Source organism: Crocuta crocuta, unplaced genomic scaffold (assembly GCF_008692635.1).
Source record: "Crocuta crocuta isolate KB4526 unplaced genomic scaffold, BGI_CrCroc_1.0 scaffold1, whole genome shotgun sequence".
Lineage (NCBI taxonomy): Eukaryota > Metazoa > Chordata > Mammalia > Carnivora > Hyaenidae > Crocuta > Crocuta crocuta.
Window position 1 is genome coordinate 2,437,027 of NW_027527930.1, and position 72,089 is coordinate 2,509,115.

General features: G+C 36.0%; 2 protein-coding genes across 2 annotated transcripts; both read right to left on the bottom strand.

Moving 5' to 3' along the window:
- Positions 1-1,343: 1,343 nt before the first annotated feature.
- Positions 1,344-37,174, bottom strand: LOC144219984 (sulfotransferase 1 family member D1-like). The gene is made up of 8 exons (XM_077750096.1): positions 37,153-37,174; positions 23,345-23,509; positions 14,895-15,020; positions 13,983-14,080; positions 8,031-8,157; positions 7,053-7,147; positions 5,311-5,491; positions 1,344-1,456 (listed from the first exon to the last, which is right to left on the bottom strand). The coding sequence occupies exons 2-8, from the start codon at positions 23,490-23,492 to the stop codon at positions 1,344-1,346; spliced, it is 888 nt and encodes a 295-aa protein (XP_077606222.1). The 5' UTR covers positions 23,493-23,509; positions 37,153-37,174.
- An 8,472-nt stretch (positions 37,175-45,646) lies between these two features.
- Positions 45,647-68,930, bottom strand: LOC144220675 (sulfotransferase 1E1-like). Its single transcript, XM_077750996.1, has 8 exons — positions 68,847-68,930; positions 61,778-61,939; positions 58,387-58,512; positions 57,138-57,235; positions 53,445-53,571; positions 51,212-51,306; positions 47,917-48,097; positions 45,647-46,027 (listed from the first exon to the last, which is right to left on the bottom strand). The coding sequence occupies exons 2-8, from the start codon at positions 61,923-61,925 to the stop codon at positions 45,915-45,917; spliced, it is 888 nt and encodes a 295-aa protein (XP_077607122.1). The 5' UTR covers positions 61,926-61,939; positions 68,847-68,930; the 3' UTR covers positions 45,647-45,914.
- Between the last annotated feature and the right edge of the window lie 3,159 nt (positions 68,931-72,089).

Below are 72,089 nucleotides of genomic sequence, written 5' to 3' on the forward strand. Positions count from 1 at the left end.
TTTGTCCCCCTCCCTCTTCTTATATTATTTTTACTTCCCTTCCCCTATGTTCATCTGTTTTGCATTTTAAATTCTACATATGATAATTTGTCTTTGACTAATTTCATTTAGCATAATACTCTCTAGTTCCATCCACATTGTTGCAAATGGCAAGATTTCATTCTTTTTGATTGTCCAGTAATACTTCATTGTATAAATATGCCACATCTTCTTTATCCATTCATCAGTTGATGGACATTTGGACTCTTTCCATACTTTGACTATTGTTGATAGTGCTGCTATAAACATAGGGGTGCATGTGCCTCTTTGAAACAGCACATCTGTATCCTTTGGATAAATACTTGGTAGTGCAATTGTTGAGTCATAGGATAGTTTTATTTTTAATTTTTTGAAGAAGTTTCATACTGTTTTCCAGAGTGGCCACAACAGTTTGCATTGCCACCAGCAGTGCAAAAGGGTTCCCCTTTCTCTGCGTCCTTGCCAACATCTGTTGTTGCCTAAGTTGTTAATATTAGCCATTCTGACTGGTGTGAGGTCATATCTCATTGTGTATTTTCTTCTTATTACTAATCTGGCTTAAATTTCTTTGAATACATATAAACTATAACAGGAGACTACTATTTATTGAAACACTAGCCAAAATTTAATCTATAGTAAACCATTCTAGGGTAATAATTTCAGTGAACTTTTTTCACAAAAATGTCATTAAGCTTACATTACACTGGTATCATTCTAAGCATATAGCAAAGAGAAATTAAAGGCTTTATTAAGGGAATATTTTGGTTCTAATGCGTCCATCTTGAAGACTCCCTTAATATCTTCTTTGCAAGTCCAATGACCCAGAACTTGAATTTAAAAAAAATAAGCAGTGGGGCACCTGGGTGGTGTAGTCAGTTAAGCATCTGACTCTTGACTGTGGCTCAAGTCATAATTACACAGTTCATGAGTTCAAGCTTTCCATCAGGCTCTGTGCTGGCAGTAGGAGCCTGCTTGGGATTCTCTGTCTCCCCTTCTCTCTGCCCCTCCCTGCTTGTTCTCTATTTCTCTCTCTCAAAACAAATAAACTTAAAAAAATAAACCATGTATGTTTATCGATTTTAAACTTCATTTTATTATCTTGTCTTTGAGAGTATGTAAGAACATTGTGGAAGGTAATTAAAATCATAGAGACAGTATTGATTTTTTATATGTAGACTTAAAAATTCTTTGAATATTCTATTACAAAGCACTAATATTAGTAAGTAAAAGAAATATTATATGCAGAATTTCTTTCACTATATGTTTGGAGGGATTTTTTAAAATTTAAGAGTCAGCTAAAGGAGTTAGAGAAAGAGCATTATTTCTTAAATCTCTGAACGAAACAGCAGTGTAGACCCTTTCATTTTCTTTTCATAATCTTTTTCAAATCTCTCATACTGGGCTACAGTGAAGTGATTTTTCCAATCTCCCAAAATACCTGAAAAGAAAGATAAAATGATAAATTTGAGACAGCTATAAAATTTCCTGTTAGATCAGTCTTAGTCTGAATTACCAAGAATATATATATATATATGTATGTATATATGTATGTATATATATATATGTATATATGTATGTATATATATATTTTTAAAATTTAAATTCAAGTTCATTAACATGTAGTGTAGTACTGCTTTCAGGAGTAAATTTTAGTGATTTGTCACTTTCATGTAACACTCAGTGCTAGTTCCAACAAGAACCCTCCTTCTGCAATGTCTATCACTCATTTAGATGACCCCCTCACCTCCACTCCAGCCACCATCAGTTTATTTTCTGTATTTAAGTGTCTCTTATGGTTTGCCTCCCTCTCTGTACTTATTTTATTTTTCCTTCCCTTCCCTTATGTTCATCTGTTTTGTTTCTTAAGTTCCAAATATCAGTGAAATAATATGACATTTGTCTTTCTCTGACTGACTTATTTCACTTATTACACTCTTTTCTACCCTTTGGATAAATACCTGGGTCATAAGGTAGTTCTATTTTTATTTTTGAGGAACCTCCATAGTGCTTTGCGACTGCACCAGCTTACATCCCAGTCAACAGTGTAGGAGTGTTCCCCTTCTCCACATTCTTGTCAATATCTGTTGTTTCTTGGGTTGTTCATTTTTGCCATTCTGACAAATGGCTTTTGATTTGTATTTCTCTGATGGTGAGTGATGTTGAGCATCTTTTCATGTCTCTGTTAGCCATCTGGATGTCTTCTTTGGAAAAGTGTCTATTCATGTCTTCTGCCTATTTCTTCACTGGATTATTTCTTTCTTGGGTGTTGAGTTTGAGAAGTTACTTATGGATTTTGGATATTAATACTTTATGTCATTTGCAGATATGTCATTTGCAAATATCTTCTCACATTCTGTGGGTTGCCTTGTAGTTTTGTTGATCTAGTCCATTGCTGTGTAGAAGTTTTTTATCTTGATGAAGTCCCATCAGTTAATTTTTGCTTTTGTTTCCCATGCCTCTGGCGACCTTAGCTAGAAGTGGCTCTAGCTAAGGTCAAAGAGGTTTCTGCCTGTTTTCTTCTCTAGGATTTTGATGGTTTCCTGTCTCACATATAAGGTCTTTCATACATTTTTAATTAAGTTTTGTGTATGGTGTAAGAAAGTGGTCCAGGCTAATTCTTCTTCATGTCACTGTCATGTATTCCAAGAACCATTTGTTGAAGAGAATGTCTTTTTTCCATTGGATATTTCCTGCTTTGATGAAGATTAGTTGGCCATATATTTGTGGGTCCAGTTTTGGGTTCTCTATCTGTTCCATTGATCTACGTTTTTGTGCCAATATCAAACTGTCTTGATGATTACAATTTTGTAATATAGTTTAAAGTTCAGAATTGTGATGTCCCTAGCATTCAGGGTCTTTCCTGGTGCCATACAAATTTTAGAATTGTTTGTTCTAGCTCTGTGAGGAATGTTGGTGTTATTTTCACAAGCATTGCATTGAACGTATAGATTGCTTTGGGTAGTATCAACATTTTAACAATATTTGTTCTTCTGATCCCAGGGCATGGAATGTTTTTCCGTTTCTTTGTGTCCTCTTCAATTTCTTTCATAAGCTATCTATAGTTTTTAGCATATAGAACTTTTACCTCTTTGGTTAGGTTTATTCCTAGGTATCTCATGGGGTTTTTTTTTCTTTCTTTCTTTTTTTTTTTTTGTGCAATTGTAAATGGGATTGATTCCTTGATTTCTCTTTCTGCTGCTTCACTATTTGTCTATAGAAATGCAGCAGATTTCCATATGTTAATTTTATACCTTGAGGCTTTGCTGAATATCTGATAAAAAACCAATGCCTTTTTCATAGAATATCTCATAGGTAACCCATAAGTCATATGCAAGCACAGTTTTAGAGGAGAAAAAAGGAAAGATAACATGTCAAAATAACTTTGTTAATCTGTCCTAGGATTTCTCAACTTTGAGATTTTCTTTATTTATATTCTCACTGTTAACATTTGAAGCCAACTTGCTGGGTGGCTGTGGGGACTGGCTTGTGCTTTATAGCATGTTTAGCAGCATCCTTGGCCTGTACACATTTGATGCTTATAGCATACCTTTAGTCATGACTATCAAAAATGTCTTCAGATGTTTCCAGACATTCCCTGGGAGGCATAATCATACCTGGTTGAGATTCAGATATTCCTAGAAAGACTTATCCATGGCACACTTTCTAACATTCTAAAAAATATCTCTGGCATGCATGAAGACACATTATAATTAAAATTTTTCCTCAATACAGATACCTGGGTGGCTCAGTCAGTTAAGTGTCAGATTAATGATCTAGGCTCAGGTCATGATCTCATAGTTCTGTGGGATCGACCCCCATGTTGGGCTTTACACTGGCAGTGTGGAGACTGCTTGGGATTCTTTTTCTTCTTCTCTCTCTGCCCCTCCCCAGCCTGTGCACATGTTCTCTCTCTCCCTCTTAAAATAAATAAATAAACTTTAAAAAATTACCCTTAATAGTCCCTAGATAAGCTCTCACCAAAATACCTTTTTCTCCAAAACTGTCTTAATTTTTATTAATAATTATTAACTCTCTGCTGTAAGATTTTTACACTTCTCTCCATTGACATGCATTGTGTGATTCCTCTTTGCCTCATTAACTTTGGGCTTGAATTTTTGATATGCCTTGGCTAATGGAATTTGGTATGTGTAATATAATCCACATCTAAACAGAAACTTTAAAGGCATTGCAAGCTTCTGACAGCCTCTTGCTCTTTCTCTCTACCAGGATATTGGACATATCCCACAAATGGATAGCTCTTTCAGTATGTGTTTCAGAGAGAGAAAACTTAAGAGGCTGAGACCATGAGAACCAAACAAAATGATCAGAATCAAAAAGAGTAAGTAAAACTGTATTAGCCACTGGAGGCCAAGATTTACCAACATTAAGTAAAATGTAAAACTTGTGGTTTTAGGAGCACCTGAGTGGCTCAGTTGATTTTGACTCAGGTCATGATCTTATGGTTGGTGAGTTTGAGCACCACATCAGGTTGTGTGCTGACAGCATGGAGCCTGCTTGGGATTTTCAGTCTCTCTCTGCCCCTCACCACTCCTCTCTCTGTCTGTCTGTCTGTCTGTCTCTCTCTCTCTTTCTCTCTCTCTCTCTCTCTCAAAATAAATAAACATTCAAAAGAGCTTTTGGTTTTAAGTCACTGAGATTTTTGGAGTTAATTGTTTTACAACAAAGCTGATACATACACAACTAATAGAATCTTTTTCTCTCTCTCTGTCTCTCTCTCTCTCACACACACACACACACACACATTCACATATACAATTCAATTCAACACATATTTATTAAGGGCTTATATCTTGCAAGATGTTAGCTATACCTTGAAATCAATGCTGAGGATACAATAATTTACCGTATCATTGCAACAACCTCAAGGAGTTGACACTTTTACTCATTAATCTGATATATCTAACATCATTTAAGCTGGTTACCGACTGCAGCAAAATTTTTAAGACATATGACGAATATCTAGACAGTTCAGACAAATGAAAGACATTCTTCTGATATAACGATGGATGCCAAGTCTTGTCTTTATCAATGCATAGGCTCTTGAGTAAACATTTCTCATTAGAAGGTCTGTCTTACATGTTAGGGTTATAGGAATTATAGAGTTTATTTGCAACATTTTCTCCTAAGGTTTTGTTGTTGTTGTTGTTCCTAATTTTATTCTTGTCAGCGTACTTAATCTCTTTCCATTTCCTACAGTATTGCACTTAGCTTCCCCCCTACCTATTAGTAAACTAGTATATGTAATTAGCAAACTAGTATATGATTTCTTACCTTTTCTCATGAAGGGAGATATGGAATGATCCATACGAGCACTTGACATAGTGGTATAATTTGTACATGGATTCTGTTTCATCACATCAAAAGAGCTATGGTAGAGGATTTTATCCACGGTTTCTTCTGGCATATCTTTTTCTAGAAACTTTAACAACTTCTGAATTCCATGCTTTGGATCCTAGAAAATTATAAAGTAAAAGAATTATTTCAGGTAGACTTAGTCATGAAATGGGCAATGCATTTAATAAGGTTCTACATATGTCAATGTGACAGAGGAAATGATTTTATATTTTTATGTGCATGCTTTATTTTTCTTTGCAAAGTACATGTCCTATTCTTGGTTATGCCAGGCAACCATCTGCTAAAAGGAAGATTAAATTCTGTTTCAAAATATGCAAACAAATTGGGTTAATATTCAACCTTTTACATTCAAAAATAAAATTAACCTGTAGAATAACAAATGGTAATAAAGCAAGCTACTATTATCATAAGGTATAATTTTCAAAATCTTGGATCTCCTTTTTTACAGCATATCTAACATCAAGAAATGACTATCTATCAAACATTTAGAGAAGAATTAATACCTCAAACTCTTCCAAAAGAGTAGAAAAGAGGTAACACTTCCAAACCAGTTTTATAAGGCAAGCATTACCCAAATGACAAAAACCAGATAAGAACAGCACAGGAAAATAACGTACTAACATCTCTGATGAATATCAGTGCCAAAGTCCTGGACAATATACTAGCAACCAAAATTCAAAAGCACATTGAAAGATTTGAATATCATGACCAAGTGGGATTTATTCCAGGGATACAAAAATAGTTTAACATCAGCAAGTCAATCAATGTGATACATCACATTAACAAAATGAAAGATAAAAATCATATGATCGTTTCAAAAGATATGCTGGTAGATGCTATAAAAAGAACAATAGCAAAAGAGACTTTTTTCAAGTTTATTTATGTATTTTGAAAGAGAGGGAAAGACAGACAGAGAGAGAGAGAGAGAGAGCAAGCATGCAAGGCAGAAAGAGAGGGAGAGACAAAATCCCACATGCTCTCATGTCAGCACAGAGCCTGACACAGGGCTCAATTCCACGAACCATGAGATCATGACCTAGCTGAAATCAAGAGTCAGATGCTTAACCAACTGAACCATCCAGAAGCCCCGCAAAAAAGACTAACAGATAAGCCAAGGTGAATTATTTGACATTATGGACATGAAAGACTCTGTGGAGAGTTAACATTTAAATTAAGATATGAAGGATGAAAAAAAAGTTAACTTGAAAATAGTGAGGGCAAATATTTCAAGCAAGCTCACTTAGTCAGAAAAAGAAAGGTGATACCTGAAGAAATTGGAGAGATAGGGACTATATAATACTGAACTCGAAATTATTTTAATAATTTTGTATTTCATGTAGCGACAGAAACCACTGAGAGATTTAAAGAAGGGAGTGGGCATACTCTGAGTTTTCAAGAGGATTATTTTCTCTGAGTGGACAATAGAAGCATGAGGTTCTTGAAATAATTCAAGATAGTTGCTAGAACTAGAGCAGAAAGCCCTAGTGGTGGAAAAATAGGGGATTGAGTAAAAGATCAATTTTCAAGGTGGAGTTAATAGGATAGTGGATCAGTCATATTTAGAGATCAAGAAGGAAGGAAAATGTGATATATAAAAAAGATGAATCTTAGTTTTCCTTAAAACGAAAAAGAGGAATTGTATTGTAATTGCCTCTTACCTCTTTCATGTCTTCATAGAATAGGTAAAGAATACGATAATCATTCCTCTTCTCCCACCAGCCTTTCACATGATCATACCAAGATCCAAAAGCCACTAAATTGAAAGGTACAATGTTTGGAAAGTTAAAACCATTTGCATGAAGAACTGTTACATATTATCCAAGTAATCATTATCAACATAAAAGCACTTACCAGTTCAAGAAAGTGGGGTGATAGGATAATTACCTCTGTCCTTACTAAATTTACACTTACTTGGAAAGAGTGGCACAGAAGTTCATAGAAGAAGAAGAGAGGGAGAGAAAATGATAGGGGTGGAGAGGTTAAGAAAGGACTCTGGAGGAAGAAAAATTTATTGGATCTAAGAAGAAGAATTGGGTTTTGATAATGGTAAGAATTAGGAGACATTTTATGGATAGAGAATAATCCAAGCAGCAGCAGGAGTAAAAAATTGCAAGATACCATTGAGATGTACTTGCCTTGAAAAGAGAGTTTTTAATAGAAGGGTGTTTATGTGAGAACTCTATGTAGAGCTACAACCATTGGCATAAATGTGTTTCCCTGAAACAGAGAATTTACAGGTAGAGAAACAGAGCCTTAAGGATAGAATCTTCACTCAAGAATTTTCAGTCTGTGTAATAAAAATCAGGGAATGGTAGGGAAAAAAGAGCCCAAGAAATATGTATGAAATTGAAGCAATACAATTGGCTGCACAGGGATGAAAACCCTTAATCGTCACTAAGCTCTAATGAAACAACTAGACTAATAACTGAAAAATCTGTTATATAGTCCCCAAAAGTTCATAAAGTGAAGATACAGACTATGTATTCTGCTTCTTCTATAGTCTTCCTAATACTTTAGTGGAGTGCTGGGTACATATGGGTTTATAATAAACACGGATTTATATCTGAACTTTCTGTCTTCTTGCAAAAGGACTTTTCACTATAGAACTCCTTGAGTAAAGTAAGAGTTGAACCCACCCTTCCCAGTCATGAATTTATCCAGGAACTCTTCCCAGGTGCCAGGCTCTGGGTGTATTTTTGCCATCTGGTAGAAATAATAGTAAGACACAGCCACATCTTTAGCATTTCGTGCCATGTAGACCATCTGTGGGGAGATACAGCAAATCATATTTTCATTTATACTATTTAAAAGTAAAATTTTGCTTATGTTGCAACAATGCTTATTTTCTCATATCAATTTCCTGATCTTAGCATTTATATATGCTACATATATACTTGAAATATTCACAACTATGTATTATTTTAACACAAAGATTTGGGCTTTCACACCCTGTTTCTCCTTAGCTTTTGAAAAGAACATCTCTTAAAACACAGGAAACCAAATATAATAAGAATTATAGTAAATATTAAGTTAACAAAAATGAGTTAATATTGTTTTAAAATTTAAAATATTATTCTATATCACTTATTAAAACATATAAAAATTAAACATAGAAAATATAAAAATTATAGAAAGATAAAGTAAAAATTTTAAAGCTGAAAAAATGTCCTATTTTTAATTGAAAATAAATTTTTATTTGGGTACTTTTAATTAATAATGATTAAACATTCTTCATTTTGTTCATGAACATGGCTACATAACAATCATTGCTGTTTACAGTGACTTGGTATGAGATTAAAATTTATTTTATGTATAAAGCCCTAAAGATATTTTGAGCATATTCTCCAATAGAAATCACAGTTATGTCTCAGTGTTAACTAAGTTTTCAGGGAAGTCCACTGAAATCCATTGGCCTACTTTTCCTCTGAAGTACGTCTAATAATACTAAGGTCCCAGCCACCCTTGCAGTAAACATATCTCTAAGGGAAAATTCATTCAGGAAGAAATCTCATTCTCTATAATTAGAGTCAGCTTACTTCTTTTCTTCCAATTGATGGGAAAAAGAAATGGGAAGTTTTATATTCCCAAGTCACTGATAGTAGTTTTCATATACTGGGACAAAAAGGAAGTGGGAAAAAGAGGTTTTTCAAAAGACTGAGCGTAGAGTTCTAAGAGTTGAGACTGTTGCTGATGTCATTTCTTGAGATAAACATTTCCAATAACTTCCTATTTCAATAGCAGGAGTCTGTGAACGAACCAGCTGTTTTCTTCTATCATCGTGTAAGTTCTTTAGTGAGGACTGGTTCATTTCCCTCAGTGTAGATAGAAGGCCATCCTGAAGATATCCCTCAATTCTCTTAATGGCAAGGCCATGTGTTTCTGGGAACATCTAAAGATTTTCACCTTTGGAATTAAGATGATAAACTATATCCTTACTTCCTTCTCATTTTTTGGTTTTAATTAGAGTTTGAATAAAAAAGAAAGTCATACATAAATGCACGTACAGACTTATTTGTATAACAAGATTGAAAGTATGTATAGTCAATTTCCAAAGGGAAAACAACAGGAGCTTTGCTCATTCTATAAGAGGCTGTGGAAAGGCATACACTAAACACCTCTCTCAGATCTAGGGATCTGGTGACTGACTACTTCCCCAGAGACATGTTCCAATGACCACTTGTGGCATCTCACATGTGCCTGGCTACTTCATAGCTGTTAGCCTCTGTACATGTAGTTTTCCCTGTGTAAAATGTCCTTGTACATCCAAAAAAACTCTCACTCTTTCTTCAGGATACTGATCAGGGCTTTTGACATTTATGAGACATCTTTGTACCATAGAAACCTTTTGATCTCGTGTATTAGTACTTATCTTACTGATATGTAACTATTTTTCATATGTATTTGTCTTTTTCTCCACTCCTTGACATATTTTACAGGACCATATGCTATACAGTGCAGAGGTCAGTGACTTACTATCATTGCATAATATGGGCATAATAAAGTGGCAAGCAGGCAAAGATCAATAGTATTCATAAAAATGAATAAAGTAGCATGCTCTTAGATGGCAGAGAATGTCTTATTTGTGTTTGCATTTATAATGACAATTACAATATTGGTACATACACAGTAGCACTTCTATAAATGTTTACTGATTATATGCTTATTGAAGAATTTTGCTTACAGGTAGCTGAATCAGAACTACAAGGAGAAGTTAAAAATTAATATATTTCAACATCCTTCTCTCTATAATTGATAGAAAAATATGAAAAAATGAGAAATGTGACATCAGTACAGATTCTATGTATATTAAAAGAATGTTAAAGGCATATCATGAGCAACTTTATTACAAAAATGTGACAGATTATTTTTTAAATTTTCTTGAAGTTTATTTATTTTGAGAGATAAAGAGAGCCAGATGAGGAGGGGCAGTGAGAAGGAGAGAGAGAATCCCAAGCAGGGTCTGCACTGTCAGTGCAGAGCCCAGCACAAGGTTTGAACCTGTGAACTGTGAGATCATGATCTGAGCCAAAACCAAGAGTCAGACACTTAACCAACTGAGTCATCCAGGTGCCCCCCAAAATTTAACAGTTTAAATGAGATGGACCAATTCCTTACAATGCATAAACTACCAAAGATCATGCAAGGAAAAGTGTATAACCTGAATAATACTATTTCTATGAAATATATTGAATTTGCAGTTAAAAATCCTTCCAGAAGAAGAAAATTCCAGGCCTAGATTGCTTCAATGGTGAATTGTACAAAATATTAAGAATGAAATAGTACCAATTTCAACCAAACACTCCCAGTAAGTTGGAAAAGAGTAAATACCTTCCAATTCATCTTATTACTCCCTATAATACCAAAGGAATTATTCCCTAATGATAAACACATTATAATGAAAAATAAACTAGAGTTCAATATCTCCTAAAGATACAAATTATTTTTAAAATTAGGATATTGGACTCAGTAATATGACAGCACCAGATTAATACATATCTTAAACAAATACAATCAATAATTAAATATAAAGTATCCAAGGTTGTTTTAATATTTAAAATCAATTGATGTAATTAATTAGTCATAGTAACAGACTAAAATAATGGAAAAGTATATGATTGGTCTTTTTTTTAATGTTTATTTTTGAGAGAGAGATAGAGACACAGTGCTAGCAGGGGAGGGGCAGAGAAAGAGGGAGAATCTGAAGTAAGAATCTGAAGTAAGCTCCAGGCTCTGAGCTGTCAGCAAAGAGCCCGACATGGGGCTCAAACTCACAAAGTGTGAGATCATGACCTGAGCTGAAGTCAGAGGCTTAACTTACTGAGTCACTCAGGCATGCCGCCCCCCCCCCCATGATTGGTCTTAATAGGTACAGAATAAATCATTAGACAAAATCCAGCATGCATTCCTGTTAAAAACTCAGCAAAATAAGAACAGAACAAAATTTCCTCAGCCAGGTAAAGGTCATGTACAAAATAACATACAGGTGACATCATCATACTTATAAATGAATTTTCTCTAAGATCAAAAGCAAGAGAAGGGCATCTGCTCTCACCACGCCTATTCACTATTGTATTAGAAATTCTATCCAGTTTAATAAGGCATCATCATCATCATCATCATCATCATAAGGAAAAAGCTTCAGATTGGTAAAAAAGAAGTAAGAATATGTTTTTTTATTTACTAACAGCATGAGCATCTGTATAGAATAATGAATGGGATATATAAAAAATCTATTATATCTATTAAGTGAATTTAGCAAGGTTTCAGAATAAAAGATTTATGCTCATATACCAGGAACAAACATTCAGAAAATAATGTTGGTTTATGTATGTGTGTTGAGGAAGATAGAGAGAAAGAGGAAGAGAGAGAGAGAATTACTATTATATGAGGAAATTTTAAAAAGAACATCTCTACTTATAGATATTAAATAGATATTTAGATCTAAATGTGATAACTGAAATAATAAAGCCAATAGAAGTAAACAGAAGAGAGACTATCTTCATAACTTTAGGGAAGGTATTTTCTTAAAAGAAAACGCACACACCAAAAATAAAAAATAAAGAAAAAAACTGACAAACTTCAAAATTAAGAACTTCTTTAAGACATTATCAAGAAAAGGAAAAAAGTAGAGTCAATTGGGATATAAAAATATTCAATTATCTTATCAAAGGACTTGTATCCAGAATATATGGAGAATTTCTACCTTAGTAATAAAAAAAAAAAAAAAAGAAACACCTATAGGAGGAAAAAGGCCAAGGAACTTACACAGATACCTCAGAGAAGAAGATATTTAAGCTATGTAAAGGTGTTTCACCTAATTAGTCATTAGGGAAATATGATGAAAATCACAATGAGATGACACCATACATCTATAAGTATGGCTAAAAGTAAGTGTATTTAGCTATATTTTGTGTTGATGAAGATGTAGAGTAACTTGAACTCTCACACTACTGGTCAAAGTGTAGATTGGTCCATATGATTCAAAAAGATGTTTGAAATTATCTAATAAAGTTGGGTAAATGTATACACTAGATCCAGCAATTCCATCCAAAGATACAACACCAAAGAGAAATGTATACACATATGTGTAATAAAAACTTGTGTAAGAATGTGAATTGAGGGGCACCTAGGTGGCATAGTAGGTTAAGCATTGGACTTTGGCTCAGGTCATGATCTCGTGTGCGATCCCGTTTGAGCTCTGAGTTGAGCTCTCTGCTAACAGCTCGGAGCCTGGAGCCTGCTTTGGATTCTGTCTCTCTCTCTGCCCCTCCCCTGTTTGCACTCTGTCTCAGTCTCTCCCNCTGAATCTTGATTTTGGCTCAGGTCCCAATCTCCCGGGTTTGAGCCCTGAGTCAGGCTCTCTGCTGATAGCGTGGAGTCTGCTTGGGATTTTCTCTCCCTCTCCCTCTCTCTCCCTCTCTCTCTCTCTCTCTGTACGTCCCCTACTTGCTCACTCTCTAAACAAACAAACAAACACAAAAAAGAATGTGCATTGAAGTACTATTTAATTACTGATAACTAGCAACCGCCAATAGTACTGTGGGTAAGTAGGTGTGGAAATACTCACATAGGTATAATAATAGAATGTCTTATATCAGTGGCTCTCAATTCACCTGGAAGTTTTATTAAAACTCAGATTTCTAGACCTCATCCCCATAGTCTTTGATTCAGTAGGTATGAATTGGGCCTGAGATTTGCTTCTCTAACATGTTCCTTTTGTTCAAGGTACCACATTTTGTGATATATGATACAGCAGGCTACATTAAAGAAAACAAAACAAAAAAAAAAACAAGATAACAAACATGATAAGAATTGAACTCACAAGTATGTTGTTAAATGAAATAAGTTAACATTCAAGATTACATACCTTCCTATTACAGACAAAACAAGCAAATAATTTATGGTAAAAACATTTAGGATAGTGGTTATCTTTGAATACAGGTGTTGTTACCCAGAGAGTGAAGAAATAGAGCTTTTGGGGTGTTAGTAATGTTTTCTTGATTTGGGTGCTGGTTTCATGGGCATACTCAGTTTGTAAAAATTCATGAAGCTGTATGTCTAGGATTTATGTAATTCTCTAAATGTTATACTTGAATTAAAATGATTATTTAAATAAGGAAGCCTAACTGAATTCATATCCATATATATGTATATATAATTATAAATCCATATTTGTAAATTATAATTAATTGAATTTATGAAGAGGCAGTTCTAAGGTTATTTAAATATCAAATAATTACTTGAGTATTTAAATATTAGATATTTGTTAGAGTACTTAAATTTGTTAGGGTACTTAAATATTAAATATTTAAAGGTAGATAGTGAAGGAAGGGATCTAGACAGAAAAACACGCATTTTAGAGAACAGAAAACCTGAATGATTCTCAGTGCTTGGGCACTAAGTCTATGTCTATATATCTATGACACTGGTGTTCACTGGTGTTTTTTCAATATTTGGGATATGGGGATCACATTGTTATTTTTTGCAATTATTTGTCCAATGGTTGCAATCTCCCATCATAGATTCTGTATGATTGATGAAAGAAATTTCAACACAAATAAAGATTTGTTTTCTTTAAAATTTGCTACCTTGCAGTTATTCTTCCAAAACGAACGAGGGAGAAGTTGAACAGGTAGGTGTGTTTTCACTAATCGAGGAGACTGCATTTTTTTCAAATACTCCACACCTACAAGCACAAAAGTTAAACACATTATAAGCGTGGAATCATAAAGGTTAATGAGAATGTAATCTAAGACTTTGTAAACACTAACCCCACTATACAGCTTGAAATGATTATATGGCTATATGGCTTCATATACTTATAAAATCTACAGTCAGCTCCAAACTGATAAATTCTGGTTACTTATTCTGTTTTATTTTGCATGTATTACAGGCAATAGCTGTCTGTAGTATCCTCAGATACAATATCTCAATAAGGCAGAAATAGCAACAGGTCCATGTCAAGGCATCCAAATTTTCCTTCATTTATCTTTCTCTTTTTCTTGTTTACAATATGGGGAAATTGAACTAGAGGATTTCAAAATTCCTTTCCAGCTTTCTTATCTTCAAATTATAAGATCAAGTTAAGCCAAGAGGCTCATAACTAATACAATTTTAATAATTCATTGTCATCCATTGTTCTGTTCCTTGAGTCTGCAAATATCAGCTAACAAGCAGTAGACACGATTTTATATTGGATCAAACACTGAATTTTTCTATATAATTATCCTACAATATTTAAATGTTGAAGAATTCCTCTTGTGCTATTAAGAAAAAAAATATTCTCATCAAAATCTCCTCTAACACAGATATTATCTTCGGGTGCAAGAAGAGTATAATATGGTTATCAGTATAGCTACTTTCTTACTCTTCCATTGTAGACACTTATGAGTTAACTGTCCAAGTTCTGTCTATATCGAGTCCATCATGAATCCTTCAGACACCACAAAATGATAGGGGGATTTATGGCTATGGGGAAAAGGAACATTAAGGGAAAATACCATTCTCCACTCCAGGAATTATCATTTCCATGAACGGCACTCGTTTGTATATTGTGTCCTGCTTACATTTCTCCACATCCCCTTTATTATAGATCAAATCCAATATTTCACTGATCCAGGTTGTTCCTAAGGGGGAAAAAATGGAACAACTTTAAACTTTTCTGTCAAAAAGAGTATAAGAAGGTCAATATAGGTAGGGAAAACAGAAAGGTGCTTTTCATTTCCATTCCCTTTCTCTCTTCTCCCTTTTATAGGAGACATCATCATCTACCTTGAACATATACATATGTATTGTGTATGTGTGTGTGTGATGTGACAGAGAGAGAGTCAATTTGGCCAAAATAATCATAAAGTAATTCATGAAAAGGAAGTAAAACATGGAGAATATAAGAGACAGGAGGTAAGTTATGTAGCCCACCCTCCTGAGTGGAATGGAGAGGGAAGTAGCCAATTTCAATTTGTACATTTCTTATTAATATCAAAAGATATTATTAGGCTTTGGGACTAAAGCATACTTGAGGTAAAAATGTTCAGCATTTGGTGGAGGTATGAAGAGAGGACACAAAGAGAACTTTGTGAAGTGTGCCTGTGGGGACTAGTGTGCTACTCACAAACAGAGGACAATACATCTTCACTGAGCAGAGCAGATCAAATCACTCAGATCTTTATCACTACAAATGCTCTCCCACTTATCGTGGTTTGTCTTATGATTCTTTTTTGACTTAATGATGGTGTGAAACTCATAGGCATTCAGTAGAAATGGAAATTTAAATTTAAAATGTTGATCTCCCGGGCCAGTGATCAGTAATACAATGCTCTCTCACAATGCTGAGCAGTGCAGCTTCAACTCCAGTCCTCCAGGCAATAACGAGGGTCAACAATGGATTTACTTACAACCCATCTGTACCTATACAACCATTCCATTTTTCACTTCCAGTACAGTATTCAATAGACTACATGAGATATTTCGCATTTTAGTACAAAATAGGTCTTGTGTTGGATGATTTTGCCCAATTACAGGCTAATGTAAATGTTCTGAGCACATTTAAGATAGGCTAGGTTAGGCTAACCTGATGTTTGGTGGTTGAGGAGGGCACTTACTGGGATGAACACCGGGTGTTGTATGTAAGCAATGAATCACAGGAATCTACCCCCTAAACCAAGAGCACACTGTACACTGTACATATGTATGTCAGCCAATTGCTTGACAATAAATTATACTAAAAATAATAAATACATTTTCAACTTATGATGAGTTTATAGGGAGGTAATATCATCATACGTCTGTATATAAAGACATTTAATTGTCTAAAGTGTTCAATGATCAGTTGAAGATGTGCTAAAAAAGTAAATATGGAGTGCCTGGGTGACTCAGTCAGTTAAGCTTTGGACTCTTGATTTTGGCTCAGGTCATGATCTGACAGGTACTGAGTTCAAGCCCTGTGTCAGGCTCTTCGTTGACAGCGTGGAGCCTGCTTGATATAGAAAATAAGAGCAGTCTTTTGCTCCACCGGACTGTCAATTCCTCAAGCTTCTGCTGTGTGTAGATTAGTCGGCTTCCGGAGTGACTCAAGCAGGGCTGCAGTCTCCCAGAGCCTCTAGCGTTGCAGATTGCTTCTTCCATATGGTCAGCTTACATGGCACTGATGGGTCAGCTCCCAGTTTCAAAATGCTGGCTTCACCCTCATGTAATGAATTCAGGGACCCACTTCAGCCACCGTTACTGCAGTAGGGGTGGACAAGATGACAGTGAACGGGCCCCTCCAGAGGGGTTATAGGGGTTGGACATTCTACTCTTTTATCCATATTGTATCTCCTGGTTTAAAAGGGTGAGGATCTGTGGTCAGATTTACAGGTAATCGCTCCCTAACCCCATGGTGAAAGGTGGCTAGGGTAGAGCCAAGGCCTGCATCTGTTGCCTTAGATTGGGTTAAATTGCCTATGTCATTTAGATCCCCTCTTATGTCCTGGATAATGGGGGGAGGGTGCCCATTAAGGATTTTATAAGGGGAGAACCCTATCTGTTTCTTCAGCCTCCCACCTATAGCTGCAGTCTGCCTCCTGAAGGTCCCTTATCTCTCCGTGCCTAATGTTAACCTTTCCCTATTTATTTCTCCCCTGGAATAGGGTCTATAACTGCTGTTAGGGAAAAGGAATGATGGCCATTCTGGCTTCTTCAAGCTGATAAGGGATGGTGTAGGGGGTACAGCCGTTGGAGTCTACCCAAGGGTCGGTCGAGTGGCCCACAGTATGGTTCTACAGGAAGGCTGGCAGGCATGAGGTGGCATAAACATTAGCAGACACAAGAGATTATAACACAAAGCAAGGATTATACTGACCAACAAGATAGCATCTAAGATAATGTCCCCAGTTCCCAAATCTGTCAAACAATTTAGGAGAGGCCCTGACTTTGTAAACAACATATGTCAGGGAATCTCTCATAACCCAGGTGATGGGGGAGCAGGAGCAGTAACTAATCAATGGTGGCTCTATTTCCAACAGTTTGGCCCCAACTTAATTAAAAATATTTTTTTTAAAGCATCTATGCTTGTGAGGTGTTATTTAGAGTTTTGGCGAGTATAAGCGGGTAGTTTGCTTTATTTTGAGGTGTAAACCATTTCCAAGAGCCAGGAGTTCTACTAGGGAAAGAATCAAGGCAGCCATTTACCATTATGAATTTGCAACTTTTTAGGTAAGCCAAACCTGAGTATTATTTTATAAAGCAGACTTTTATTACTTTTTGTGCCAATTTTGTCCTGCAGAGGAAGGCCCTTGCCCAATTAGTAAAAGTATCAACCCATACCAACAAATGCTGGAATTCCTTTGACGTTGGTATATGAGTGACACCTAATTGTCAGTCTTTCCTGGATAGCCTCCAGTTCCTTAATTGCCTGGGAGAGCAAGTTTGTGGTGGAGAGGATCATTTGGAAGACATATTTCACAGGCTGATACTATTTGCTGAACTGTCCTTGACAAAGCTTCTCCAGTAAACATCCTTTGGGCCATTTGATAAGTTTTGCCCCTCCCTCATTAAAGGCCTGATGCTGCATTTTACTGATCTTTGATCTCTATGAGGTTGGTAATAGTAATTGCCCGGTTCTGTTTGTAACCATTCCAAGGGCTAGAGACAGTGTCTATGATTCAGACCCCAGTTTATTTGCTTAGGAGAGTAGGTGGGATTGAGTCTCCTTTAATAATTGATATAGCAGGCAGCCAATTTTCCTGAACCCTGGTATCTGTAGCCTACAATATCCAGTAATTACCAAAAACTCACACAATTGTTTATTTGTTCTAGAGCTAGTAATACTATAGTCTCTATTTTAATTATAATGTCCCTTCTTAGCAAGGGAGTAAGGTTCTCTGGTATTATCAGGAAAGAAGAAGAAAAAATTAGTTTTCCCCATATATGTCCCAGAAGCTGAGAGAAAATTTTAGATATGTTTTCTGGGTATGCCTCTAATCATCGTGCTGTGTTTGGATAGTTGCCCTGGCGTGGAAAGGAGGACAGAGAAGGTGGGCTTTGGTGTCAAGAAGGAAATCAACCAGTTTTTCTTCTATATTTAGAGTTATTCAAGGCTCCGCGTTTCTGTTAGACCGTTGGTTTAGGAAAGCCACCTTGAGGGGTCCCAGGCCCTGTCAGTCCCTTCTAGGGACATTGGTTATCTGAGCTCTCACAGATAGAGGTCCCTGAGGACATTCAGATCACCAGTGATTGTCTCCACATAAGGGGCATGGCTTATGGCGTTTTCATTTTGATTGTCCCCTGAGGATGTTCTCATTTGTAGTGTTCTGAATGGACATATAAATGGCACTTGGTGCCAGGACCTTGGGAAGTCCGTTCTGACATGGTACCTAAGGCTACAACTAAGGCCTCCAATTTTTTTAAAGCCTCCTTTTCTGTTTTTTTTTTTTTTTTTATTCTCCTCTTGATCTTGATTGTAATATACCCAGTTGGCAGCTCCTAAGAACCCCTCCAGGGTCCCTTCCAGACCAATAGTCAGTTTTTGCAGTTTTTTCCAAAAATCTGGGGCTGATCCAGTGACAGATTTGTCTTTCAGAAACGTCTCAGTCTCCGGAGTGTTATGGGAGATAGCTATATATTTAATGAGAGCCTCCCTTAACCTTTCCAGGAAGGCCACCGGGATTTACCTTGTGTCTGTAAGATAGCGGCTAATTTAGAGTAATTTAAATGTTTAACCTTAGACCTCCTGACCAAATATAAAAAAAAAATTTTAAGATTTTTCTTCACAAACCTTTCACAACTTTCCTTTGCTTTTAGATTCTGACCTGAGCCTTTTTTTCCCTCAAACAACCCATCTCATTTAGGACAAAATTACTTTTTTTTTACTTTAACAAAAAATGTATTTCTATTCCTTATATATTTTTATACATCTACTGTTTTACATACAGAGTTGCCTTCCTTATTTTGATCAGTCTTAACTACATTTAGCAGAATTTTAACTCTTCGAAAACTTAGTCTCCAGTGAAAACTAAGTAGTAACCAATTGTGAACTGTTACATCAGAATTTCTTAGATGGCAAACTTATGAATCAGTTAAGCACAAAGCATGTTTTCCAACAGATCCAAATATCCTTAGTTTTCCTGCAACAAGTCAAAAGTACAAACCTACATCTAGTAATGAGCACTTTAGCCTCTTATCTCATTAGATACCCGATGAACTTAATGCCAATTTGTCATGCAAGCAAAAATGTGACGTTTTGGGTTACCAAAGACTGTTAAATCTATCTTAACAATTACCCATGAAAACTATGGGACAGACAAGGTTAACCATTACTTTAAGTCATCTTTTTGCCAACAAATTGGAACCGAGAGAAGATGAGCTTATTAGACCTTTAGTAAATCTAGGTAGGATAATTTATTTTTTATTTAATGTTGATAAACATTATCTATATCAAACCAACAAACTTAAATTAGCTTAAACCCTGAATACATTTTACCTGCGTCCATTTAAGACAGTTTGTTCCCCATGGTTAATTTTTACTGAAAGCACTGGTGGGAAAATCTGAAAAGGGTGGTCTTTGCTCCACAATGTCTCGGGTGGGAGGAGGAGCAGCGAGGAATGCAGGCTGCACCCCAGATGGTGCAGAAACAGGAAGGTGGGGGCGAGGAGGGAAGGCAGGAGAGGCGAGGTGCTGGCAGAAGGCAGAGAAAGAGAATTCCCAGTTTAAAATCTTGTCAGCTTAGACAGAGGAGCAGACTCCAGTTTTTTATTTTGTTTTGTTTTGTTCTCCACTAGTGGAATTAGGCAGTCCATGTCAGTCTGGAGAAGACAGGGAGCTTCCCTGAAACAAAGGGGGTTTCTGCAGCTCCTGGGGAATACTCCTTACAGTGCTTGATCTGAGGTAGACTAACCAGAGACAGTTGGTTCTGGGTATCCTAGTCATTGACCCAGGAAATGAATGAGAGAGGAGCCCCCACACCCCGTCATAGGGCGACTCCAATCCACTGCCCTACCTTCAGCGCCTTAGAGTTGTGACTTCTTTCTCATCCCTTGTGGAACTGCGAGGGCAACTCTGGGAGGTGATCAGGCCCCCCTTCTGCCTTTTAGATTTTTTTTATAGTTTATTTATTTTTGAGACAGAGACAGAGCATGAGAGGGGGAGGGGCAGAGAGAGAGGGAGACACAGAATCTGAAACAGGCTCCAGGCTCTGAGCTGTCAGCACAGAGCCCGATGCAGGGCTTGAACCCACTAACCATGAGATCTGACGTGAGCCAAAGTCAGCCCCTTAACTGACTGAGCCATCCAGGCGCCCCCCACCTCCTTTTTTTAAATTTGTTTTTTATAGCCGCTTCTGCCTTTTAGGAGCAAGGCTGCCAAAACGAGCCCGGACTCTTACCAGTCCAATGGGTAAGTTCCTGGGCCTCACGCGTGCCCTTGTGCTCACACGGTATCTTCACCTGGTGCTCCAGGATAGGTTGATCTCGTGTGAATCAAATGGTCCACAGGCGCCAGGAGAGGCTGCCTCTCCCGATGCTCTGCGGTTCGCATCCCCAGTGGCAAAGAAGGTGGAAACGCACTGTCTCTGAATCCCAGACATGAGCCCCCCACCCCCAAATGTAGCAGGATTCTCACACAGAGAGTCGTGACACTGAGGCTTTTCTTTCACTGAGGAAGCAAATGTATTCGTGCCCGAACAGCTCAGTTGGGTTCGTACCCAAAGAACTGAGCCCCCACAGTCCACGCGGTATCGTTTTTAAATATATTTTACTTCTTCTTTGTTTCCCATATATGGTAACATGCAGCCGATTAAGTGGTCTCACAGTACAAGGTCGTGAGGGATGTAGTCACATACTTGTATAGTCAGGTCGCCTTGAGGTTTTTGGGTTTTGTTTGTTTGTTAGTTTGTTTGCTTTCCTACCACAGCACAAGGATGCACCTTTGAATTAGTTCCATAAATGAGAGTACTTTAGGCCTTCTTTTTAGTCCTTTTTTGTGGACAATTCTTCTTCCTTCTTGTCACTGAATCATGAATATGAGACTATCTCTCCCATCCTTCTAAAGACAATTACAGTGCTAAGAAAAATTGGAGTTTCATACTATCCATGAAAATTTTGTTGCCTGATCTGGGTAAGGCTTAAGCAAATATTCATGGGAAAAAAGAGACCTAAGTTCCAAAACACAATATAACACATTTCATTTCCTGTCAGCGGACGGTTCAAATTGTGCCACTCAGATCTGATGGAAAGAAGTACTGTTTTTGCTATGCCTCAAGTTGGAAATGTTTATTTTCCATAATTTTTGAAATATAAAGCTCATGATTTGCCTCATATAATGAATAAGTTAGCTTGGCTCCTAACAGGGGATTGATATATTAATAACTTCAAGACAAGTTTTCAACAGCTCGTAAAGGGAAAAAAAAATCAAAGACAAAAAGTGACCGCAGAGTATTCAATTACTTTACATGTGGCCAGCTAGCCACCTAGCTTTCACTGTCAAAAGAATTCAGCTTCAAAAAAACACTTTCACAAATGAACCATTTGTACATGGTAACTTCCAAAGATCATCCTAATGGTTTCCTGCTGGTGAATATATTTTTTTAAATAACAAAAACAAAAGATCATTTATATTTTTAGTAATTGCCCTATCTTTTCTAAACTCGTGCCTCAACCAGGAAACGCAAAGTAGTTTTGGTTCCAAATAGTCTGAGTTTGGAAAATTGCTCAGAGAGCAATGTAAGTAGCAGGAAGAAAGAAAAAAAAGTTTTTGCCCAAACAGGCTTGTTTTCCATTCCTACAAAGGTCTGTATTGTATATTTGTTTGTTTTCTGATAAGAGCTCTTTGTTCTCATGCCGTGTTTATAATCTTTGTTCTCATGCCGTGTTTATAATTTTGGCATTAGAATCTCCAAAGACCCAGGTGTTTCTCCCAGGCTTTGTTACATACTCCTATGAAGTAATTTTAACAGTTATAAAATAAAAAGAGGATTAGTAGTCAATGTCCTTATTAAAACCTTCTTTTTCTCAATTCCTTTAAGAAATGAAGCAGAAAGGGGCACCAGGGTGGCTCAGTCAGTTAAGCAACTAACTCTTGATTTGGGCTTAGGTCATGATCTCACAGTCTGTGGGTTCAAGCCCAGTGTCAACTCTGCGCTGACGTCAGTGAAGGGCCTGCTTGGGATTCTCTCTCTGTCCCTCCCCCACAAAAAATAAATAGATAAACTTAAAAAAAAAGAAATAAAGTAGAAATATAAAGGAAAGTTGACTTTAGAGAATTTAGCAATTGGAACATTGATTCATTGTGGGCTCAAGTAAATTAGCTGGATAAAAGGCAACAGAAATTCATTCTCTGATATGTCTTTGTATATCTAACACTGGATGAATTGGACTCTATCACAAAGAGATCTGGAAAAATAAAAATTAGTGATTCTTATTGAGTCATCTTAAATTCTTTTTTCTGAGATCATACACTGAGGTCAGCAGCTGTTTAACATTATAGCAAAATATTTCTAAATGTGTTTATAAAGTGTTTAAAATAATAAAATATTTTACCAAATATATTTAATAGGGGGCCCCTGGGTGGCTCTGTCAGTTAAGCATCCAACTTCGGCTCAGGTCATGATCTCATGGTTCACAAGTTCCAGCCCCTTGATGACAGCTCAGAGCCTGGAACTTTCTTTGGATTCTGTGTCTCCCCCTTTCCCTGTCTCCCCACCCCACTCACACTCTGTCACTCTTTCTCTCTCTCAAAAATAAATAAAAACATTAAAACAATTCATTTTAAAAAGGAAAATAAGACTATGGCATTAATTTTCCCTCAGGTTAGCCCTCACTCAGCGGCAGATCTTTCAGAATCGAAAGTGAGTTTATCTGATTTCAGACAAACCTGTCCCAGCAGCTGCTACTCTGTTCCCTTCACTAGCGATGAGACTGGTGGGCTTACACATATGTATTGATAACCAGTGAGTACAAATAAATAAAAAGATCTTACCAGATTTGGGGTAGGTTGCGATCAGAAGGTCATCTGGTCGGGTCTCAAATGACTCCACCTGCCACCACTCCTCAGCAGTACCCCAGAAGATGGGGACACCTTGATGATCCACTAACTCCCTCCTGAAGATGTCCACCTTCTTGTCCATTTTTCAGAAACTAGATTCTAAACAAGAGGAAGCATGTTAAGAAGGCTTTGTTTCAATAGCAGTAATCAAAATAAGCTGATGTTTTATTAGATAATTCAGTATTTCTTTACTATTAATCTAGCAGCATTAGATCACATTACTGTGCCTTATGAATCAGTAAAAGAAGAAGAAGTATTATAAACACTTAGAAGGTCTTGAACAATTTATTTCATATATCATCAACACTGTTCACTGGAGTATTGAGGCAAAGATTTCTTTTTTTTTTTTAATGTTTTATTTATTTCTAGGAGAGAGACAGCGTGAGCAGGGGAGGGTCAGAGAGAGAGGGAGTCACAGACCGAAACAGGCTCCAGGCTCTGAGCTGGCAGTCAGCACAGAGCCCGACGCGGGGCTCAAACCCACGAACCGCGAGATCATGACCTAAGCGAAAGTCGGACGCTTAACCAACTAAGCCACCCAGGCGCCCCGAGGCAAAGATTTCTGGGATCGGTAATACAAGTGCTGGACTTCGGAGTAAGGGGACAGTAACCACAGCGCTGCCAATTCATCGCAGGAGGGATTTAAACAAGCCCCATAACTGCACTGAGTCTTCTTCTTCTTTATGTATTTTGAGAGAGAAAGAGGGAGAGAGAGGGCGAGTGGGGGAAGGACAGAGAGAGAGAGAGAGAGAGAGGAGGGAATCCTAATCCCAAGTAGTCAGCACAGAGCCTGATGCACAGCTCCCTCTCACCAACAGTGAGACTCTGACCTGAACTGGAAACAAGAGTCCGATGCTTAACTGACTGAGCCACCGGAGCACTCCAGGGCCTTCTTAACTGTAAACTGAAGAGTGGCCTTATGTAGTACTGCCCTCCTTTAAATTACTAGGTAAGACTGGCAAATGATTCCATCTAAGTTATATTTAACAGACCACAAGAATGAAAGTATGTATAAGAGGGAGGGCGGGGAAGAAGGAAATGACAATAAAAAGCTGTGTGAAAGACGCAAGCCTGGAATAGGTGTAGCATCGGAGAGACATTGCTCCGAGGTACTTTCTAACACCAGTGATGTCATGTATGGTTTTATGTTCTCAGCACGCTCTAATACAGGTAGTCTTATCTTTCTTCAGCTATCACATATAAGGGGAAGAGCTTGAAGTCCATCCTAAGCCCTACTTTGAAACTTGTTCTTTTCCCAATTTAGCATGAGCCAAAGTGGTTATTTTTCTTTGTTTAAAGTTCTAGAAAAACAGAGACTATCTGTTGGGTTTATCAGGCTTCCTGAGCCCTCTGGCAGCTGCTGAACTTCTCTTCAAGAATTAAAATCAGGTGTCTCTGGAGCCAACGGGTATAATTTAACCTGTTCCTTTTCTCATGTGCAATTTCTTGTCTTTTTTTCCTTTTCAAGTCCTCCCAGCTCCACCCCTACACTGCCTCATGCAAATACTTTTGATTTTAAAAGATTATAAACTTGAAGGATACAAAATCCATATACAAACCCTTTTGTGTTTCTATATGCTAACAAACTATCAAAAGCAAATTAAGAAGACAATCCACTTATAAGTGCATCAAAAATAATACAATATCTAGGAATATATTTAACCAAAGAGTTTAAAGAACTGTACACTGAAAACTGTAAGACTTAATGAAATAAATTTAAGAAGACAAATAAATGGAAAGATATTCTGTGTTCATGGACTGCAAAAGTTAACACTGTTATAGTGAACATACTACCCAGAGTAATCCCAGCTATGTTCTCCACTATATCAAAATATATCAAGGGGCGCCTAGGTGGCTCAGTTGGTTGAGAGTCCGACTTCGGCTCAAGTCATGATCTCATAGTTCATGGGTTCGAGCCCCGCATCAGGCTCTGTGCTGACAGCCAGGTCAGAGCCTGGAGCCTGTTTTGGATTCTGTGTCTCCCTCTCTCTCTCTGACCCTCCCATGCTCCTGCTGTCTCTCTCTCTCTCTCTCTCTCTCTCATAAATAAATAAAAACATTGAAAAATGTTTAAGAAAAAGAAAACAAAGTGTATCACAGAAAAACGGACAAAGTGTACAAGTTCCCACTTGGCTAGTTACCAGGTTTTGTTATTTTGTTACTTGTTTTATTTTGATTTTCACTAACTTTGTGCATACTAACATAGAGGACAGTGTTGTGAAAGCAAAATTAACTAATCAATTCAAAAATATTGATTGGCTATTATTGTTTAATATCTGGCACACGCTGGACTGGAGAATCTAAGGACTATAAAAACCTGTAGCTATCTTCGTGGTGCTTAGAAGTGAGTGGGAAAGTATGATACACCAAAGAAAGAAACAGTTGCCAGTAAATTGAAATTTTCATCATGACAAAGCAGAGATATATTCCATAAATAGAGGGAAACTGACAGAATCAAGCTGCTTAGAAATGTTTCCCCTGACCAATGAGCAAGGGCCAATTTGGAGAAGAGAACTTTCCAATCAGGAAAGAACAGGTGCAAAGGCCCTAAAATGGGAGAGAGAAGGCCTGTGAGGTTAGAGTGCCAATGAGGTGGAGTGTGTAAACACTTTGCCTAATTCTGTTGTAAGAAACTAAAGACTTCAGGATTTTTTCTGTGTAATTAAGCGTGTCTGGGGTATACTGGGTTTCTGGCTGTTCTCCACCAGAATAGGAGAATCCACTGACCCACCGTTTTGCACAGTGTCAACAATAGCTCTGTCCTACTATGAAAGGGTGGTAATATATTAGTGGTTCTGGGATTTCCTAAGCATCACAGGGGAAGAGTATATATTTAAAGATTAATATTATTATTATTTTAAATGTTTATTTTTGAGAGAAAGAGAGTAAGAACTGGGGAGGGGAAAAGAGAGAGGGGGACAGAGGATCCAAAGCAGGCTCTGTGCTAAGGGTAACTACATATTATTATTATCTTTATTATTATTTTGCTTTTACCAACAGTCTTAGGATTTATAAATACCCTAAAGTTCTAATACAATACAATAGATACTATTAAGTTGATTCTTGTGTTTGCTATACCTCAAAAGTAAATTTATGACAGCATTGGGTAATGATTTGATGGTATTGGTATTACCATATTTTCTGTCAATATTTGCTAATTTTAATGCCTGTGGAAAAAAAGCATTAGAAATGTAAAGTTTTAAAAGTTCCTAATTAGTCATTGTCCCACCCTGCCCCACCACCATTGCTAAATAACAAGTTCTGATTTTTTAAAAACTAGTATTTGCTGGGCAGTACTGGGTACCAAGTGCTATTTGTAGGCAAGGGCCAGGGCAGAGAAAATGCTATGTATTCACAATACCTTTACCACTTTCCAAGCACAGAGAGTATTTTTCAGTCTCCCTTGCAGTAAGATTTGGAGCATGTGACTACGTTTTGGCCACTGGGCTGTGGGTGATGTAAATCCTTTTTTTGACCCTCCAGTCCTTTCTTCCAGGGTCATGGAGCCCTTCTAATCTGTGTGTTCAGATGCTTAGATCTGCCAAGATTGAAGTGATCTTCCTCCCCTGCTTCAGACTATGACAGTGAAAAAGAATTCTTCATTATGTTAAGCCAGTGATATTTTGGTGGGGTTTGTTTGTTTTTGTTTTTGTTTTCTATAGTATAGTCTGTATTGTACTATTCAGCATATTGTGGATACTACAGGAAAATTCTCAGTGAAATACCTACTCTTAGGGAGTCAATGTGAGTTAGATAAAACGAGAATAGACATGCTATATGGAGATAAGTACCATGAAGAAAAATAGAACATGGTAAAGTGATAAGGAATGATGAATTAAGTAGTAACAGAAGAATGATAACTAGAATTCATACATAAAAGACAGATATGTGAGTATTCACACCTTAAATGTGATAAGCCTCAAATGTGGTGTTAGGATTCTTATCTACTCTGTAAACACCCTCTATATGTAACCTACATATACGAGTGTCAATATTACCAGCCTGACAAAGATTTACATATTCTGAACATTTCTATGAATGTCTTGACTGTTCCACAAATTCAAAACATTTAAATCCAGGGCCATTTCTTTCCTCCCAAATATGTTTCACCTACTGTGTTATCTAGGCCTTACCTTAACTATAAATCTTTTTAGAAAACTCTCTAGTAACAACATAAGAAAGCTCCTCTCTACTTGCTAAATGGGATGCTGCCCAACTCATAAATAATTCAATAAATTTGATCTTAAAATTTACTCAATTGAACTTTGATTCTTAACCAATCTGGTGGTAGTATTGGGATCCAAAGTGAACTTCTTAATTTTTTTAGGTTTTAGGTATAGTTTTTTATTTTTTTTCCATGTTTATTTATTTATTTTGAGAGAAAGAGAGAGACAGAACATGAGCAGGGGAGGAGAAGAGGGAGAGGGAAAGAGAGAATCCAAAGCAGGCTCCACACTGTTAGTGCAGAGCCTGATGTGGAGCTCAAACCCATGAACCATGAGATCATGACATAAGCAGAAATCAAGAGTCAGATAGATGCTTAACTGACTGAGCCACCCAGGCTCCCCATGGGATCCAACATTAACTTCTGATGGCACTCAGGAGCAACAAGAAACACAGGTACGGTGCCCCAGGAACCCGTTGAGTCCATTGTTTTTCTGGCCCTTTCTGAGAGCTCTTGGTAAGTCTTGGTTTCGGCTCTGTTCTTCTTGCATTCAAGCTACTGATCTCATTGGCTTTCTGACAGGAGGCTCTAAAGGAGCAGAACACCCATCCTTAGCCCTTGGTTCAGTCCACAAGTCCATGTTGGAATAATGCTTTCCCCAGTTCCAGTCCAAAGTCCTTATTTACTAGAATTTGCTGGTTTAAGCCTTTCCAAATTTCTTGTCCAAGGTCTCCCTGAATGGCACCTGCTGGGTGAGTTCACATTGGGGTTTGCTGGTGTCATGGGGTTGTCTCTTGGCCAGTCCACAGTGACATCTTTTGGTTACTGCAGGTGTGTTAAAGTGTACATTTTTTTGTTTTGTTTTATGTAAATAAAGGTTACTGCTAGCAGGGAATCTCAGAGGTGCAAATGCTGCAAAAATTAGTGGGCATAGGTTGAGCACTTCAGAGCTGTTAGAGCACCTACCGCCTAACTCAAAGTCTCTGTGTGAGAATAAATTTGTCACAGAATGAGTTAGATTGACACTAGGTCACCCACTTACCTCAAGAAAATTCCCATGCAATGAGGCACACTGTAAAACACCTCACTAAATCCCAACCCCTTGGCAAGTTCTTCTTAAGTATTAGTTTGGCCCCAAGAAACCCAAAACTCTAGCTAAAAGAAATGGGATCTTCTATCTAGAGAGTTGAATGTGCTTCCTTTCAGTTCACCTGCTTACTTTATGTCTAAGAACTATATTCTCAGAATGTTCCAGATGTCTAGCAAAATGGAAAAAATGTTACGAAGGCCAACGTGGAAATACAGTGGCCATATGAGGATCATTCTGATCAGATATGATGATTTAAGAAGCACACTTGAAAGTAAGGGTTCCCAAATTAAACAGAATGGAATACCTCTTTTAATTGGCAAAGTTAAAAGCCTCCAAAAGGCTTCAAAAGTTCAAAAATAGTTTTGTTAAAGGATTACAAAAGCCTAACAAAAAATTGGAAAAATTGGAAAATTGGAAAACTTTCCCTGTTCCTAGGGCTTCTGAGTCCCAGTCCTGGGTTTCTAGTCCTCCCTCATCCTGTGGGGACCTTCCATGACCTTCCAGGTGCTTCACCTGAGGTTGAGTGTTGCTACTTTCAATGCCCTCGGCTGGTCGCTGAGCACCCTGCACTCTGCTTGCTGAAGGTAGGAGACAATGTGACTTGGAGGCTTGGCTGGACTCACCAGCCTGGACGTTCCCACCAGCCCGGACGTTCCCACCAGCCCCTGGTGCCTGGTTGTGGCTATAGCCACAGATTAAAAACCTTGTTTCCCAGAAAAAACAAAAACAAAATGAAACAGAACAAAAAGCTTCCCTCTTTTATCTCTAAAGGCTTGTAAAGTATTGGCCTTAAGAAATTAAAGTACTTCTTGGAAAAACTTCAGTTCTTTCTCTGATTTTTGAAGTTATACATCTTATCATGCATTTAAAATGTAAACAGCCCATAATCATCTGAGACTGAAAGAGCAAAAAAGAGAGAGAGAGAGAGAGAGAGAAAGAGGCATTTTTAAAATCCAGACTGCTAAAGGGCTTTTGTGACTGAATTCTACCACAATCTCCATAAGATTAATTCTAGGGACAAATACAAATCTTAAAACGTTTTTCCACAAAGACCCACATGTCCATCAACTGATGCATAGATTAAGAAGATGTGGTATATGGGGCGCCTGGGTGGCTTAGTCGGTTAAGCATCCGACTTTCGCTTGGGTCATGATCTCGCGGTTCATGGGTTCGAGCCCCGCGTCGGGCTCTGTGCTGACTGCCAGCTCAGAGTCTGGAGCCTGTTTCAGAGTCTGTGATTCCCTCTCTCTCTGACCCTTCCCTGCTCACGCTGTCTTTCTCTCTCCTAGAAATAAATAAAAACATTTAAAAAAATTAAAAAAAAAAGATGTGGTATATGCATACAATGAAATACTACTTGACAATGAAAAAGAATGAAATCTTGTGATTTGAAACAACAAGGATGGAACTAGAGTGTATTATGCTAAATGATATGTCAGAAAAAGACAGGTAGCATGTGATTTCAGTGATATGTGGATTTAAGAAACAAAATAGGTGAACATAGAAGAAGGGAAGGAAAAATAAAATAAAAACAGAGAGGGGGCAAACCATAAGAGGCTCCGAAATACAAACTGAGAGTTTCTGGGGGTGGGGATGGGCTAAGTGGGTGAACAGCATTAAGGAGAGCACTTTTCAGGATGAGCACTAGGTGTCAAATGTAAGACATGAATTACTGGTTCTACTCCTAAAGCCAAGACTACACTGTATGTGAACTATGTCGAAAATAAAAAAAAAATTAAGGTCTACATGTCTGTGTATTTGGGTGATGTCCATGTGTATATGTTGTAAATATGCGATATTTTTCTACCTCTGGATGGTATTGCTAAAATTAATTTCTGAAAGAGTTCTATTTAGTTGGTATGAAGACAAGTGCTTATAAGGATTTGTCCTTCTATCCCTGTCAGAAAGATAGAAACTAACCTACATGTTTTTTTAAGTTCACATGATCTGGTGAAATATTTGATATAAAAGTCAGTTTAATGTTGATGTTTTGATTAAAACAGACATGCCTCTAGAGGTTTCAGCATTAAATATAAAACTTTCATTCTACCTGGGTTTACTAGTGAAATAAGTTCATATTGTTTCTTACAAGCTGTCAACTACACAAAAAGAATAGACTAGAATAATGACTGACTTTGTGAAGTTTTTGTAGGTAATCCAAATATAATTATTAATTTTTAAATGTTTATTTGTTTTTGAGAGAGAGAGAGAGACACACAGCATGAGTGGGGGAGGGGCAGAGAGCAAGGAAACAGAATGGGAAGCAGGTTCCAGGTTCTGAGCCGTCAGCACAGAGCCCTACTAGGGGCTCGAACCCACAAGCCCTGAGATCATGACCTGAGCTGAAGTCGGACGTTTAACCAACTGAGCCATCCAGTCACCCCCTTTAAAAAATTTTTTTAAATCAAATATAATTACTAAGAAAAAGTAAATTAGGAGTGCCTGGGTGGCTCAGTCAGTTAAGCATCTGACTTCAGCTTAGGTCATGATCTCAGGGTTCATGGATTCGAGTCCCGCATCAGGCTCTGTGCTGACAGCCAGCTCAGAGCCTGGAGCCTGTCTTCAGATTCTGTGTCTCCCTCTCTCTCTGATCCTCCCCTGCTCACGCTGTCTCTCTCTCTCTCAAAAAAAAAAAAAGAAAAAACATTAAAAAAAGAAAAAGTAATTAAATAGATGTAAGCAAAATGTCTCTTGAAATATAACTTCCTCTGAAAGACAATTGCAAGCCCTAGGAAACTACTCAATATTCTTCACACTGATAAAAGTCAATGTTAATCCATGTTAACCTGAACAAAACAATTGGCTTTCATGTCTATTAATGAATTAAAATAATGAAATATTGTACCTAAGGATATGACGTGCTTTAATCATGAAAAAGTTAATATTAAAATCACAATAATCAATACATTATTCTCCTAGAAAGTGATGATATATTGATATTCAACAGATTCTTTTTTTAAAAATGCTTATTTTGAGACAGAGGAAGCAGAAGAGATGGAAAGGGGGCAGGGGAGAGAATCTCAAACAGGCTCCATGCTCAACATGGAGCCCAACATGGGGCTGGAACTCAGCAACTGTGAGATCATGACCTGAGCAGAAATCAAGAGTTGCACGCTTAACTGACGGAGCCACCCAGGCACCCTGATATTCAATAGACCTAAGTGGGACAGATTTTATGAACTCCTTTTTAAATGTGTAAAGACTAAACTATTTTCACAATAGAAATGCCATATCTGTGGGGCTTTTCAAAGTACTACATTGGGAACCTGAGGTGAGGCAGTTGAGCTCTTTCACAAACCAACTGTATGACCCAAAGGTACTCACCTCCTATTTCTGAGCCAGGTTTTAACTGTCTAAAAAATATGAGAAATGCACAAAATGGTCACTCCGGTTTGTTTCACCTCTAACATTCTACAATTCTAAGTAAAATGAATATTCTCTGGCTACCAACTATATGTTTTAGGTCATAACAATAGAAACAAAAAAGGAAGATGTTTAACAGAACACTCCTCTATTGCTGAAAGATTCTGTTAAGATACTACTAATTAAAATGCTGCTTTGCTTTTATCAAACTTCAAAGCATACATTGATAAAAGCTTCTTATTTATAAAATCTCAAAAATAATACAAATAGTATTCTGCATGTTTTACATGACTTTTGACAGTTTATGTCAAATTATGTGCCTTTTTGAGTGTTGTTTTTTGTTTGTTTGCTGTGTACATAGAAATGAGCCCATGTTCTTTTCCCACACACTGTATCTTATAAATGATCTTCATTTATATTATCAAACTTAATTGGCTAAGATAGCATGGATTAACATCAAGGCATAATATGTTAATATATGAAGAATATTAATATGTATCTCCACTTGACTTAATAATAGCTTTGAAATTGATATTATCATTGGAACTTTTCAGAGTTTATGCAACGTGCCCTGTAACACAAAACTTCTAAATGGTAAAATCAGATTTCAAATTCTGGGAATTAACTCATCCAGTGGTGAAAACTCTCAGCTTTGTTGCTGGAAAGGCCACTGTTAGAAAAATTTAGAACTTACCAAATATGTAGTTTTGAGCAAGTGAGCTTTTTTTGAGCATAGAATTCTTCATCTGACCAGATAGTGTCCATTTCATAGAATCATTGTCATTGTGTTATTGTGATTGTTTTAATCTCATAAATGAAATTAACTGGAATTTAAATAAAAGCTTGAAAAAAATCTCATAAATGAAATAATTTAATGTGTATGAAAATGCATCATGCTACTGGGTGTTCTATGTAAATGATAAATGACCAAATTCTACTCCTGAAACCAATTCTACACTATCGGCAAACTAACTTGAATTTAAGTAAAAACTTGGAACAAAAGAAAAGAAAAATAAAATGTAGCACACTGTCTGGCCTGTATTTCTAAAAGTGTTATATTGTCACCATTTATACCATCATAATCTCACAATTCATGCTTTTTAAAAATTTCAACACTGGCTCAAATCAGAAAAAAAATACATCCTCTTTCATCTAGAGAACTATTCTTCATCTTTGACTCAGTCTCACAAAAAGAGATAATATGTTTCAGTTTTTATATTTATTCTCTGCTAAGCAGAGATTAATATATAAAGACACATATAATCTATCTTTTAAAAAATGTTTATATATTTAATTTTGAGAGAGTGAGAGAGAGAGAGCACTTGAGCTGGGGAGGGGCAGGGAGAAAGAGAGAGAGAGAGAGAGAGAGAGAGAGCACCCCAAGCAGTCTCCATGCTGTCAGCACAGAACCTGATGTGGAGCTCCTACTCAAACTGTGAGATCGTGACCTGAGCTGAAACCAAAAGTTAGATTGTTAACTGACTGAGGTGCCCCTGTAATCTGTCTTGAGCAAGACATTAGCCTTAAAAGTGTTTAACAATTTTAGCATGTAAGTGGAGATAATTGCAGTTACCTGACTACTCCATCTCATACAGATATTCCCAAGTTAAATGTACCCTATTATTTGATACCCTCAAGCAATTCTTTGTACATAGTCAAGAAGTACTGGATGCCATTTGCTACTAGGCACTCTTGTATTGTCAAGGTCTTTTAAAGTAAGTATTTGATGGTCAAGAGTTAATTATACTCTTCATTTGGCATCCCCAGGGCCTAATAAAATCCAGAAAACAGCTCTCTAGTACCACAGCTATGGAAGAGGTTGGTGAGATCATCATTTTTGTTCTTGGAAGCTTTCTAATAAGGCCTGCTTGTTTGTAAGTCTGAATGAAATGCATTTAGGAATAGGATAACAAGCATGTATCTTCACTGAAAATAGAATTGTGTATGTGTGTGTTTGTATGTGGGTTCTTTTTTCTTCAACTGGATTTTGTCTTTCTTTCTTTAAAATTTGTTTTTTCTGTCACCATGGTGCTGTATGATTTTACCTGAAAAGAAGAGCTTTGGATTTCTCCTGCATAGAAATAGGCAATATTCAGCAGAGTTGATTAGAAGGTTGAGTAAACGTTTCCTGTTTTGTAAGATCAAAAGTAGGCAAAGGCAGATGGAAGAAGGTGGAGAAATAAACTTTTACGGAGCACTTACAATGCATTGGAGCCAGTTTTCAAAAGGCCGTTTCAAGTGTGATTTTAAATAATTTATGTAAATTTTCTTTGCTAGTTGTCCACATCTATAAAACGGGAATTATTTTATGTCACATCACATTGGATAATTGTGAGAATTAAATGAATAAAGTACTTGGAACAATGCTCAACACAGAGTAAAGATCAATAATATATTAACCGTAATAATAGTAATAATAATAATAATAATGATATACCTTTCTAGCAACATATGAGATAGATATTATTTATTCCTATCTTCCAGAAAAGGAAACTGAGGCTTGGAGATGTTATTAGCAATTCTCAAAGTCAAACACATGTACATAGTGAAATAAAGAATCATAACCCCAGGAAGTATTTCTCTGACATCAGCCACAGTAACATTTTTCTGGATATGGTTCCTTAGAGAAGGGAAATAAATGCAAATATAAACTATTGGGACAACATCAAAATAAAAAGCTTTTGCTCAGCAAAGGAAACCATTAACAAAACAAAAAGACAACCTGCAGAATGGGAGAAGATATTTGTAAATGATATATTCAATAAGGGATCAATATCCAAAATATATAATTTATACAACTTAATACCTAAAAAACAAACCAGCCATTTAAAAAATGGGCAGAGGACCTGAATGTTTTCCAAAGAAGACATACAGATGTCCAACAGACACATGAAAAGATGCTCAGCCTCACTAATCATCAGGGAAATGCAAATCAAAACCACAAGAGGTATTACTTTACACCAGTTAGAATGGCTAATGTCAAAATGACAAGAAACAACAAGTGTTGGTGAGAATGTGGAGAAAAAGGAACCTTGTGCACTGTTGGTGGGAATGTAAATTAGTGCAGCCATTGTGGAAAACCATATGGAGTTTCCTAAAAAAAATAAAAATGATCCAATAATTCCACTACTGGATATTTTACCAAAGAAAATGAAAGCACTAATTGGAAAAGACATTTACTCAACCCCTCATGTGTTTATTGCAACATTATTTACAAAGGCCAAGATATGGAAGCAACCTGTGTCTATCAATAGAAAATGGGATATTACTGGGGCACCTGGGTGGCTCAGTTGGTTAAGTGGCCAACTTCAGCTCAGGTCATGGTCTCATAGTCCATGAGTTCTAGCCCCTTTTCGGGCTCTGTGCTGACAGCTCAGAGTCTGGAGTTGCTTTGGATTCTGCACCTCCCTCTTCCTCTCTGCCCCTCCTCTGCTCATGCTGTGTCTTTCTGTCTTTCAAAGATAAACATTAAAAAATAAAAAAAAAAAGAAAATGGAATATTTCTCAGCCATAAAATAGGATGAGATTATGACATTTAAGACAATATGGATGGATCTACAGTGTTCTGTGCTAAGTGAAAGAAGTCAGAGAAAGACAAATATCATGTGATTCTACTCAAAAGTGGAATCTAAAATAAAAAAGAAGAAACAAACAGAAAGCAGAATCAGATCTATAAATACAGAGAACAAACTGATGGTTGCTGGAGGGGAGAGAAGTGCACGACTGGACAAAACAGTGAAGGGGAGGGCAAGATAAAGGCTCATAGTTTTGTAATGTATATATCATGTTGTTGTTGAAAATATCCTCTGCATACTCTGAGCCATCATGAAACACTTAATGAGTCATGTGGCCCCAAACGAATTTCTTTTTTAACACATAAGACACCTATTTTAGTGTATCTGGAAATTTAGGTATCATATGATCGTACAGGGCTTCAACTATATTATCCCCATTTTCAGTTGGCGATATAGAGATTTTTAAAGCTCTGTATAGCTTTATTCATGTTGATAGCTAACAAAGCTATTTCAATGTTTAAAATAAAAATATAATTTTGGAACGTTTTCATAATATTGGCTTCTAATTTTCATATGTTGAAGAAAAACTTTGTATCTTTCTTTTTTAAAAATGTGATTGTAAACATTTATCCATTGAAAAAATCTGTATTGACTGGTCATAAGCATTAGCCCAAATAAATTAATCTGACTTATTAACTTAAAATATTTGGATTTAAAGGTTATTAAACTCTTTTCATCTGTTGTTAAAATATAATACTAAATATTCTCATTACTACAATAAGCATTTAATGATATCAAGTGACTCTTCATTTATTAAGACTTTTTGTACTAATGTGGGATTTTTAGAATATTGCTTAAATAATAAATCCAAGGTAAAAGTCAAAGGGATACAGAAGAGACCATTCTGAAGTAGTTTTTCATTAAAGTGATGATAGGAGGATGCACATGAAAAAATATATAATGTAGCTTAAATCTTATTTCAAAACCTTTAGGAAAGTAATAAAATTGTAGAAATTGAAGAACACATCACCATAATGGTTCTATAAAGATAAAAAAGATCATATTTGTATTGTAGTGAAAAACATGCCATATAGTCAAATTATTTTTGTAAAAGGAAATAAAGCAGTCATCAATGGAAAATGCATTGTCTAACATCTATACAATACAATTCTTTGGGAGTTTCAAAAAATACACAAAAGCAGACTTGTATCTTTACTGAGATCTGATTTTCATATTCTTACACAAAGATTTTTAAAGAATTCAACCTAGTAGTGGACCGTGCAAAAATATTTCTTTAAGCTTAACAGAAATACTGAGGTGGCAGACAAATAGCCTTTAAAATTAGTTTTAGCTTAAAAAAAATTAGTTTTAGCTTTACAGAGCTAAAGTTAGTAAGGCAGACTACCTCAACACAATTTTAAATACAAAAAAGAATCCTGTGAATTTATGACAGAAAATCTGGATCTAAGAATTCACAGATAGTTCCCATTTTATAGCAAAACATCCATACTAGAATTTTCCATGCCTCATGCTCTAATTTTTTGGTTGTTAAATTTAGTTTTTATACAAAATAGGGACACTTTAAAGACAGAGTTGATAAATCACTTACCAGGTGCCTGCCTTGAGGATCTGGAGGCCCAGATTTTGTTTCTACAGAAATTAGTTACTGGAAATTTCCCTCTGTATATTGTTCAGTCAACCAAGATAATTTGTCTTATGCATTACAAAGGCAAAAGATAGTCTATAGAGCTGTATGAGGCTGACGATTAGCTGTACAAAGTCCATGTATTATTGATTAAAGTAGTAAATGCTGAAGGGAAGGTTTTTTGTTGTTACCTGTGGTGGTAGATAGGTGGAAACAAAGAGCCCATGGAAATCCATGGGATCTGGAATGAACACTGTCCAATAATTATGTGCAGTAAATGGAGGCCCTTTCGCTTTTAATTTCAACTATAAAAACAAAAACAGATGCCGTTTCATGGCTCCAGTGCTCCTATTAGAAACTGTCACTTAAAGGTGATTTATCCGCACCTCTAGAACTGCATGGGCAAATTAGACCAGCAGGAACATGTTCCCTGTGTTAGAGCAAAGGGAAAAGAACATGAAGCCAAGAAAAGTTGGAATATATTCTGTTCCATAAATGAGACGTTTACCATCCAGAGCCTGATCTATAACATCACTTTTGATCTATATCATCTGACAATAGTGGTGACTGTGGTAACAAATTCTGTTTCAAAATAGGAAAAACTGGGTTGAAACTCTTGTCATTTTCCATATGATCACAATATTATACATGACATGCTTCCTTTTTGTTTTTAGTCTTGAAATCATGTTGTTGACAAAGGCAAAGTTATTTAAATCTGTGAGTTTATCAAGCTGTACAGAAATGGAATTTGAAGTTGCAACCTCTCATTCAACAAAATATAAAGATGTTTTTTAAGTATATTTATTTAGTTTTGCGAGAGACAGAGAGAGAGAGAGAGGAAGGGAGGAAGAGGAAGCACAAGCAAAGAAGGGGCAGAGGGAGACTGTGAGAGAGAGAATCCCAGGCAGGCTCCACACTGTCAGTGCAAAGCCCAACATGGGACTTGAAACCATGAACCATGACATCATGACCTGAGCTGATATCAAGAGTCAAATGCTTACCTGACAGAGCCACTCTGGTGCCCCAAGATGTAATTTTTTATATTATCTTCCTTTGTGAACATACAACGGTTCCTTGGACTCCAGTGGGAAAATCTTGATTAAGATTTTATCTTGTAGTGTTTCAGGGAAGAAACTAAGAAATAACCTGAAGGTCACGCTGCTACAAACTTACAGGAAGGCTCACATCTGGAGAAAATTAGATACCACTTATAGATTAGTCTGAAAAACAGGGGAAAATATTTCTAGTTTGCCTCCCCATAGGCCTAGCAGCTAGAAAATGATGCTCAGAGGGCTCTTCTCATGCCTCCAGTTCTGTCCCTTGGATGAGACTGGAGATTTACGTTCCAGAAAAATTGCAATTTATAGATTCAGAATTTAGTGTTACTAGATATAGCTGTGGAAAACGTGTCATTAATGAAAACAAGGGAATTCAGGGATGAGACCTTAGGTTAGTTTGATTGAAGGATGCAGCCCACTTAATTTGACCTCATGAAAAAGATCCTGGGAAATAATAAGCTTAACTTTATTCTCATCCTTCCCTCAGATCTTCTGCCAAAAAGAACCCAGAGGGCCCCAAATCCTGTTAATGTAATCCATACACTTCAAAATCCTGTTAATGTAATCCATACACTTCAGCCTCCCAAGGCTAAAAACAGATGGAATCTGGAGGGGTAAATTAAAGGTATCCAACATAGTAAACTTGTCCCATTATTCAAAGGGTCTACTTTCCCAAACCCTAATTATTATTAGTCTGAAAAGCATTGTCAATTTCATTTCTGAAACAGTATTTTAAATATTCTTTTCTGTAGGGATACTTTTTATAAATAACTATTGTTTAGAAATAAATTTTAAAAATTTGCATGACCTTGTGAGTGCACCCACACACACATATATGAGAGAGAAAGATAGAGAGAGACATGCTTTAGTCTGAAGATGAATTATATATAGAATGAGATTATAAGTGTTTGAGGGATGGCAGTAACACATCTGTGGCTTTCATCAATACTACCCTGATCAGACAAGACTGAACCTTAGGGCAAGAGACCTCAAAACATAAATCTCTACTTTCTTATAACTATGTTAATGTGTATGTAATATGTACTCGGAATGATTATTAAGGTATAGATCAGTTTGATGTTTTTGCCACTGTCCAGGAGTCATCAACAATTCTGACACTTCAGCCCAAACATTGGGACTCTCACAGTCCTTCATGTGAGTACTATGTGATGAATTTGGCATTTTCACCAGATGAGAATGAATAACTGACTGAGTTTTAGGTTATGGCTGGGGGTTAAAAGCAAAACTGGGAAGCGCTTGAGCTCTTCATAATATAATTTTTCCTGCAGCATATCAAATCAATGCCAACAGTTTTGATAATAAAAGGCTGTAAAAAGGTGAGAGAAGGCCATGGTAGTTGATTATATTAATGTGGGCAAATACTCACTGTCCTGTATATTGCATTTGAAAGGCATATACTTTCCTGCCTAATGACTTTGGACTGAGGCCATGATCTCTGACCAATTACATGGGAACAGAAGCGAGAACACACCAATGGTGCTTTAAGAGACGTATTTTACCATGGATCTCTTGGGTTTTTGGGGGGGTTTTTTGTTTTTTCTTTTCTTTTCTTTTCTTTTCTTTTCTTTTCTTTTCTTTTCTTTTCTTTTCTTTTCTTTTTTTTTTCCCTACCCTGAGAATGAATATGTCCCATAAAGGAATTGCTCCTTCAGCTTGGGCCCCAAAATGAAAAACACATGTGTTAAAGTCTCAGCCTGTCTAAAGCGAGGAACCATGTGGTGCCCTAAAAGCAACACGAACAAGGAATAACCCTTTGTTGTAGCTAACAAGAAGTTTGAGATTGTTTCATTTCTTAGTAAAGCTGATTAAGACAATCTCTTCTTATAAAACTTCCCTAGAGTGGCCGAGTTGATTTCCTGATTTGGATAGTTGTGATTATGCAGGAAGATGCCCTTATTTGGGGGAAATACTTGTTGGTATATTTAAAAGTGATTATATCTACAGCTTCATCTCAGATAGTTTAGAAAAAGAATAATGATAATGAATGTGTGTGTGTGTGTGTGTGTGTGTGTGTGTGTGTGTGTATACACAGAGAGAGTGAGAGAGAGAACAAATGTGGTGAAATACTAACTGAGAAACATGCATGAAGAAGATAAGGATATTTTGCCCTGCTTTTTTAATTTTTCTAAATTTGAAACTATATAATAATTACATTATATAATTTATTAAATTATTATAAAAAGAAGTAAGGATAAATTAGAAATAAGCCATTTAAAAATGTTTGAAACATCTCAATCCCTGGAAATTAATTAAATGACTTCAACTTCTAGTTTCCTTAGGAGTACGGTAGAATTAAAGGAATGCTTTTCTTTGGAGGAAGACAACATTCTCACTGTTTTAAATTATATCTATAAATAAATTTTCAAAAAGAATCTCCCACATACAGTAAAAACTAACCAAACATAAGCCAGGACAATATGAGGTGACCATAATATTGTTCCCAAATATTCTTTGCCTCATCTTATGGAAGATTATACTTCCCCATTTCATCGATATCAGACTTGAATGTATCACTAGCCCAGGCCTATAGAATGTGATAAAAATGCTTAAGTGCTGCCTCTGTACCAAGGCATTAAGATCTTCTGCCATCTCATGTCCCTTTGCCATGACACCAGAAGTATCATATGTGTAGTCTGTTCCTTCAACTTGTGTTCTGGAGTAGATCATTAATAACTAGGGAAAGATAAAATAAAACTACCACAGTGAGATGAAATGTTATGTACAAAGGGAGCAAATATAAAAATATGTCAATAATAGATGTTAGCATCAATGTGAAAATAAGGCAGTTTTGAGAAAAGTGAAAATCCACAGAACTGACAATCCAGTAATTTGAGTTGTATGTAGAGAAACTATTGGACATTTTTGTTTACGACACATGTACATGAATATTCAAAATGTTGTTTATAAAAGGAAATTTTCTACTACTCAAACACCTATCAATATTAAAATGAATAGACAAATATAGTACTATATGTGTAGGGCAAATAAATGTTCTATAGCTTCAGATATCAACATAAGTAAAATTTTAGTAACATAACCTTGAGTGAAGATAAAAGCAAGTGACAAAAGAACACATTGAATATGATTGTCTTTATATATGATTAAAACATGCCAATTACCAAAAGACTATGGGTTAACATGCAAGTGTGTTAAGCTATAAGGAAATCCGAGGAATGATAAACACAAAATTTAAAGCAGTGGTTTTGTGGGGCTCCTGTTTGGCTCAGTTGGTAGAGCATCTAACTCTTGATCTCACGGTTGTTAAGTTGAAGACCCACATTTAGTGTAGGGATTAATTTAAAAAATAAAATCTTAAAACAACAACATCACCACCACCACCACCACCAACAACAAGATAGTGGTTATCTCAGAATTTATAAAAGGATGGGATTGGGAAGAAGAACAGAGAGCCTTCACTGTTATAGATAATGCTCCATTTCTTGGGCTGATGGTGATACAGTGGTATTCCTTTTGTTTTTATTCTTTTTACCATATATATATATATGCATATATACATATACATATGAGTGCATGAATATGTATATTCTTTTGTATGTGTAAATGTTTAATAAAATAATTTAATGAAACATTTGGAAAAAATTCACAGTAGGAGGAGAGTAAAGTAAAAACTGGATACAGTGAATATAGATAATTCTTGAAAGCTTCCAGTGTAAAGAAAAACATTAAAAAATGTAGGACTGTATGGAGGATACTTGACACAAATATTTGTTTTGTTTTAAGTTGCAAGAAACTCCAACATTTTGGCAATGGAAATTGATCATGGAAGAAGAGAAAGCAATGAGGACACAGACAAGTATCAATTGCTAAAGTGGACGGTAGCTGAAGAATCCAGTGCATACGTAGAGAGGGTGACAGTGCACAGATACCAAGCACTGTTCATCCATAGTAAGAGAAAATTCAGATTTTAAGGAAAGAGACACATTTGTTGTTGATGGTAGAGGAGCTGTTTTTCTTTACAATAAAGAGAATAAGCAAAATCCCTGTAGTACTCTTTATTGATTTTTGAGAGACTGAGAGACAGAGTGCGAGTGGGGTAAGGGCAGAGAAAGGAGGGAGACACAGAATCTGAAGCAGGTTCCAGGCTCTGAGCTTTCAACACAGAGCCCGAGATGGGACTCGAACTCATGAACTGTGAGATCATGATCTGAGCCAGAATTGGATGCTTAACCCACTGAGCCACTCAGGCATCTGTCTGTAGTACTCATTCTAACGCAAATACCTGTATTTTAAAAATTGTGATGTTTAATCAAATTTGGGTACAGATTAACCATAGATAAAGATGTTAACTTCTAACACTTGTCTCCAATAAGAGATACTTAATATAAGCTATAAGCCACTTGGCTTCTGGCAACATGGCTATCTAGATATTGTGAAAGACAATCAACAAAGAGCAACAAAGTTCTGGATAAAATATACCGTTTAGTGCTTTCCTAAGCTTCCTAAAAATGGAAGGTATCGCTACATTGCTAAAAATGGAAGAAAGATCTTCAGGCCAAATCTGCATTTCCGTTTGTTTTTGTAAATAAATTTCATTTTAACGAAGTGACACAATCATTTGTTTATGTGTTGTTGTTTATGGCTGCTTTCAAACTACAATGACAGAATTGAATAGTTGCAACACAGACCATACAGTCTGCAAATATTTACTATTAGGACTTTTATGGAAACAAAAATACATGAAGGAAAGAAAGAACCCCGAAGAGTTTCTGTATGTTTAGCATCCATTTTCCCCCTATTATTAACCTCTATATGCTTCTCTGGTACATTTGTTACATACTACTGAATCAAAGTTGGTACATTATTATTTACTAAAGTCTATACTTTTAGAATTTTATAAATGTAGTCTAACTCCTTTACTTGTACCAGGATCACATCCAGGGTACCACATTATACTTAGGAGTCATTTTTTTTTAGACATCTCTTGACTGTGGTGGTTCCCTGGAGTTTCCCTGTTTTTGATAAAACTCAAGAGTACTGATCAGGTACTTTTTGTAATACCCTTCCTTCAGTTTAAGTTTATCTGATGTTTTCTCCATGGTTATACAATGGTTATAGGTTTTTGGGAAAAAGATCAGCAAGGTTAAGAGCTATTTTCATCACAAACTAAGAGAATTTTCTATGAATATGTCTTATCATTGAAGATGGTAATGTTGATTGAGTAGCTGAGTTGGTTTTGCCAGATTACTACACTAAACAGTTGGGGCGCCTGCCTGGCTTAGTCGGTTGAGCGTCCGACTCGCTTAGGTCATGATCTCGCGGTTCGTGGGTTCGAGCCCCGCGTCGGGCTCTGTGCTGACTGCCAGCCTGGAGCCTGTTTCGGAGTCTGTGACTCCCTCTCTCTCTGACCCTCCCCTGCTCACACTGTCTCTCTCTCTCCTAGAAATAAATAAAAAAATATATGTATAAAAAAAAGTTACCCTTCCCTCCCTACCCTACCCTACCCTTCTTCCTTTCCATATTTTGAAGGAAGGTACTACTGAATCCTACCCTTAAGGGATGGAATGGGGAGTTACACATAGCTGGACTATTTCTGTATGGGATATTTATATGTGCTCCCATACTTTATTATTTATTCAGTCATTGGCTCATATCAGCATGTTGTATTCATGTTTATTTTATACAGTGGGTTATAATCTAGTACTATTTTATTTATTTTATTACCTAAATTACATTCTCAGGTGTTTCAGTCATATAAAGGAACTCTATGGAATGGTACAAGTTAGGTGTAGTTACAACCCTCATATGAAAATGCTTATGAAGCATTTACCAAGCATTTTACATAGAAAAGGCTTATCAAGCACTTTCTAGTCTTAATTTGGCATCATTTCATCAGTTAGTCAACAAGCATTAAATGTTTCTAAGTATCTAGTACTTGTCCTGAAAGCATTGTTCTAGAAATTTAATTAACATGAAGGTAACCAGAAACTTTTAGCTTTTCTGGAAGCACAGAAGCAAAGCTACAGTGGCTACCTCACAGTGGCTACCTCTGTGACCTCATCACTTGATACTACAAGGCTCTTACTGTCTCCAGCTCACACACTTAAGTCCAGCTCAGGGAAGATGACAAAGAATTTCAGAGGACTTGAGGTTCCTCTGAGTTGGAATTTTATTTATTATGTTTTAACTGGGTATCCTATTTGAATTTTAAGCTAGATCATCTCTTCTTTCTTTCTCCAGGGAAGGTACAAAGATTTCTGGGTAAACTGTGGGGAAATGAGATTGTTCCAAATTCCAGGCAGGCCAATTTGGAATACATTGGTTCACTAAAGAACTGAAGTCAGAAAGATACATGGGTTTATCCTTGTTTAGTTATATGTGGGCAGCCCCAACTAACAGTGTTACAAAACACAAAATTAAAAAACTTATTCTAAACAACGTTAAATGAAAAAAATCATGACAAAATGGCTATTTAAAAAATAAATGACAATCGTTCCCTTCAGAGATTGAAATTCTACTTCCCACCCCACCCCAACCAAATCTTAATAGTTTCGAGACTCTCCAATTTTTGCATAATGTGTAACTATGTTACACATTTTTATAGAATAGCTTTGATTCTGAAAAATCATAATTACTGAACAGGGTGTGAGAAATCCCTAGACTTTCCCCCAAAGAGTAGGAACACAAACCATATCAATTTATCCCTAGATTTGAACTTTTAAGTTAGCAATTAAAGATGTAATATTTTACTAAAGGCATATAGTGAATTTTTCATGATCTTGTGTGTTTTCTGATTTAGAGAAAGGAGGCACTGAGTGTTATAATAGACATGGTATAGAAAAAAATCATCAATAAAATATGGAAAAATAAGAGATATAAGCCAAGACAACATTGTTTAAGTAGAAAATAATAATTCTTCTTTTCTTATTTTTGTTTTTGTTTTGTTTTCCTGGCAAATATCACATTCTTTAAGACTTTATAGTACAGAGCTTACATTCACTGCATCGTATATATAGGGCAGAATGACCTCTAGAAAATAAATATTTCAAATGAGCTAAAGACATTCAAGCATAAATAAACACTCATTGAGATTATTTATAGACATTTGGAAATCAGTCCAGTTCTGCCTAAAACTTATATAAGACTAAGATAAATGCCAAATTAAGCCATTTCACAGAAACTAAAAGAAAATAAAAAAGGAAATAGTAGGTATAGTTATGCCTCCAAATGTTATTTATTCTTTAGTTTATTTCTCCCAAGGTCTTCAAAGTCCATGCACAGTTATTAATATATATTTATGCATATATATGTATATAAGTATATGTATATACTAAAGATACTACTAAATGGAAAAAAAGCAGCCATAAATATAAAGAATTTGAAATGTTTGGTTATTTTTAATTCAACAATTTAAGCTGTGTTTTCCTACATCATGCACATAGATCATAGATGTGTAGTAATTTATAGATTATATATTTGTGTAATATTTGTAAAGAAAGAAGAAAAAGAAAGAAAACAAAAAAGATCATAGCGTAGAAAAAAATCTTGTTTTGATATGAACATTTCAATAATCATGTGAATCTGATCATGATCCTTCATATGATTCCTTCTCTACCAATCCAAAATTTGAAAAAAGTGAAGAACGATGAGAAGAAGGCTTTAATCTCAGATGTATTAAGAAAACCCTTCTTAGATTTCAATTTTTAACTTCAGTGTTGACCCCTTCATTTGCTGCTCATAATGTATATTAAATTTCTCATTCAGTGCCACTGTAAAGTGATTCTTCCAGTCTCCTGTAATTCCTATAACAAAAGAGAAAACATAGTAAATATTATGATTTCCAGCCAGAATCATGCCATTTTCTAACATTTATGATATTCATTAACACCTAATCAAAATTTATTCTTATAATCTTCAATTATAAGAATAAAATTTTACCACAAATAGTACACACACACGCGCGTGCGCACACACATTTGAGCAAAGAAAGATTTGTCCTGATTGTTAAAAAAACAAATGAACAAAACCCAATTTATTTCTCTGACTCTTCCCTCTTGTGCTTCTTTAATTTTTTCTCCTACAATTTCCTCTGAAATGCTGGCGCTCCTTAGATGAGATCTATGTTTTATCCACTCCCAAGATATGAAATACCATCTTCATAATAAAACTCAAATACAGGCTTATGTCTCCGTATCCAACTGCCTATCTGATATTGCCACTTGGATTCCATACAAGGATCTCAAATTCAACAAGTTCAAAATTAAATTCATTTTCTTCCCCACAAAACTGTTTTGTGTACTTTTTCATAACCTAATTAATGACCACAGCAGGTATCCAAGGCATAAATTCAGAAGTTGTCCCTCAACCGAGTCTAATTCTATACTCATATTCAGAGTTTCTTCATATCCTTTGCTTCCACTCAATTTTTGCTGCCACTGATAGTTACTATTCTCAGCATTTCCCAGACTTCTGTTATTGCAAGTCTAGCAGGCCCTTTTGTTTTCCATTACATCCTATACTCCCCTGGCAGAAGGAGTATTTTAAATTAGTAGTTCCCTTGTCCCCTTAGCTCAGGGAAGTCTAAACTTTCACAATTAAATAACCGCTAAAGATAGAAAATGTGTCCTGAGAATTGAGTAGGGTCTGAGGTTATAGCAGTGTGCAGCCCTTTACAAGCATGACTACTATTTTAAGTCCATTATTTTATCTTAAAAATACACATGGACACTATGACTAAAAAGACTGAGATAATCTGAGAACTAAACAATGAAAATATCATCCATATGTTAACTCTCTTTTCCGGGGCTGTCTGTTGGTGCCAGTGGCAGCTTTGTTGTTCCTATTATTTTAAATACCCGGCCCTCTCACTGAAAGTTTAGTTCAAAGAGCAAGATTTTCTCTATCCTGTTTATGTTTCACATATCAGTAAGGCCAGTGTCCCAATACTCTGCATACTCTACATGCCTTTGGGTTTATATACTGACCATATCTCATCAGACAATTCCTCCTCTCAATAGAATGTCACCTCATTGTATTTTGATGTTTTTGGTTAAACAAAGCTGTACTTACCACAAGTGCTTTGAAACTTAATCTCTTTAAAACAATCTTAATGAGGTGAACTGATATACAAAAACTATACATTTTTTTGTGTACAGTTTGATGAGTTTGGATATTTGCCACTTGGTCTTGAAAAATGTTTGCCACTCGGTCAAGGCAAGGCTCATTGTTCTAGGCTTGTTTCCTCATCTCAAAGTGAGGTAACAGAGAAGTTTCCTTTTGAATGTCTGGTTTGAATTTAAAGAGAATTAGAATTTTTAAATCATATACATTTATATAATGTACATGCCGCAGCACCAAGAAACACAGGTTTTATAAATGATTGCGAGTAGGGTGTGGTATTAGTGCCAGTACTAAGGCTGGGGTGGCTGCTGGCCATTCTTCATATGCTGCATATACTAAGTAAGCAGCAAGTAGTAGCAATTTAGTAGTAGTAGTAGTAGTAGCAACAGAAGTACTAATGTTTTAATGGCTCTTTAGACTTGATAACATAATAAAAAGATTACTCAAATGTAAAACAGTCTTGAAAACAAGCTGGGTTCACAGGAGAAATAACTTCAACGGGTGTTTGCCTGTAACTATTTCAACCTGTGACTTCTTATAGCAATCAAGGCAAATTGCAGGACTATCTCACCCTTTCTCATGAAGGGAGAAATTTTTTGGTTCATGATTTCATCTGGTAGCACTGTATAATTGGTAGATGGGTTGTTCTTCATCTCCTGGAATGAAGTATGTTGTATAATCTTGTCCACAAGCTCCTCTGATGGCTTCCTTCCCAGAAATTGTATCACTTTTATCACCTCTTTTCTGATTTCCTAGAGAAAAAATATTTTGAAACTTCAGTTACTAAAGTTAAATACATTACTATTTGGATTAAGACAGAGAGAGAGAGAAAGAGAGAGAGAGCACCCCTTTCCTGATATTGGCTTCAAATTAGGCTCCAAATGAAAAAAAAAAAAAAAAAACTTCTTGGAGAAGTGGAATTTTTTTTAACTTCTCTAGGCATAATTTTCCTTATCCATAATGTAGATATAAAAGATACTTCAAAGATTGTTAGAATCAACTAAATGAGATGATGTTTATAAAATATTTATTGTAGTCTATGATGCTTACTTAGCATATGCTCAATAACTATTATCTAATAATATGAATATACACTTTCAAAGACTATAGTCCTCTATGACAGATTAAGTTTGGGGCTGAAAATATGTACACTGTTTCATTTTTCTTCTAACTTATTGATGTACATACTGAGAAGCAAAGTAACCAAAAAGATTAAGAAAAAGTATAAAAACTCACATATTCAACATGGAACATCAGATGTATATATGAACCATAGCTACGAACACCCCTATCCCTATGTCACTCTTACAGCGTGCCCTACTGTCCAGCTAAGTCATTCAATGTAACTATTTGCAATACTGGCTATAATGCTTATTTTTGGTGTAGAGTTCCCTTTACAAAGAATGCAATTTTCAAGTTCTCTGTCCTACAAATTACAGCTTGCCTGTCAAACTTCAGTTCAAGTATCACCTTCTTTGGGATAATTTCCTTGACTATTCCAATTTGAGTGAGATGACCCTATTTTTGCTCCTGTAAATTCCCATATAACTCTTTATTCTCATAATTTTATTTACTTGTCTGTCTTCTACCAAAAAAGTTTGTATATCTGTATATAATGTTAATATATCTTATTCTCCTTCTATTTGATACATTGTAGAGACAAAGGAAAACTAATTTATTAATTCTTAGGCTTCTTAGTGATTCAGATATAGAGGAGACTTCAACATGGTCATTATCGACCAAAATAGAGAATAAATGAACATAGACATGGGAGGGGATTGAAATGGTTAGATTAGCTAATATTTTTTGTGCAAATTTTAAATTTATTCTCTTTAATATTCTAGTTATAGAGCACAATATTAGTATAATAAACTACATATTGTGCTTGTTTCTCATTCAAATTTGTTATAGTGTTAAATTCTATAAAGAAATAACACTTCAGTTTCTAAAATATTATGTATGATTTTATCTTAAATTTCTTCTAATAAACATAACTCTAGAATTTTTGCAACATAGAGTTTAATAATTGTGCAAAGGTGTGAGCAAGAAACGATTATTGACGGCTTTTTTGGTGCTAATAAAGAATGAGAGAAGAAAAGACATTTCTCTTCTTTTAATAAAGAAACCCAGGATTTGTCTATCTTCACAAAAATTATTTGTATACATTTGTGCGTCAACCTACTACTCAACTTATAGAATAGAATATTCAAAATTTCTGGAGTTCTTCCATTTGCAGGCTTTGAGCTTCATTCTTTCCACTCTCTATTCCCATAAACAACAAAAAACACCAACATAAAACCTACTGCCCTAGAACTGATCTAATCAATCCTGTACCTTACTTCATAGTTTTCAAACATACACATATTATCCATAGACAATATATGTTTGGTTTTGCCCAATTGATGTGCATAGTTGATATTTACTCCTTTTCATTGCAATGTCATATTTAATTGTAGGACAATAGGATACATCATGATTCTTGAGTCTATGTATATTGGGGTTGTTTCTAATTTTTATAGTTAGGGAGAATGCTGCTATGAAGATTTTTGTACCTATAACCCAATATACACAAACCAGAGTTTCTCAAGAGTATATATCTACTGCAGGCATTTGGGGGCATTAAATTATGTTTGTTTGCCCTTCTTAGATAATGACAAATTGTTTCCATAGTTTATGTATCTTCTTATCCTTCTATCAGTAATGTGGTACTTCTCAATGATCCACATTAACTGACTTGTTAATTGTAGTCAGTTTGGTGTGTGAAATACATCCCATAGTGACTTTTATTTTGCATTATTCTGATTACTAATGAAGTTGAAATGAATGACATTATGAGGAAATTTGAGATCATCATACTTTTGCATATTGCTCCTCTGACATTCTGTTTATTCTCTTCTTCTGGAGGTTTGAGTTAATAGATGTGGGACCGTATCACTATCCTATATATCCATTACTCTATTTTTAAAGTATTCTACTCATCTCATTGTGGTACATTCTACCTAATTTCCTCTGCTCCATTTCCATTTCACTAACTCACTATTTAACCATGTTTTATCAGTTATATAAACCATTTCTTATAATTTTTAAAAATTATTTTAGAAATTCTATTTTGCTATTTTTTTCAAATCTGCTGAGTCAATTTTAGTAACCTCTTCTTTCTTTGTAAAATATTTTCCTTCTTTTATTTCTTTAAATATATTAAACATAAATGTTTTATAGGGTTTACCTGATAATTTCAACACCTATACATTTGGAGGCAGTTGACCAGTTGACACTTCTTGTCCATTGTGATTCCTTATGTGCTGTTGTGCGTGTGTGTGTGTGTTGTTGTTTTGTGAACTCCAGTTTTTTCAAATTTTATCTTTGGTAATTTTTTGAGACTTGGTTTAAATATATTTATTCATAGAAGAGTTTTATTTAATAGCTTCAAATCTGTGTTAATGTATCTGGATTATTATAACCTTTGGAGGTACTTGCATCATCTATTTAAAGACATATTTTTGTATCTAGAGTCTTGTCAAATGCTAATATTTTAGAAACTACTAAGTTGCTCATATGTTTTAGGGGCGCCTGGGTGGCTCAGTCAGTTGAGCGTCCAACTTCGGCTCAGGTCATGATCTCGAGGTTCATGGTTTCGAGCCCCACATTGGGTTCTGTGCTGACAGCCAGCTCAGAGCCTGGAGCTTGTTTCAGATTCTGTGTCTCCCTCTCTCTCTGACCCTCCCCTGCTCATGTTCTCTCTTTCTCTCTCTCTCTGTCTCAGAAATAAAGCATTAAAATTTTTTTAAAAAGTGTTTAATTCCAGTTAGTTAACATACAGTATTAGTCTCAGGTGTACAATATCCCATATGTTTTCAATTTCTCACCTTCTTCAGGTCTTCATAGAAGATAAAAAGCACACGTGGATTATTCCTCTTCTCCCACCAAGATTTTACATGTTTATACCAGGAACCATACGGCACTAAAGTTAGACATAAAAGCAATGTAAGAGCATACTATCATTTTTATAAAGCTTGAAAAGGAGTATTCAAACAATAGTAGCCACACATAAATATGAATAAATGATCATTGAATGAAAACTAGAGGTCAGTCACACATCTTGAGCAAATTTCTCTGCAGCAAGAGAGGCAGAGTATGTTGAATAGTCCATGTACAGAAATACATTCTAAATTTTCAACATTATGACATGGTTTATGACATGGATTACAGTTAATTATCCCATTAACTTGATTCAGAGTTTATACGAGCATTTTTGAAGTGTGTATGTCTGTGTGTGTGTGTGTGTGTGTGTGTGTGTGTGTGTAGAATCAAGTTGTCAGTGAAGGGAGATGAATTAGTGAAACTATTAATGACCTTATAATCAGAATTCAGTCAAGGTTGCAAATTTGCCACTTATAAACTAGCTTTGACAACTAAAGCTTGTAACTATATAATTTTTTATTATATTCTTTGCAATTTATACGGTAAGGGTGTTTTATTACGGACTCTTAGTGTTATTTTCACTTTTTAAAAGTTAGAAGATTAGGGGCGCCTGAGTGGCTTAGTCGGTTAAGCGTCCGACTTTTGCTTAGGTCATGATCTCATGGTTCATGGGTTCGAGCCCCGCGTCGGGCTCTGTGCTGACAGCCAGCTCAGGGCCTGGAGTCTATTTCGGAGTCTGTGTCTCCCTCTCTCTCTGACCCTCGCCTGCTCACGCTGTCTCTCTCTCTCTCTCCTAGAAATAAATAAAAATATTTTTTAAAAAGTTAGAAGATTATTTTTAACTTTTTAAAATGCGTATTTATTTGAGAGAGAGATAGAGAGAAAGAGAACAAGCAGGAGAGGGGCAGAGAGATTGAGGGAGACAAAAAAGCAGGTTCCAGACTCCAAGCCGTCTGCACAGAGCCCAATGAGGGGCTCCACCTCACAGACCACAAGGTTATGACCTGAGCCAAAGTTGGATGCCCAACCAACTGAGCCACTCAGGTACCCCCAAAAAGTTAGAACATTTTGAGAATGATGTGATATGCTTAAAAGTGGTCTCCATCTCTTCCTTTTTCTTGCCTCATACATATCCCAGTGTCTCACCCAATAAAAAGCTGACAGAATAATATAATGCTATGTGAGTCAAAGTATTCTGCTTTGCATTGCCATTGTCTACCATTTCTGTCCTTTGATTCTACTGACAATTGTTCTTAACAGAAAATATTGTATAATTATATATATGTGATATATATATATAATATAATTGGAATATTGGATGATCTTATTCATCCAATTTGCAGAGGTACAACATTATTTTTCTCTGACTTAGAATGTGGGTTTTGACCATCTTGAGACATATGTTTAATTTGTGATGGTTTAGCTTTTTTCCAAAATACAGCAACAAACATAAAGTACATATGTTCTAGTTTTATTGAGTCAGTATTATCTTCTATGGGTACAAAGACATTATTATCATTTTTTTGCAATTATTACTAAAGGATCAGAATGGCCTTCTTTGGATAGTAGTAGGCTCTCCTGAATCCTTTATTCATCAAATTTAAATAGTTACCATAGTCTGGAATTTAATAAAAAGGTAAAATTTCCCAGAATTTCTGCTGAATGACTCTTGAGAAATCTAGTTGAAACATTCAAACTGTACCCTGGGTGAAAAGAAAAAGAACTTTGTAGATATTCAGACTTCTTTGTAAATTCTCACCCCACAAAGCACTTGAAATTTTCCTTAGAAACAAATGGGCATTCTCTCTTTTCTATTTCTTTGCCCCCTTATTGAATAGAGTTGTAATGCTATGAAATACTTTTCTAATAAAAAGATATGGGGGAGAATTGGGCACTGAACCTCAGTCTTAGAGAGGAAAATGGCTACCTCCATCCAAACACACTTTTATATATTTATTTTTAGGCACTGAACTGGAGTGTCCAGATTCTACAATTTTCCATCCGCATCTGGAAACCCTATGCTTGCTCTGGAGTTCAAAGCCTTCTAGAATTTCTGTGTTTTAATTAAGGATCAGAGAAGATAGCAGACCACAACAGACAACAAAAATGTTTTCTCAGAGATGTCATTTGTCTTGTATCATTTACCTTGAAAGAATTCCAAGTAAAGAGGTGTCTTACCTTGTCCATCCATGAATTTCTCCACAAACTCTCCAAAAGATCCAGGATCTGGATGAGAAGTTACCATTTGAAAGAAATAATAAAAAGAAACAGCCACATCTTTGGCATTCCGGCAAACGTAGACCATCTAAAAAGATGACATTGTATATTAAGTCACTTGAATTTTTTCAAACATAGTCTCATCAAGAAGCATTTACGCTTTCAACTATGAACATAACCATCATAAAGTATATAAAATTATAAAGAAGAAAAATTCTTCAATAGCCTGAAGTGAAAGCATCTTTTGCACAGTTGTTAAATGCCTTTTCTCACTTTTTATTTTGTATGCCATTGTCTCATATAATAACTCATTTTAATGTCACAGATGCAGTTTTTCATGCAGTCTTGGAGGGAACAAACATGTTTAATGGGGGTATACATTGATCAAATTGATCAAATGCACATTGATCTCGGTGAAAATGTAATCTTCACCAACATCCTGTTGAATTTCTCTACTACATGTAGAAGAAACACCAATTGGAAAGAGCAGCCAGGAAGCCTTGGTTTTAGTTGCCAATCTGGCACTAAAAAGTTCTATCATCTTGTGCAAAGCACCAGTTTTGGATCTAAATTTTCTATCCAGTAAGCAAGTGAGTTGTGTTCAATTTTTATGGTCTCTTCTAGATCCAGTACTCAGCGCTGCAGGAAAAGATCTGCAAAAGTAAACTCCAGCATCCCTTTGGTTTCCACTTCTGCCCTCAGGCACCTGAACATTGCCATCAGGGAAGGCTGTTCATGGCTCTCCACTGTTTACTGGATTTGACTGGGCTCAATAACTTGACTTAACTTCAAGTTTCTACATTTGCAAACAATTTTTAAAGAATTCTTGCAGTATATTCTAAGAAATATGGCTCTTGTTTTTAAGACCCTGCTAGAAAAAATATCCAATTACTACCAAAAAAAGTGAATTTTCTTTTCTTACGAAAGCTATCATTAGCCATATTGACCTTTTCCAATCTAATTTAATACTCTCCTTGCTTTTTGCATATTAGTTGAATGGAACTCATTGCCACTATATCCATGAATTTACTTCACATTTTTACCCCTTGCATTTCTTCAGGCTGTTCTCTCTGTCTTGAGTATTCTCTAAATTTCAAAATACTACCCATATTTGAAGCTTGGTTCCAGGTCTCCATGAGGCTTTTTATTTTCCCAGGTAGGGGACAGGGGTAACAATAGCAATCCCTCTTCCCCTAAATTTCTGTAGTTTGTTTCTTATCTTCATGTTAACAGATACTATTCTATACCCCCAAAGTTTTTGCCACACATGCTATTCCTGTCTTGGAGGGAAATCTAGGCTTTCTTGAAGATAGAACTTTGCCTGCCTCACTGTCAAGTCAAAGTTGCTAGTTTACCCACAATTCTCTTGGGATGATAATCCATTTTAAAATCCTATCCTTGAACAACTCCTGTTCCTGTGATACTCAGTTCATACCTCTCTCAGCTAAAGCTTAGGTTCATTTCCTCACTTTAACTGAAAATGTGAACATCTGCCTCATTGTATTATTCTCCACTCCTAATCTTGTCATCATCCAGTGTAACTTTAGTATCTGTATGCACGAAGCATCTAATTCACTAGGTTCTTGTATTCATTGATCATTACTTTTAGTTTACCATGGCTGAGCACTTTATGCTGAATCTTGTCAGCACCCTAAAGGTTTCACTGCTGAAGCTTTATTATGGGGTATCATGTTTTCTTCCAAGAAAGGCCTACTCCTTCCTTCTTCTTTATCAGTTTTTCTCAATATACCTGTCCTGCAACAATTCCAAGTTCTTAAATTTACTGTCCTCAATGTTTCTCTTATCTATTAGTTTGACCCCCTTTCCCCTCACTTTTTAAAATTCTGTTTTAGCTTCTGGTTTATCACTCCAATTACACTTTTACTAAGAGTCCCAATCCATCTATCTGCTTGTCCCCCAGTGAATTACCCTAGAAATACTCAGGGCATGATTTCTTCTAACTGTTTGGTTGATGTCTGAGATGATAGTCAGTTTTGTGAATGCTAAGCAGTTTGGTGAAGACTAAGACTGTTGTAAATGTATTGTATCTATTTTCATTTGAGAATTGAAGGGGCTACAACCCATTCTCCAAAGGAAAAAGAAGTAACTTAGTCAAATCTCTTGGGAAAAAAATGGTGATTGCATATCTCCTGGAAAATATATACACAGTCTAATGAGGGAAACTTTATGTAATGAATGATGTCAGCAGGATGTACGTGCTCCATCTAGAATTGCTTTTGATAAAAATTAAAAGAACAAATAAACATTAGAATGTTTGGAATTTTGGACCATGGATCTCTAGAGAAATGTCAAATACAGCAGCTAATGTTAGAGTACAAAATAGAAATGTTTCCTGATTGTGATAAACCCCCTATTTTGTTATTACAGCTGCATATAGTGCTTTGGTATTTCCTATGTGTAGCAAACAGGGTTGTAGTACATCCTAAAGAAAGCTAGAATGGTCTTGAGAAACATCAGTGATCCAAGATGTAATGTTTTAGGGTTACATGTATCATTCTTTGTAAAAAACAAAACTGATCATGTCAGTCATCCACTCAAAATGTCTGTAACTCCTTGTTCCCATGAAAGAGTCCAAGATTCCTGACTTAACTTCAGTGTCTGTTGTGATCAAGCCCTAGCTTATCTCCCTTCATTTACCCAGCCAATGTGTATAGTCAACCTAGCAACTAAAATGACCTTGTTTCAGATCACCACAGGGGTTGCCTGTGGGCAACTAACTCCTATACATCTTTTCAACATCAGCTGAGATGTTACTTGCTCTTGAATATCCTTCTTACTGTAATATCTGGGCTAGAATTCTCTTACTTGACCGGTGACACCTCCTGCATTATCTGTTTATTTGTTCCTTTTCCCCAAGTGGACCATGTGATCATGAGGACAAAGCTTGCACATGTCTTATTAATCGTTATATTGCTGGCACACAACAGGCATTCAGTAAATAATCATTATATAATACTTGTCTGGTTTATCTTTTTCTAGTTCACTTGAATGCCTCAACATGCCAAGTACAATAGTTTGCAAAAAGAAATACATTCAATACAATCAGTAGTAACAAATACAAAAGTGGTTACCATTTATCAAATTTTTATAATATACTAGAGACTGTGTTAAGCACTTAACAAGCATTATTTCATTTAATCCTTAGAATAGCTTCACGAGGAAGATGTTATTTTTATCCTCTTGCAGATAAGGAAACTGTGGCTTGGAGTTTACCTGTTTTTTTCCAAATCACCTCTAGAGTTGGAGTTGAAATCTAGACTCTAACTATACTGACCTTAATCCATATTTATTAAATATCTGTAGGTTCCATGAAAGAACAAATAAACAAATGTATACAAGACACAAGATGTTACCTGGCTTGATCATTCTAAAATTATTTTGAGGTGGATAACTTTTTTTAAATGTTGGTTTATTTTTGAGACAAAGAAAGCCAGCGTAAGGCAGAGGAGGAGCAGAGAGAGGTAATCAGAGGATCTGAAGCAGCCTCTGCACTGACAACAGAAAGCCTGGTGCGGGACTCAAACTCACGAACTGTGAGATCCTGGTCTGAGCCAAAGTCAGATGTTTGACCAACTCGAGCTGCCCAGGTTCCCTGATGTGGATGAAGTTTTAAGAATACTAGACTCTGGTTACCTTACAGTTATTTTCCCAAAATGAGGCTGGAAGAATGTCAGCTGGCAGATGAGTCTTCACGATTCTAGGAGATGCCATCTCTTTTAGTTGTTTTACTCCTGATTTTTAAAAAGTGAAAGGTTATATACAACTTCCAAAATTACAAATATTTATGTGGATTTTATCAATATTTTTATTTTTATTGATATTAAAATAGAAGTAACTTTAAGATTCTATATTGCATTCATAGTAATAATAATACATACCCACTATGACAGAAGTTCACAAAGAGGAAATCATAGAGAAAAAAAGCAAGATAACATAAAATTTCACCATGTTGGAAAAATAAGTATTAATATTTTGGTGAGCAGCCTTCCATGTAAATGCAGTTGGCCTTTGAACTACGTGTGTTCAAATTGCCTAGGTTGATTTATAGATGGATTTTTTTATAGTATAGTACTACAAATGTGGTTTCTCTTACTTAGGATTTTATTAATAACATTTGCTTTTCTCTAGCTTACTATGTTGTAAAAATACAGTATATAATACATGTATAACATACAAATATGTGTTAAATGACTGTTTATATTATTGGCAAGACTTCTGATTTAAGCTTCTAATAGGCTATTAGTAGTTAAATTTGGAGGGAGTCAAAAGTTACATGCAGATTTTTTATTGTGTGAGGGGTGACCATCCCTAACCCCAGCATTGTACAAGGGTCAACTGTATATCTATATGCCCAGACTCAGAGCCATCTAAATACCACACGTACAGATGGAATTTTCAGTATCTTCTAATTGACTTTTTCCTCAGTATATTATACTGAAACTACAAGAAACATAAGTCATCCTAATTTTTTAATGATTTCACAGTGTTATTATATCACAATAAGCTATTCCTTTTTTCATTAACACTTAAGTTTTTCTAATTTCTCACAATATGAGAAGAACCTGTGATGAATATCCTTTTGGTTATATCCTTGAAATATTTACATATTTATTTTAGGGTTTAAAGTATTATCACATTCAGCCGTATAGGGACAAATGCTTACATATTACCAGGCTCTAGTGAAGGCATAAAAATAGCTATCCTTATCCACTCTATTTCAGACAACTGTTACATCATAAACTTTGTCAAGATTTAAATTTAAATTTATGTACTCTCCATGTAGAAGACATAATACTAGTTGCCACTCTTACTTACACTCTCTTTTTTTGATCCACACTTTAAAATATATGTACACAGTTTCTAAAATCTACTTAAGTATTACCATTCATCAACTCTTCTGTTCTGCATTCCAAAAAAGGTATTCGGTTAAAAATGACATCTTGTTTGCATTTTTCCACATCACCATCTTTGTAGATCATGTATATAATTTCACTAACCCAGGTTGTACCTGTAAAAATTAGACAAACCTTAGTGTCCCACTGACAATGCAGGGGTGCTGACGCAAGTAGTGGATTTATAGCTGGATAATGTAGGAAGGTACCAGTGCAATATTATTTGAAAAATGTCAGAACAGCCACAGAACTTGGAGAACCTGGGTGGCTCAGTCTGTTAAGCATCTGACTCTTGATTTCAGCTCAGGTCATGGTCTCATGGTTTGTGAGATTGAGCCCCATGTCTGGCTCTGCACTTGGGATTCTCTCTCTCCCTCTCCCTGCCCCTCCCCTGCCCCCTCCTCAAAATAATAAACTTTTAAAAAAAGAAACTTTAAAAGAAAAGAATAGTCACAGAACTGAAGAAATATTTCTTCTAACACTTAATCTTATAAGACCCAAAAATAGTCTCAATAAATGGTACCTCTATGGTACCTTCCTGCAGGGAAATCATTGTATTTAAACATTATCAGGAAAAACAAAAGAATAGGACATAGTTCCTGACCTCTAGGACAAGTAAACAATAAATGTGTTTAAGGTAACTAAAGTCATACAAGTGAAGATAATAAACAATTGAATGTTGAGCTTAATTCAAAGAAAGAAAAGATGACTATTGGAGTATGGAGGAGGAAACCTTTCAGGTATGTCTTGAAAAATGGACTACATGCAGATGGGCTAGAAGGAAGAACTGAAAAAGCTGAAGCAGTCAGAGAGAAAGCATACTCTCAGAGTCTCCCACATCCATGTATGTACTATTCCTTCAGCCTGGAACACTCTTCTATGAGCTAAACTTCTCATGGCTTTGCTTTGTATACTCTAAGAAACCTCTTAGGAGCCCCAAGTGAGGTGCTCATTTTGTATGTTGTTGCAATAGCCTATTGGACTTCTTTCACCCAAAGCGGTTTCATACTGTATTGTATCTGCCACTTTATTTATATTTCCCACTGGATTATAAACCCCAAGAGGGTAGAGATTAGAGGTGTTTCGTTCACCATTATATCCCCAGTAGCTAATATTACACTTGACACATAGCAGGAACTTGATAAATATTTGCTGACTGAATAAATGAGAAAACAGAAAAGGAAGAATCATGCGGAGAAAGAGTGAAGAGGCAAGCCAGTGAGAATAAATAGTCCCTACATTTTTTGGGATAATGTGAGGAAGGAGATGTCATTCATTGTGTAATTCATTCATTCATTCATTCCTTGTTTTCAACATATATATTGAGTATAAGCTTGTCACTATGCTAAATGCCAAGAATACATACGTAAGTAAGATATGGTCATTATGCTAGTGTTTCATGAGGATTTAGACTACCTTTTCTGTCTAACAGATATCTGTAAATACTGTGCCAAAATAAAAAAATGTTAATTTTGAAAAAAAAGGTAAAAAAAGTAGAGAGACTTGACTAACAGAAGATATACTCAAGCACGGGTTAGTCACAAACTTTACTGATAGCTTCTTATGCCTCAACTTGAATCCCCGTTCAGAGTATACAGAAAAGACTAGATCTAATCTTTGCCTTCTAGTGCTCAGAGGTGCTTTTGAGGGTTGGAAAAAATGCTTTATAATTACAACACTTCTTTTTTCTTAAGATGCTATAATACAGATGGGTACAGGAATTCAAAGGACTACAAAGGAGGAACATTTAATGCAGTGTTCTGTGCTCAGTGTGCTGCTGCTGCTGCGAGTTCCAATAAGAAATGCCTTCAAGACAACATGAGAATTGAATTTAGCCTTAACACATTATTGGCATTAGTTCACCAGTTTTGTGACGCAGAGAAGGGCTCTACCAGGCCAAAGTGTCTTTTTTTCTTTTTCCAATCCAAAGTCAGATACTTAAGAATAGTAAGGTGGTGAGGAAAAGAATTGGAAATAGATTACAAAGCCTAAATTGGAAAAGAGAGGGGTGGGGAGGAGGCTGCCGAGGCAAGCAGACAGCAAGCATAAAATCCCTTGTAGTTCATACTAAAAAGTCTGAGCTTTTGAAAACTTTTGGAAAGGCAATGATGTACACTGTGCAAGAGAGCAAGATTATCAGGATTGTGTTCTGGAAGAATTCTTCTAGCGGAAGGGTAAGATAACAATGGAGTGAGACATATTTGGTGCTTAACATATGTAAATGTTTAAATGTAACAACCAGAGACATCTGGATCAGATCTTCCAAATTTCTAAAGATTTATGACTGTAAAACTCCAGAACTGTGAACTAATTTCAGAAAAAAAAAAAAAAAGATGTTGCTTAAAAAAGGAGTTTGGGGGATAGCCTTAAAAAAAGAGCTATTTAGCTGAAAAAGAATTTTTTAAAAGTTTGCAAAAATTCCTTATATTTCATTTATACAATGACAGTAATGGTATTAGATAAACTCAGTTGTTAGTTTAACTTTTTAGCTATGATTCTATATTCATCCATGTATATGACATAATTTTTTTTTTTAATTGTTTATTGTCAAGTTGATTTCCATATAACACCCAGTGCTCATTCCCACAAGTGTCCTCCTCCATGCCCATCACCCACCTCCCTTCCCCCCCACCCACATCAGCCCTCAGTTTGTTCTTGGCATTCGAGAGACTCTCATGGTTTGCCTCCCTCCCTCTCCCCCACTATTTCCCCCCTTCTTCTCCCCCATGGTCCTCCATTAAGTTCTTCCTAATCCTCCTATATGTGCAAACATATGGTATCTGTCCTTCTCTGCCTGACTTATTTCACTCAGCATAACACCCTCAAGTTCCAGATTTCATTCTTTCTCATTGCCAGGTAGTATTCCATTGTATAGGTAAACCACGTTTTCTTGGCCCATTAGTATATGACATAATTTTCTAAAGTGGCCAAGAATACTCATCTGTCAATGTGCTACTCAGGTTATAGGCACAGGGTGTCCTCTTAGAATACAACTAAGATATTCCACTTTTTCTATGTGTAACTACTGTATCTTTATTATTTTTTTTAATGTTTTACTTATTTCTGAGAAAGAGAGAGAGAGAGCATGAGAAGGGGAGGGTCAGAGAAGAGAGGGAGATACAGAATCTGAAGCAGGCTCCAGGCTCTGAACTAGCTGTCAGCACAGAGCCCGGCGTGGGGCTGGAACCCACGAACCATGAGATCATGACCTGAGCTGAAGTCGGACGCTTAACCGACTGGGCCACCCAGGCTCCCCAAAACTATGGTATCTTTAATATGAAAAGTGAGTGTGGAAGAAGTGAACAGGTTAATATTTACTATTCTAGGTGGGTTTGTCATTTTTAGGTGAAAAGAGAATGACATTGACATAAGGAAACTTACCAGATCTGGGATAAGTGGCAATGACAATGTCATCTGGTCTTGCCTGGAATGTCTCCACATCATTCCAATATTTTATAAACTCTTTATACAATGGAATTCCATGGATTATGCCAAAGTACTCACAGTCCTCAGATTTGGAAGAATCCATCTTAAAGTGGTACACTAAAAGAAAAAAATTTGTATGTTTTCCTCTTTATATGTATTTTAAAATATTTTAACATAATAATAGCTCTGTACATTGAGGTTCTATTGGGCGTCTAGCTATTTCTTAGCTATTGAGCATATAAGGTAAAAGGCGTATTGAAGAAATATATAATATAGTCTTGGTGCTTTAAGAATCTCTAATCCTATTAAGAAAGTAAGTCTAATATATAAAAGAGTAAGAAAGTACAAGGAACTATAAAGTATTCAAAACTACATAAAAAGTAATGTTATGCATTTATATTCTATTTACACATAATGTTGGACATAAAAAATTCCATGATGAATGATAACACAAGAGCCTTCTGTTTCTCTGTACAAATTGATGGGGTATGTAAAAAGATGAAGATGCTCAAAAATACAACGATATTTTGGTAGATATTCACTCTCAATTATGCATACATTAAATAACAGTAAAGATTGATGGCCGCATTCAATAGCTATTGCCAGATAGCCACATTAGTTCCTGAATATGTTTCATTTAATGAAAAAATTCAAATGCTTTAAAAGAAGATAAAGTTAATGAAACTGTAATGGATATTCAGAAGACATGGATTCCTGAGGGAATAGAAGATTCCTCTGATATCTCTCACATTCCTAATTTGTCAATTCCCATTGAATGACCTGTCTGAAACTTATAAGGGTAAACAAGATGGTTATCACAGATAATTCACTTCCTGATTCCATGACAATACATTTTGTGTTCAGGGTTGGTCATAGGATTTTTAATTAAGCAAACTTTCTTTCATTGACTCAACTTCTTCTACTATCTTTTCTTCTTCATTCTGAGTGTGTGATACACTATCTCAACAAATTTGTCCTTCTTTGATATTAGCCTCCCTAGATTTCCTTTTTATTCATTGGTGTGAACCAGACTAATGCAAATCCACCATAATATGACCTGAAGCCTTCTTGAGCACATCACCCTCCACCCTAAAGTATACCCTTGGGGCAAAATGTCCTTGATCTGCTCTGGAGACATGACTATGACACACATTTATTCTTAAACATCCTCCTTTTGGATGGTCCTCTAGCAGTGCTCCTAGCCTCTAGGGTTACAAAAGCAAATATTAAGGAAGGTGGGGTTAAAGAGATCTCCTTATCTTGTGTGGCCCAAGATACTCCTCTGTCCATAAGTCCTTTTAATAAACCATTTCTTTTCAAGCTGGACTTGGCCTTTTCCTTTGGTTTCATAGTTCCTTTGATTTTTGGAGGTCATTTTGCATATACCTCCCTCTGATGAATCACCCTTGCCTAAAAAGCTGCCTGATACATTTATACATTTGTAACTGCTATGGCTTTTACTGTCTTTTTCAGAGAGCTTGTGGTATAACAGTAACCTTCTGGAGGTAGGAGTTCTTTTAGTCATTCATTGTGTTTCCTTCAATATAGAGAATCCCAATTCATGAGAAATGCATTACAAAAAGAAAATGAGGTGCACCTGGGTGGCTCAGTCTGTTAAGTGTCTGACTCTTGATTTCGGTGCAGTCCATGATACGATTTCTGAGTTCGAGCCCCGCATCTGCATCTGTCTCTATGCTGACAGTGCGGACTCTGCTTGGGATTCTCTCTCTCTGCACCCTCTGTTCCCCCCATTGCTCTTTTTCTGTCTCTTTCAAAATAAATAAATACGCTTTAAAAAAACAAAGAGAAAATGAAATTGCAATTACCATGACAAACAGATTAACCTAAAATAAGAAATACCTGATGGTAAAGTTTAGGAAGAGAAATCTTACAAACCAAACCAAGTGAATAGACCATTAACATCTAAAGGTTATTTCCAGTCATGTTTTCCCCACTATATTTGTAGCCTGCACATTACAGATGGAGACTTTCAAATGTTGCCTCCTTACTCCCCAACACTAGCACCTGGCACTAATCCCATGGACTCTGTCCCTGTCATTTCCCTTATTTTTCAAATTTTGTGCTCACTGCCCTCCTTCAGAACCTATCCAAATATTGATTGAATATGAAAGTAGCTTTCCAATTGGCTTTCTATAAAAAGTGCAAATCTCTTCTTTCTACAACCACCAGAAAAAGGAAATGGATGTTCTTTCCTAGGCACTTACTTTGTGCCAGATTTGAAAAGTTTTATTTTAAAATCCTATTTATATGTCATAAAATTACATCAAAAAGCAGATGTCATTAATTAGGTTAAGCCTGTCCTGCATCAGACTCCTTGAAGACAGAAACCATATTTGTCTTACTCAAGGAAGGGCAAGTCTGCACATATTTATATATGCATGTAAATATGCATATGTATAGGTTCTTTCTTCCTTCCTTCCTTCCTTCCTTCCTTTCTTTCTTTCTTTCTTTCTTTCTTTCTTTCTTTCTTTCTTTCTTTCTTTCTTTCTTTCTCTTTCTTTTGCGTCAGAGAGAGAGAGTGAGTAAGCAAACTCGGGGAGAAACAGAGAGAGGAGAGAGAGAATCCCAAGCAGGCTCCACACCGTGAACATGAAGCCCCACATGGCTCTCTATCCCATGAATCATGAGATCATGACTTGAGCCAAAATCGAGAGTCATATGCTTAACTGATTGAGCCACTCAGGTGCCAAAAATATCCTTATTTTGACACGATTGGTGAAAAAAAGTTAAACAACATAAAGGAAATGAAAGTGACTTCTTTATCCAAAGACATAATCACTCTTAATAGCACTATATTTATGCTTCCAAATATTTAAATATATATAAAACCTATACACTTATTTATCTAATTTAATTTGTATTACATTTTATGTTCATTTTATACTCTATTTTTTCACTATATAATGTGAGCATTTTGGTGTTAATATATAAATTCTGTTTTTATTCTTATAAATGACACATAGCAGTAATATAGAAAATAATTCTTTAATGATGGAAATTCTTGTTTTTCCTAACTTTTTAAATATATAAGTGGCACTGTAATGAATGTCTCTGAGTATATGTCTCTCACACTGATCTTCACAGTGACAATGATATTGCTAAAATAAAAGGTATGATCTAGTAAAATATTGTTAAATATTTTTTAATTGCTAAAATTATACCAATTTACACACTCTATGAAATTGTCTATATTCTCATATCCTCACCAGTACTGGAAATTATTTGTTGTAATCTTTCATAATTGAAAATACATGTTTTTAGAAGTTTCAGAGGTATTTTAAAACATCTTTTTGTTTTCAACCTTTATGAATTTATTGATTATTTTGATCCATTTTGTCTATCAGGGGTGTTGCTTTTTCCTAACTGACTGATTTTTTAGCTCATAATTGATTGTTGATTTTATATTGAAAATATGGGTTGTTTTTCTGTTTTAACCTTTTTAAAATATTTATTTATTTTTGAAAGAGAGAGAGAGAGACAGAGTGTGAGTGGTGGAGGAGCAGAGAGAGAGAGAGACACAGAATCTGAAGCAGGCTCCAGGCTCTGCGCTGTCAACATAGAGCCCGATGTGGGCTCGAGCTCACGAACACGACATCATGATTGGACACTTAACCAATTGAATCACCCAGGTGCCCCATGTTTTTCTATTTTATGCCAGTAATCTTTAAACTCTTTTAATAGTATTGTATAGAAGTTTATTGTTCATAAAATCAAATGTGTCCAATTTTGCCTTATGTTTGGTATGGTTGCCTAAATATTTACATGTGCTCATATAATTAAAAATACATGTTTTAAAAGTTTATATGTTCATTTTAATTTAGATGATTAATGTGTACATAACAGAGAATAGAATATAGTTTTAAGAGTGTAGGCCACCTTATTTTTTAATTGCTTTTTTAAACTTCTTTTTTTTTAAGCAAGAGAGTGAGAGTGTGAGGGGGGGAAGAGTAGAAAGAGAGGGAGAGAGAGAGAGAATCCCAAGCAGGTTTTGTGCTGTCAGAGGAGAGCCCAATGTGGGGTTCAAACTCACTAACTGTGAGATCATGACCTGAGCCAAAATCAAGAGTCAGATGCTTAAGGGACTGAGCCACGTACGTGCCCTTAGACCACCTTGTTTAAGTCCTAGTTTGCTATATGAAATTGTATGATCTTGGCAAATTATTTCATCTCAACTGAAGTACAAATTCCCATTATAAGTACGTAATAAGCACAAGCCCATATTGTTATTATGTCAAATCCATATGATAATAGAGGACTGTAGAAAGCAAAATGGAGTCTCTCATGTCACATAGGAGCCTGTGTCTGCGATGGCAGGAGCGTTTAGGGTACTGCAACCAAGTATCACTGGGACCAGCATCAGTGAACACCCAGAACAAATAACAAGCATAAGCAGAGGAGGTCTGTCTGCAGGGGTCCCAAGACCGATTAAATCCCTTTCAGAAGGGAAAGATTTTTGCAGCAAACTGTCAGACTCTTTAGACATGACCTTCCTTCTCTGACCACTTAAAAAAAGGCAGCTGTCACTATGGGCTCTGCCCAGTGGGTCTCTGAACAGAACTGAGGTCCTTTACTGCTTGAATATAGTAAGCGGTAACTGCTGGGAGCTGACCCGGACCTGAAGCTTTGTCTCAACTACACACCCACAGACTGACTTCGCATTAGGTTCATTAACTGACTTCCTACACCCTTCTGTTACCTTGTTTGCTGTGTGGTGTATCCTACAGTCGTCTCTCTGCTGTGTAAGAAGCCAAATTTAATCACATGGTGCAATGTCATCGAGTTTGCTTTATGATCAAGATTAATCTTGCTTTAGGATTCAATAAAGCTGACATTGTGGAAAGACATAATTTGCGAGTGTGCCTTAATAGCCTGCTCATGACAAGGAGCCAGACACTTATGACCTTCTAAATTAGAAACAGTACACATTACGTGGTTATATCTTTACAAAGCAGGAGAAATATGTGTTGTCAAAATCTCCAAGAATATATTTCATAAATATAAAATTATCTGGCAAAACTGATCATCAGTAATCTATTTTCTCACTGGAGAGAGTAAAATCTGTAAATGTCCAATGTGACTTTTATACAATGTGACTTCTCTGTGTTCACTCCACTGAAGTTCTTTCAGACAGCCCCATATAGTATTTATTTCATTTTGGCCTCAGATTTCACAGCAGAAGAGAGGCACGGAAAAAAAGTTTTTCCTTTGTTTTTGACTCAAGAATGGCTTAACGTATGTTTTGGAAACCACAGAATAACACTGGTCCTGCATGTTTTTACTTAAAGAGGAAAAAAAAAAATCCCAGACCCTGTTGGCAAACCCAACTCTTTTTAAGATCTCTGTCTCAAGTATGATAGATGTAATCTCACCAAGGTTGCGAGAATTTGATGAAAAATCAATCTTGTTAATAAATCAGCTTGTTCCTTAAACCTTCTTTGCTGTCAAAATATAGAAATCTTTCACCAGAAGAAATGTGTATAAAGGTGTTGCTTACCCAACCTATTGATTTGTTTATTAAGGTGAACAACTTTCTTGGTGTTCTGCCAGGTTGCAGAAACTGGCTCACAGTCGATTGCGAGTGGCTGATTTATCATGCGGCCCATGGCAGACTTCTGGCTGCCCCTTCTTTGTCAATTTTGGTCTCGGCATTCAACTAAGAAGCATATAATCATATCCCTTTCCTTGTTAACTTGGTAAATTATCTCATATCACAATGTATGGATTTACACTCTCGCTGCTCTCTTCTTTCTCAAAAGATTTATTTCAGTTAGAAATTGTCAGTTTTCTTTTCTTTTTTAAAAAAAGTATTTATTGATTTTGAGAAAGAAAGACAGAGCATTGGGGGGAGGGGCAGAGAGGGAGGGAAACACAGAATCTAAAAGCAGGCTCCAGGCTCTGAGCTGTCAGCACAGAGCCTAACACGGGACTCGAACTCAGGAACTGAGAGATCATGACCTGAGCTGAAGTCAGCTGCTTAACCAACTCAGCCACCCAGGTGACCCTCAATTTTATTTTCTAACTCAGTATAAAGGTTATTGTGGTTTAGAAACACCAACAAAAAAAAATTCTTAAAACTGTGATTTAAAAATTCAATTGAATTTAGAAAGAATTTTTCTTTTTTCCTCCTTTTCTTCCTTTCTTCCTGTTTTATTTCTTCCTTTCTCTAACCTCCCCTCTTTCATCCCTTAATCTGCCTCTTATTCAGCAAATACTCTCTGTGAGTATCTACCTCATTCCCAGACACAGTGTTAAGTGTTGAGCAAACCATAGGGAGTGCAGATGTATAGGGCTCACTTAATCTTTATCATCTCCTACTTACTTGGATTTGGGTAAAATGGCTGAAAGCAGACAATATCCTTTCTTCATCAATCTACCCCAGCCCCAGCACTGTGTCACAAAGCAGATACTCAAAAACACTTGTTAAATTTAATTGCTAGATCAAATCTCTCTGGGATCTTCAATTTCAGCTAAGGACTCTTAGACAAAATAGATACTATGCTGCTGAAAATCTACCTGTCAATTATTTACCAAGGACTTGGATATCTGCTGTATTTTTCTGATAGCTCTCACTTAAATGTAATGGTAATATCTACAAGGCCCATGGCAATATGAGACTGCTTCTGACGTATTTTACAGAAGTGATCACCAGACAAGAAGTCACTCTTCATTTTAACTATTTCTACTCTGCTTGCTCTGTTTCCTCATTAGGAAATGAACATACCCAGCATTCAAGACTTACAAAGTAACTATGATACTGTAGTTTTATGTTAAAATTATTTAAACAGAAAAGCATTACATAAGGCAAGATTTATTTTTAATGACAAGCAAATGTTTTAAGAAGACTTTAAAATGATTTACATTATTAAGTAACTAAAGTATTAGTATAGACTTCATTCTCTCTATGTTTCCTTTCTCAACAGTTTTGTTATATATAATTTGCACCTAAACTTCCTTCATCTAAAATTTAAATACGAATATCAGTAATAGTAATAAAAATACAAACCGGTCTAGATGATCCTGGGAAAGAAACTGGATGGTCCAATTTAGTTTTATTCAATCTCCACTCAGGTTTTGGGCTGCCAAAAAAGATGAAAACCACTTATGCATTTCGAATGTTTCTGGGGAGCTTTTATTTTCTGTGCCAGAGAAGGAGGCGGAGATTAGTTTGAGGGGCTTGGCCTTCTGGAGTCTGTGATTCACTGGAGCATCACAAGTATGTATATATATATACCAGCTGATGCACTTAGCCAGAGTCATGCCCATTCAGAGATGTTAAAAAGCCTCTGCTGTTATTTTTCATTCTTGGCTCACAATCAAAGTCCTAAATTTGCCAATAAAAATCAGTGGNGAGAACTTGGAAGGGGGAGTCCTTTATTTACTCACTGACAAATAATAAAATGAGGTTGATCTTCAAAACAATAAACTTCCTGGACGAGTGAGAGAAGAAAAAGAGAGGGGAAAACAGGAGGGCAGTGAGGACCCTGGATCAGGAGACGTAGCTCAGTTTACTGAGACCTGTCAAAGAAGGCTTTGTAGTACCTGGTTGTGTCCTAAAAGGTCAATTGGAAAACACCTCCTGCTTAAGATCTTTGTGTTGAACTCTGAAGCAGCCCTGAAAACAGATGACGGCTAAAGAAAGAATGTAGACGTTACTCACATTTGAATTATTATTTAAAAAATTTCTTTTCTCTGCACCCAAACACATGCTTAACGTAAAGTTAACCATTAACACCAATGGAATTTAGATAAGGGAATGTGGAAAATAAAAGGTCAAAGGTTTGTGTAGCCCCAGAACCTTCACCTTTCTTCTTTGCAGCTCTCTGCACCTGCTGTGTCTTCAGATGAGGAAATTCTTCCATGCTCCTACTGCTCTACCCTCATCAATACACAAGCCAATTAGTTTTGAACACGATTACTTCTCATTTGTCTCTTGATTTTAATGAGATGGCATTTCCTCTGAAAGGACTTCCATGACTCACAGAACTGAGTATCTTTTGGAGTCACCTTCAAACCCTACACTATTCTCCTTAACACGTACTCCACCGTGCTGAAATTAAACTTTAGATGTCTCACGTCCTTATTCTTACATAACAAATTTAGACACAATGTTTTCACTCAGTAATCACATTCTTTCTGGCATCCAGCAGGCTATGCATTGAATACACATTAACTGAATAAAAGTGGCTAATGTGTGCAAGGGATGTAAAAAGCTAAGAAAATCATAATCCTTAGTTATAGAAGGCACTCATACCTAGGCCTACCAAAACAAAAAAAGAACAATTGAGTGATTTCTGAGAAATGAGGCTTTTCATGATAAAAAAAAAAAATCAAGGTACAGCAGGAGTAATCAGACTCAAATTTAGATTTTATACTATTTGGTTTGATGTAGCTGATCATTTTATTTTTATATTTTTTGAATCAGACAAAATGCATGTGTTAGAACACTTAATTATTAAATATACAAATTTAATCTGGACTATAATTTTTTACCCTGTGGCATAGTTTAAGTTAATTTTTTATTGCTATTATTTAAGTTTACTTATTTATTTTGAGAGAGAGAGAGAGAGAGCACATGAACAGCAGAAGGGCAGAGAGAGAGAAGGAGAGAGAGAATCCCAAGCAGGCTCTGTGGTGTCGGCACAGAGACTGACACAGGGCTTGATCTCACAAACCATGAGATCATGACCTGAATCGAGATAAAGAGTTGGACACTAAACCGACTGAGCCACCCAGGTGCCCCTATTATTTTTTAATGATATGGATCTGTGAGACTTCCATTATTCTTTACCAAAAATAATCTTTTACCCAAAAAGTCAAGATACAAGTACAAGCTAACCAGAACAGGTTTAGCCTTCAGGTCATCTCTCTTATCTTTCACTTGTAAACAGCTGGTTGCAAAGATGTTCAAATGCTTCTCCTCATGTGATGCTGGTAACTTTGAAAGGCCAAAATAGATTGAAGTCTTAGAAAATCTTGTAAATAAAAAGAGAACAGAAAGGACTTAAATAAATAAAATCACAAATTAAAGAGGAGAGATCACAACCAACACCACAAAATATAAAAAATTATAAGAGAATATTATGAAAAATTATAAGCCAACCAATTGGGCAATCTGGAAGAAATGGACAAATTCCTAGAAACATGCAAACTACTAAAATTAAAACAGGAAGAAATAGAACATTTAAGCAGATCCATAACTAGCAAAGAAATTGAATCAGTAATCAAAAATCTCCCAGCAAACAAAAGTCCAAGGCCAGATGACTTTCCAGGGGAAATCGACCAAACATTTAAAAGAGTTAACACCTATTCTTCTGAAAATTTTCCAAAAAACAGAAATGGAAAGAAAACTTCCAAACTCATTCCACAAGGCCATTATCTGATTCCAAAACCAGACACAGACCTTACTAGAAACGGAGAATTATAGCCCTATCTCTGTGCTGAACATGGATGCAAAAATTTTCAACAAGGTACTAGCAAATTGAATCCAACAGTACAGTAATAGAATTGTTCACCACAATCAAGTGGGATTTATTCTTGGGTTTCAAGAGTGGTTCAGTATTTGCAAATCAATCAATGTCATTCCACATTAATAAAAGAAAATATAAGAACCATAGGATCCTCTCAATAGATGCAGAAAAAGCATCAGACAAAACACTTTTTGATTCCTGATAAAACCCTTCAACAAAATAGGGATAGAGGGAACATACCTCAGCAGCACAATAGTCATATATAAAAGATCCACAGCTAATGTCATCCTCAATGGGGAAAAACTGAGAGCTTTTCCTCTATGATCAGGAACATGACAAGGATGTCCACTCTCACCACTGTTATTTAATATAGTACTGGAAGTCCTAGCCTCAGCAATGAGACAATAAAAAGAAATAAAAGACATCCAAGTCGACAAGGGAGAGGTCAAACATTCAGTACTTGCTGACAACAGGATATTCTTTGTAGAAAACCCAAGAGACTCCACCAAAAAATTGCTGGAACTAACATACCAATTCAGCAGTCGCAGGTTATAACATCAGTGTACAGAAATCTGCTGCATTTTTGTACAATAAAGAAGGAGCAGAAAGAGAAATCAAGGAACCAATCCCATTTACAATTGTGCTAAAAACCATAAGATGCTTAGGAATAAACCTAACCAAGATGGAAAATATGTACTCTGTACTCTGAAAACTATAGAACACTTTCAAAAGAATTTGAGGATGATACAAAGAAATAAAAAAACATTCTATACTCATGG

Coding starts and splice junctions, on each gene's coding strand:
- LOC144219984 (XM_077750096.1), bottom strand. CDS start 23,492: ATGGACAAGAAGGTGGACATCTTCAGGAGGGAGTTAGTGGATCATCAA. Junction 8,158..13,982: donor TTTGGAAGAATAACTGCAAG/GTAGCAAATTTT, acceptor ATCTCCCCACAG/ATGGTCTACATGGCACGAAA. Junction 7,148..8,030: donor TAAATTCATGACTGGGAAGG/GTGGGTTCAACT, acceptor CTTTCAATTTAG/TGGCTTTTGGATCTTGGTAT.
- LOC144220675 (XM_077750996.1), bottom strand. CDS start 61,925: ATGGATTCTTCCAAATCTGAGGACTGTGAGTACTTTGGCATAATCCAT. Junction 57,236..58,386: donor AACAGAAGAGTTGATGAATG/GTAATACTTAAG, acceptor TTTAAAAATCAG/GAGTAAAACAACTAAAAGAG. Junction 46,028..47,916: donor TTCTCCCTTCATGAGAAAGG/GTGAGATAGTCC, acceptor CTTTTGTTATAG/GAATTACAGGAGACTGGAAG.